Here is a 72,089-nt window from a genome sequence, read left to right on the forward strand (position 1 = left end):
TCCATGGGCCTGGTCTTTAGGCTCGACTAGTTGGATTTGGGTTTGGTTGGTTAATAGGCCTGGACTTTGGGCCCAATTAGTTGGATTTGGGTTTGATTTGACATTTAGGTCAAATTCAGGCCATTTTTTTTGCTTAGTTGGACTTTAACCCAGATAATAATATCAAATTGAGTCAATTAATCTTATCTGATTAAATGAAACCATGTAGCGTCATCAGAATTTGTCTTCAACTCCAATTTGGGACACATGTCAACTCCCTAATTGGTCCCAAATTTAATGAAATTTCGTGGCAATTTGTGATTGGTCCAAAATTTCTCATTCAGCAAATGCCCCTTTTCAAGATTTATGCACATATATGATTGGATGAATCTCAAAAAATATAAAGTTGGAATCGAAATTCAAATATATCTGCTCTTGAATTTGATCTTAGTTGATGTGTCAATTAGAATTTGGGATAAAATTTAGAATATGGCCAAATTTTAATTTGAAATTTTACTCCATTTAATTTGAAAATGGGATAAGACCTAAATTTGGATGAATTTGATATAAAATTTGGAAGATGCCCAAATTGAAATTTTACATCAATTTGAGATTTTATCCTCAATTAATTTGAATTGAGGATAAAAATCTAAATTTGGATGATTTAGATTTGGTATAAAATGGAATATGTCCAAATTTTAATTTAAGATTTTATATGCAATTTAATCTCAAAGTTGAATAATTTATTTATTTTTAAATAAAATTTGAAATATGGCCAATTTTTAATTTGAAATTTAGCATATTTTGGCTTGGAAATAGGATAAAAACTAAAATTGATTTGGATTTGCAATAAAATTTGGAATATGACCAAATTTTAATTTGAATTTTACCCCTAATATTGATTTGAAAATAGGGATAAAAACCTAAATTTGGATGAGTTTGATATAAAATTTGGAAGATGCCAAATTTGAATTTTACCAATTTGAGATTTTATCCCCAAATTTAATTTGATTTGAGGATAAAAGTCTAAATTTGGATGATTTAGAATTTGGGAAAATTTTGGAATAGTCCAAATTTTAATTTGAGATTTTATATACAATATCATATCAAAGTTGAACAATTTAATTTTTTTTTAATAAAATTTGGAATATGGCCAAATTTTAATTTGAGATTTTATCACGATTTAATTTGGAAATAGGATAAAAGCTATCGGGTGGTGGACCAAATGAACACTCAATTGTGTCATCACAGTTGCGACATTTTTTCTTCTTTTAGACAAGTCTAGTAGCCTCTCGTAAGAATTGTTATAGCAAGCATGAGCGGGAATGAGCAATGACTTGAGTTTCGTTCTTGAGTTCGAGCAGGGGTAGCATTCGGTCTTAAGCATTCGATGATTCGAGATGAGCAGCTATAAGAAGGGTAATAGAAAGAGGTGGAAGGAAGACAGCCTCTCATGCATTACAGAAGGAGACAACGCGGAGAGCATTAACCCTAGAACTTTGATTTGAATTTATGATAAAATTTGAAATATCCAAATTTAAAATTGATGTAAATGGATTTTGATATCATTTGCTTTAAGGCTAATCCATCAAGGATATTAAATTCAAATTTAAAAATAAGATATTTTGATTCAGATCTTATCAAAATCTTTTAGAAAGATAAGATTTTAGTAGGAAACCCAAATTAAATTAGGAATTTGAGTCCATCTTAACCTCTATAAATAGGACTCACCACACACATCCTATGAAGCACAGACACTTCATGTGAGGCAAAGAATCTGTATTAGACACATATCGGATATCGATACTTTCAGATACTTCCCAGATACGTATCTTCAGATACTTCCCAGATACGTATTTGGCACGCGATTTGACGTATCTATTTCTACGTGTACCTTTTTTTAAAGAAAAGAGATAAGCAACTCATCTAATCTTTCCCAATCTAAAACTAGACAATCTATTTAAAGAGCTCACTACTCGAGTCCAAAACAAAGGAAAAAATAAATAAAAGATCAAACCCTATAATCATCCAATCTTCATCTTCACGTTTGAGTCCTCACAAAGTCCACCAAAATATAAACAATTTGGATATCTTCAACAATTCAATGAAGAAGTTCTTCGTTTATCTTTACACTTCTCCCTTTAATCCTCTTCTTATTCTTTGTAATACGAGTCACTTTTCTATTGCATTTTATTAACTATTGTACTTCAACATCATAGATGTTGCTTTTTTGTATTGTATTTCAGTATTTGTATTCTATTTTGTGTCATTTTTATTAACTTGTATGCTAAATTTATCTATATCCTAGATTTTTTAAGGAAAAAAATGTATCTTCAATGTATCAGTATCCTCGTTTTTTTAGAAATATATATATATAAAATGACGCAACCTTAGACGTTTTTGTATCTTAGTTTTTTTAGAAATTGACGAATCACCGTATCCGATCGTATCCGTATCGTGTAACCGTATCTGTGTCTGTGTTCCATAGCACACATCTTTCTCATTCTCTATTCTCCACTTTCTTTTCTCCCTTCCCTCTTTTTTTTTCCTTCCTTCTTTTTGTTTCTTTCTTTTCTCCTTTCTTTTCTTCTTCTTGTTTTTTTATTCTTTTTTAAATATTTTTTTATTCTTTTTTTTTTTGCAGCAATGTCCCGATATGTAACTGTCTCCTTTTTATTTTTATTTTTTGTTTCATTTTTTATTTTTATTTTAAAAAATTAAAACACTACTTCTACTCTTAAACTTTTTTCTTTGTTATCTATCTTTTACCAATGGTTTAAAAAGTCTAGCAAAATTTTGAGAACTAAAAAAAAAAATAGTTTTCATTGTTTTTGTTTTTTAAAATTAAGCCTATGGATACTATTTCTACCCTTAAATTTTTTTTCCTTTGTTATCTACTTTTCATCAACTGTTTAAAAAATCTAGCCAAATTTTGATGACTAAAAAAGTAACTTTCAAAAAGTTGTTTTTGTTTTTTGAATTTAGCTAAGAATTCAACGATTGTACTTGCTAGAGATGCAAATGATGGAATAGCTTTAATTTTCAAAAACCAAATGGTCACCAAACGGGGTCTTAAAAATTATGAAGTTTGTATGTTGGTCCTTGTTTGCACGAGGTTTCCAGAGAAACTGGCTTTGTGGAATTTGAACTTTTGTATTTGTATTGATTTCAGTATAATAAGTACAATCTCTAATATATAATTATTTGATGCATTTAAAATAGACTTTAATCTTTAAGTTGATTTATCTTCTTGGATGATAGGCCCTTGGGCTTGTTGATCTTCTTGGATGATTGACCTTTAGGCTTGCTGATCTTCTTATATGATCGGTCATTAGCTTGTTGATCTTCTTAGATAACCGGCCTTTGGGCTTGTTAATCTTCTTAGATGATCGATTTTTAGGCTTGTTGATCTTCTTGGGTGATCCACCTTTGGTCTTGATGATTTTCTTGGATGATCGACCTTTGGGTTTATTGATCTTCTTGGATGATCGGCTTTTGGGCTTGATGATCAACCTTTGGGCTTGATGATCTTCATCAACCTTTGGGCTTATTAATCTTCTTGGATGATCGACCTTTGGGCTTAATGATCTCCTTGGATGATCGGCCTTTGGACTTGATGATCTTCTTAAATGATCGACCTTTGGGCTTAATGATCTTCTTGAATGATCGGTATTTTGGCTTGTTGATCTTCTTTGATGCTCAGCCTTTTGGCTTGTTGATCTTCTTGGATGATCAACCTTTAGGCTTGTTGATATTCTTGGATGATCGACATTTAAGCTTGATGTTCTTCTTAGAGGATTCGTGTTCGCACAAGGCTTTCGGAGAAACTTGTTTCGTAGAGTTGAACTTGAGTTGGTGTTGATGTTGATGTTGATTTGATGCGATGTGGTTCGATCTCTAGTACTTGATCCTCTAATTCTCTCGGTTGAATGCATACGCCTAATGTATAGAAGCGGAGTGTGTGGATGTTCTTGAGCTTGGAGTCTTGGAAGAATGCTTGTATCTTCAAAGGACTTCAGTCTTCAAGTGTGGTCAGAATGCTTGTATTTCAAAGGACTTCAATCTTCAAGTGTGGTCAGCTTCAGAAGTTTAAGCATTTTCTGATTGTTAAGAGAATTATATCTAGGGCCTCTAATTGTTGAGATAATTCTCTCTAGGTCCTCTGGAGTGTAGAATTGTTAGTCCATGGGTCTGGTCCTTAGGCTCGATTAGTTGGACTTGGTTGGTCCATAGGTCTGACCTTTAAGCCCAATTATTAGATTTGGGTCAGGCCATTTTTTTTTACTTAGTTAGACTTTAACCCAAATAATAACATAAAATTGGGTCAATTAATCTTATCTTATTCAACAGTTACGATGAAACCATGTAGCGTCATCAGAATTTGTCTTCAACTCCAATTTAGGATACATGTCAAATCCTAATTGGTCCCAAATTTAATAATTTGGAATTTCGTCATGAATGACATGGAAATTTGTGATTTGTCCGAAATTTCTCATTCAACAAATGCCCCTTTTCGAGATTTATGCACATATATGATTGGATGAATCTCAAAAAATATAAAGTTGGAATCGAAATTCAAATATATCTGCTCTTGAATTTGAGCTGACTTGATGTGTCAGTCAAACTATGAATTCAGTACATAAGTTTAAAATTTGGGATAAAGTTTGGAATATGGCCAAATTTTAATTTGAGATTTTACCCCAATTTGATTTGGAAATTGGGATAAGAACCTAAATCGGGATGAATTTATATAAAATTTGGAAGATGCCCAAATTGGAATTTTACATCAATTTGAGATTTTATCCCCAATTTAATTTGAATTGAGGATAAAAATCTAAATTTGGATGATTTAGATTTGAGATAAAATTTGGAATATGTCCAAATTTTAATTTGTATATACAATTTAATCTCAAAGTTGAATAATTTAATTTTTTTAATAAAATTTGAAATATGGCCAAATTTTAATTTGAGACTTTAGCATAATTTGGTTTGGAAATAGGATAAAAGCTAAACTTGATTTAGATTTGCAATAAAATTTGGAAATGACCAAATTTTAATTTGAGATTTTACCCTAATTTGATTTGGAAATAGGGATAAGAACTTAAATTTGGATGAGTTTGATATAAAATTTGGAAGATGCCAAATTTGAATTTTACATCAATTTAAGATTTTATCCCCAATTTAATTTGACTTGAGGATAAAAGTCTAAATTTGGATGATTTAGATTTGGGAAAAATTTTGAAATATGTCCAAATTTTAATTTGAGATTTTATGTACAATATAATCTCAAAGTTGAACAATTTAATTTTTTTAAATAAATTTGGAATATGACCAAATTTTAATTTGAGATTTTATCACGATTGATTAGGAGATAGGATCAACGCTATCGGATGGTGGATCGAATGAATACTCAACTGTGTCATCACAGCTGCGACATTTTTTTCGTCTTTTAGACAAGTCTAGTAGCCTCTCGTAAGGAATTGTTATAGCAAGCATGAGCAGGAATGAGCAATGACTTAAGTTTCGTTCTTGAGTTCAAATGAGGGTAGCATTCCGGTCTTAAGCATTCGACGATTCGAGATGAGCCGCTATAAGAAGGACAATAGAAAGAGGTGGAAGGAAGACAACCTCCCATGCATTACCAGAAGGAGACAACGTGGAGAGCGTTAAGACCTAGAACTTGGATTTGAATTTACGATAAAATTTGGAATATGCCCAAATTTAAAATTGATGTAAATGGATTTTGATATCATTTGCTTTAAGGCTAATCCATCAAGGATATTAAATTCAAATTTAAAAATAAGATGATTCAGATCTTATCAAAATCTTTTAGAAAGATAAGATTTTAGTAGGAAACCCAAATTAAATTAGGAATTTGAGTCCATCTTGACCTCTATAAATAGGGCTCATCACACACATCCTATGAAGCACAGACACTTCATGTGAGACAAAGATTTCGTATTAGACACATATCGGATACCAATACTTCTAGATACTTCTCAGATACGTATTTGGCACGTGATTTGACGTATTTATTTCTACGCGTACCTTTTTTTAAAGAAAAAAGATAAGCAACTCATCTAATCTTTCTCAATCTAAAACTAGACAACCTATTTGAAAAACTCACTACTCGAGTCCAAAACTAAAAGGAAAAAAATAAATAAAAGACCAAACCCTATAATTATCTGATCTTCATCTTCACATTTGAGTCCTCACAAAGTCCACCAAAATATAAACCACTTGGATATCTTCAACAATTCAATGAAGAAGTTCTTCATTTATCTTCACACTTTTCCCTTTAATCTTCTTCTTCTTCTTTGTAATATGAGTCACTTTTCTATTGCATTTTATTAAATATTATACTTCAACATCATAGATGTTGCTTTTCTGTATTGTATTTTAGTGTTTGTATTCTGTTTTATGTTATTATTATTAACTTGTATGTTAAATTTATCTATATCCTAGATTTTTTTAAAGAAAAAAATGTATCTTCAATGTATCAATATCCTCGATTTTTAGAAATATATATATTAAAATATATATATACAAAAATGGCGTATCCTTAGACGTTTTCGTATCTTAGTTTTTTTTAGAAATTGACGAATCGTTGTATCCAATCGTATCCGTATCGTGTAATCGTATATGTATCTGTGTTTCATAGCACACATCTTTTTCATTCTCTATTCTCCTCTTTCTTTTCTCCCTTCCCTCTTTTTTTTTCCTTCCTTATTTTTGTTTCTTTCTTTTCTCCTTTCTTTTTTTCTTCTTGTTTTTTTATTCTTTTTTAAATATTTGTTGTTTTTTTTTTTTTTTGCAGTAATGCCTTGATATGTAACTGTCTCCTTGACACACATAGGGATGACCTCAAAAAATGTCTAAATAACCCTATTATACCATCACTCCTTGATCAACACGGGGATGACTCCGAAAAGGTCTAACAACCCTCATTTGATCAACATAGGGATGACCCCAAAAATGTCTAACAATCCTCATTTGATCAACACAGGGATGACGCAGGAAAGGTCTGTCCTATCATATCTCAGTCAACATGGGGATGGCCCCGGAAAGGTCTAACAATCCTTATTTGATCCACATAGGGATGGACCCTGAAAGGTCTACCCCATTATATCACCACTTCCCGATTAACATGGGGATGACCTTGGAAAGGTCTAACAACCCCCATTTGATCAACATAGGGATGATCTCGGAAAGGTCTACCCTATTATATAGTCACTTTTCGATCAACATGGTGATGACTCCGGAAAGGTCTAACAACCCCCATTTGATCAACATAGGGATGACCCCGGAAAGGTCTGCCCTATTATATTTCGATCAACATGGGGATGACCCTAGAGATGACCCCATAAAGGTCTATCCTATTATATCTTGGTCAACATAGGAATGACCTCGGAAAGGTCTAACAATCCTCATTTGATCCACATAGGGATGACCTCGAAAATGTCTACCCCATTATATCGCCATTTTCGATCAACATAGGGATGACCCCAGAAAGGTCTAATAACCCTCATTTGATCAACATCGAGATGATCTCGAAAAGATCTATCCTATTATATCTCGATCAACATAGGGATGACCCCAGAAAGGTCTAACAATCTCCATTTGATCAATATAGGAATGACCCCTCTAACAATCCCCATTTGATTAACATATGGATGACCTTGGAAAGGTCTGCTCTATCATATCTCGATCAACATGGGGATGATCCCAAAAAGTTCTAACAATCTCCATTTGATCCACATAGAGATAACCCTTGAAAGGTCTACCCCATTATATCGCCACCTCACGATTAACATGGGGATGACCTTGGAAAGGTCTAACAACCCCAATTTGATCAACATAGGGATGACCCCGGAAAGGTCTACCCTATCATATCTCGGTCAACATGGGGATGACCCTGGAAAGGTTTAACAATCCTCATTTGATCCATATAGGGATAACCCTAGAAAGGTCTACTCCATTATATCACTTCCTAATCCAACTTTGAAGATAAGGCAAATATGCCATCAGGTTTGAAGATGGGGAGGATATGCCATCAAGCTTTTGAGCAGAGTCAGGTTGACTAAAGTTGATCTCGCATATGAGGCGAAGCCAGACAGACCAAAGTTGTCCTCGTATATGAAGTGGAGTTGGGCGGACCAAACTTGATCTCGCATATGAAATGGAACCACACCAGTATTTTTGGAGAGGAAACGAAGCTATAATGATATTTTGGAGAAAAAGCGAAGCTGCACCAACATTTTTTTTTTGGGAGGAAGCAAAGCTGCTCCAATATTTTTTTTAGGGAGGAAGCAAAGCCACACCAACATTTTGGAGAAGGAAGGAAGTTGAACAAATATTTTGAAGAGGGAGTGAAGCGTCAAAACCTGACTTCAAAGAGGAAGTAGTGAAGCTTCCAAACTTAAAGATGAAAGAGCATCGATAGAAGCCTCCGAACTTGAAGATGGAAGAGCATCGACGAAGCTTCTGAACTTGAAGATGGAAGACATCGATAGAAGCCTCTGAATTTGAATATGGAAGAGCATCGACGAAGCTTCTGAACTTGAAGATGGAAGAGCATCGACGTAGCCTCTGGATTTGAAGATGGAGAAGCATTGACGAAACCTTCGCGTTTGAAGATGGAGGAACATCGATGAAACCTCTAAACTTGAAGATGGAGGAGTATCGATGGAGCCTTTGAACTTGAATATGGAGAAACATCGATGAAACCTTTGCACTTGAGCTTGACAAAGTATCAATGAATCTTCCATATTTGAGTTTGACGAAGCATCGATGAATCTTCGATATCTGATCTTGACGAAGCATTAGTGAATCCTCCGCAATTGAATTTGACGAAGCATCAGAGAATCCTCCGCATTTGATTTTGGCGAAGCACTGACGAATCCTTTTCATTTGATCTTGAAGTATCGGCGAATCCTCCGCATTTGAGTTTGACGAAGCATCGAAAAATCTTTTGCATTAAACTTGACTTTGCGACTTTGAGCATGAAGATGACATTGCAAAGCCTCCAATTTGAGCATGAAGATTGAGCATTGATGAAACCTCTAAACTTGAAGATAGAGGGGCATCGACGGAGCCTCTAAACTTGAAAATGGGGAAGAACATCGACAAATTTTTCGAACTTGAATTTGAAGATGGAGCGGAGCCATGCACACCAATCTTGAACTTAAAAATGGAGCTGAGCTATGCACGTTGATCTTGAACTTTGAAGATAGAAGTGGAGCCTATGCACATCGATCTTGAACTTGAAGATGGAAGCGAAGCTACGCACACTGATCTTGAACTTTGAAGATGGAAGCAGAGCCATGTACACCGATTTTGAACTTGAAGATAGAAGCGAAGCCATACACACCGATCTTTAACTTAAAGTTGAAGTGAAGCCATGAACATCGATCTTGAACTTAAAGATAGAGGAGCATCGAAGGAGCCTCTAAACTTGAAGATTGAGGAGTATTGACGAAGCCTCTGAACTTGAAGATGGAGAAGCATCGACAAAGCATCTGAACTTGAAGATAGAGGTGCATCGACGAAGCCTCTGAACTTGAAGATGAAGGAGCGTTGATGAAGCCTCTAAACTTGAAGATGGAGGAGTATCAACAAAGCCTCTAAACTTGAAGATGGAGGAGCATGCTATCCAACCCTCAAACTTGGAGATGGAGAAGCAATAGTGAAACCATCAAATTTGGAGATGGAGAGGCATCAATGCAATCATCAAACTTAGAGTTGTAGAAGCGATAGTGCAACCCTCGAACTTAAAGACAGTGAAACAGCAGTGCAACATCAAATTCGGAGATGGAGGAACAACAGTGCGATCATCAAAGCAGTAGTTTGATCCTCAAACTTGGAGATGAAGAAGCAGTAGCACCAACGTCTTTGTAGAAGAGGCAGAACTACAACGACTTTTGGAGAATGGGCGAAGCTGCAGGGAATAATATTTTTTTAGGGGAAGCAGGGAAGTCACACCCAAGTTGAACTTTAAAGAGGAAGCAATGAAGCATCCAAACTTGACTTCGAAAAGGAAGTAAAGCATCATACCAAATGTGTGCTTTTAATTTGTTGTGTTAGCTCTTTCCGAGGGATGAACATCTTCAATCTAGAGTATCATTCTTTAATGAGGATGATCAACATCAATCTTGTAGTGTCATATTTAGGTGGTTGTGGTATCCTTTTCGACGGACTGAACTTAAATTTCTTTAAGTTGCCTACGTTCCCTTGAAGAATGGGTTCAAGTCATGACGTAGTTCAAAAAAAGATTTTTTTTTTCATGTGACTGAACTTAAATTTCTTTAAATTTCCCACGTACCCTTTATAATGACAGAGATTGAGTCATAACATAGTTCATGCAAAGTTAGTTTTTTTTAGGGTCGTTTACCTTTCAAGCTCATGCGGGCTTGGAGCAACAAGCAGTTTAGGCTCTTGCGATGAAGAGCTCATTTAAACTTCAGAAGCTCTTATTTCATCATGGATTTGATCATCCTTTTCATTTGTAGGATTCGTCAATATGATGAGTTTTGGTTTCACAATCAAGGAACCTTCTGTATTTATATTAACAGGCAATTTCCTCTTCATGCATGAAGGAACACAACTGTGAATCTTTTCGTCGTTGTTCTCTTCATGAAATGGTCTTACCTTCAAGGTTTTCATCTTTCTTTTATGTTGATCACTTGTCACCTTAAGATGATCAAAAACAGATATTGAAGGTCGATATTTCTTTGATGTGAAGATACTTAGCCTCTTAGAAGCTAAAGTTCGAGTTGCAGTAGACGTTAGATATTAGCTTTCTTCTTCTATCATGGCCATACTAAATCTTTGGAAGACTTAAGATCGAGTAGTTGAAGGCTTGATACGATTGAAGACAGATATTCTTTGCTTAATTTCTTTTGAATCATCGACTTCTTCAATAGTTATATGATTGTTGTCGACTTTCGTTATGCTGACAACATGACATGCAATAATTTCTGATACTTCATTTAGATGATTATCGAGGAATATTCTTAGGAGAAATTCTGCTAAAATTACCGGCCGTCGAAGTTTAAGAAAGTCCTTGTCTTCTTCTTTAGCATGCTTAGGCTTCCATGACATCTTTTTTCCTTTCTTTTTATAAGTTTTGTTCCCTCTTCTATAGCTTTAATAAGAGTGCAACTCTTTTTTGGAAGGAATTTGGCTATATTCTCTTTTGACAAGTCATAAGGATCCACCTTTTGTCATTATCTTCAACAGGCTCATCTTTCTTTTGGGAGTCTATTGTTGGAATCCCTTGTTGGAACCAAACAACTATAAACTTGAAGGTTTCAAACTAGATCATGCTTTCTCTTTGATCATATGACGCAGACGATGTTGGAACACTTGAAGTTGTCACTATTGTGGCGGGATTTGTTTGAGCTACTTCATCCAAATCTAGTTCAATCTTCTTTTCTCGAGCCAACTTCAAAATTAACTCCTTCAACACGAAGCACTTTTCCACTAGATGGCTAACGACCCAATGATACTTGCAGTAGTTAGTAACATCTACTTTCCCTGCTTGTTTCGGTCGCTTACATTCTGATAACTAAATAAGTTTCTTCTCTAGCAGTTAATCCAACATGTCCACAACATCAGAATCAAGGAATGAATAAACCTTATTCTATCTTTCTTTAAGAGTTGGGCGACGTTTCTTGCTCTTATTATGTTTTCTTTCAAATTTTGTTTGTTTTCCTTTAGAGGAAATTTCATTGGGGTTGCATGAATGACCATAGATTCTTTAGTGGCACTATCCACGATCTTTCAGTGCCTTTGGTTTCATTCTTATGCTTTCTCCCTTCAAGGATTAGAAAATCTTTAGTTCCCCTGTTGGCGATGCTCAATTTTATGTCATGAGCGCGTGTTTCTAACTCCTCAAACGTACGATATTTTATCCCTTGTAGGATGTAGAAAAGATCCCAATGCATGTCTTGTGTGCATATCTCTATTGTAAACAACTCTGTGAACCTATCTTTGCAATCTAAACTTAGAGCTCTCCATCGGTTGATGTAGTCGATGACCAACTTTACCTTTTTTTGCTTGGTGCTTGTCAGTTCCATCATGCTGACGATACACCTATTGTTATAAAAGCGATTGAGAAAGTCTCTTTCCAACTGTTCTCAACTGTCAATCGCTTCTGGCTCTATATCAATATACCAATTGAAAGTATTTCCTTTCAAGGTACGAATGAACTGTTTGACTAGTAGGTCTTCTCTGGTTCTTGTATTTTCACAGGTTTCGATGAAGTGAGCAATATGTTGTTTCGGATGGCCTTTTCCATCAAATTGTTGGAACTTTGGAGGTTGGTACCCAGCAGACATTCTCAGGTTGTCAATTCTCTTAGTGTACGACTTGAAGTACATAAAAGAAGTTTGAGATGGGCCTCCATACTAAGCTCTGATGGATTTTATGATCATATCCTGTAGTTGTTGAACTGACAAGGAGGTAGTAAAAGTTGATTGTTGCGATTGGTTTTCTGACAATACGATCTTTCCTTTATTATTGGCTTTAACAACAGGAGTTTGACTCAATCAGCAGCTTCATAATCTTGCATCTATTCTCTTAAGGCAGCAGTTTCATGATCTCGCGCCTCTACAGCTTTCATTAGGAAATTTATCTTCCTCTCCATCTCTACCATGGCCGACTCAGTCGTTACGTCAGCCATCATGACAGACACTATATCAAAGTACAATTCTTTCTCTGATCGATTAGAAGCAGGAGTAGAGTTGTCAAACAAAGGATTTTCTCTTATAGTGATCCCACCTTTAGGAAATTCCATCAATCGTTCTCAAATTTTCTCCGTGGTGATAGAGTCTTGTTCTTGCTCATATAGAATCTTCTTTGAGTGACTACAGGTGACAAATCCCATGTAGGAGTCGCTTGCAGTAGTATCTTTGGATGCAACTTTATTTGGTTTTATTTGTTGATTTGTTGACTTAGAAGATGAGAAATAAATGAGAGAGACGTCCCACTAGGCGTGTCAATTCATTCACCCGAGGTTTCTGGAGAAATTTGTTTCGTGGAATATGAACTTTTATATTTGTATTGATTTCAGTATAGCAAGTATAATCTCTAATAAATAATTCTTTGATGCGTTTAAAATAAACTTTAATCTTTAAGTTGGTTTATCTTCTTGGATGACAGCCTTTGGGCTTGTTTATTTTCTTGGATGATCGACCTTTAGGCTTGTTGATCTTCTTGGATGATCGACCTTTGGGTTTGTTGTTTTTCTTGGATGATCGACCTTTGGACTTGTTGATCTTCTTGGATGATTGGCCTTTGGTCTCGATGATCTTCTTGGATGATCCAACTTTGGGTTTATTGATCTTCTTGAATGATCGGCCTTTGGGCTTATTGATCTTCTGATCGACCTTTTGGCTTGTTGATCTTCTTTGATGATCGGCCTTTTGATTTATTGATCTTCTTGAATGATCGATCTTTTGGCTTGTTGATCTTCTTGGATGATCGGTCTTTGGGCTTGTTGATCTTCTTGGATGATCGGCCATTCGATTTGGTGATCTTCTTGGAGAAAGTGTTCGCACGAGGCTTCCGGAGAAACTTGTTTCATAGAGTTGAACTTGAGTTGGTGTTGATGTTAATGTTGATTTGATGCAATGTGATTCGATCTCTAGTACTTAATCCTCTGATTCTCTCTCGATTGAATACGTATGCCTGATGTATAGAAGCGGAGCATGTGGATGTTCTTGAGCTTGAAGTCTTGGAAGAATACTTGTATCTTCAAAGGACTTCAATCTTCAAGTGTGGTCAGTTTCAGAAGTTTGGGTGTCTTCTGATTGTTGAGAGAATTCTCTCTAAATCCTCTGAAGTGTAGAATTGGACTCTCATAAATGAGGAGAGCTCCTCTATTTATAGAGTTCTCTAGTGGGTCTCGTGGGCTTGGGCTTGGTTGATCCATGGGTCTAGTTCTTAGGCCCGATTAGTTGGACTTGGGCTTGGTTGTTCCATGGGCCTGATTTTTGGTCCAATTAATTGGATTTAGGTCTGATTTGACATTTAAGTCAAATTCAACCAATTTTTTAGCTTAGTTGGACTTTAACCCAAATAATAATATCAAATTGGGTCAAATTAATCTCACCTGATTCAACAGTCATGATAAAACCATATGGCGTCATCAGAATTTGTCTTCAACTCTAATTTGAGACACATGTCAACTCCTAATTGGTCCCAAATTTGATGATTTGGAATTTCGTCATCAATGACTGGCAATTTGTGATTGGTCCAAAATTTCTCATTCAACAACCCTCTATTTAGGGCACACTCAATATTTGATCTCACTTTTGTAAACAAATGAATTTTGGTCTTTTACTGATGTCATCATGTTGTGAATTTATCATTTAACCCTTCTTTATTTTTCCTCCTTCCTCCTCTCTTTACAACACTTTTTCTTTTCTTTTTCTTTTTTTTTTCTTCTTTTATTTACTTTTTTCGCTTCCAACGATTTCTTTCATTTACGCTACCCTTCGGACGATTTCCCTTTTTTCTTCTCTGGTGATTTTTGTTTATGTCACTCTCTTTTTTTTCTTTCCATTTTTCTCTCTTTATTCTTTGTTCTGCAGTTTTTCCCAAAGAAAAAAGTTGCAGGTGTGTCTGAAGGAGAACAAGACGAAGGAGAGATGAGCGGGAGCAGGAGTGGAAAACGGGAAGCGAGGAGTGGAAGCAAGAAAATGAGAGGAAGAATTTGAACAAATGAAAAGAAAAATGGGAGAAAAAAATTGTTGTTGTATCTTATGTCCTCAGTAGAATACCAACTTTCGAGCATTTTTCAAAGTGAGGCCAAATTTAGAGTTAGAATTTAATCCTTGATTTTAAATGTTATATGTTCATCATTTAATAAAATTTATCATAAGTAACTCCTATCAAATACTTAAATCGAACTAAAAAAAAAATGTTACCAACAAGAACGTAGCTCAACTGGCATAGTGCTTGTACTATCGATATTGAGATAAGAAAATGACGTTTCTTGCTTAAACAGAATTAATCAAATGTTGGCTTAATTAAAAAAAGTACCATTAAACTACTTCGTTTTAAAACTCATGAACTTTGGAAAGCTCAGCTTGAAACTTTTTTTAAGAAAAGATCATTTTATTATCCAATAGCTAATGTATAGATAGAAACTATTAATACCTTATTTTAGGAAAATCATTGAAATTACAAAAGTTACATTATGATTAGCCTTTCAACAAGTTAAGAAATGTCCTCATCTCATCCCCGATCAACAACCGGAATTGAATCTTTAGTTTGACTTTCATATCTCATGGATCCACAAGGAATCTTGTAAAAAAAATTGTCATAAAAATATTTGTTTTGGCTTCCATAATTTGAAAACGTAACCATTTTAACCCCTTTAAAAAAATAACAAGGAAACCAAAATAACCATTCACTTGAACCAAATATTTTGACAATCTACATAGACCAAAATGAATTAAAGTAAAAAGTATAGGAATCGAATTAATATTTAAACCTAAAAATAATTAGCAAATGCTTTTTTATTTCAATTTAAAATTGATTGAAAATACATAGAACTAAAATTGAACAAAAATTTTAGGGACCAAAATGATATTTTAAGATAAAAAACTATTAAATATAAAATCAAAAGTTCAAAGATGTATGAACATTTAAATATTCAAAATATATAGATTTTTTTAGACAATATTCAAAATCTACAAAATACTAAGAGTTAAGTAGGATAAGTTTAAGGTGCTATTGAATTATTCTACTTCCAATTGTGAATCCCCTACTCTTAATTGTACTTAAAAAAGAAGTTTAACCTCAACAAAATTAGAGAGAACAGATTGGGAAGTGTTCGAAAGAAGATGCAATTTCAAAACACTATTTCAAGCAATCCAAACGTATAGTCTTGACAAAAACAAGTGTCAACTTGTTAAAAAATATATAAATAAATCTCTTTTGAAAGAATTGTCAATCTTTGGATTGAAGAGATTTTTAGGCCCAACTAAATTGAAAAAATAAACTCAATCCAACCTAATCATGAAATATTTGAATTGGATTGATTCGAATTAAATCATTTATTTAAAATTTTATTCTAAAAAGAAATAAAATATAAATACATAAAAATCTAATCTAATTATTTTATATATTGAATTAAAATTAACTCAATTTATATAATGAAAATTTTCTTTTCGAATTGCTAATGAAACTATTTTTAAAAGTTGTTGATGAATAAATTAATAAAAATAATGAAATTAAATAAAACTAAAATCAATATATATAAATAATTATATTATAAGTAACAAAAAGAACTTTAAAGTTTATAATAAATTGAGAAGTGAACCCATAAATCAATCCAATTCACAAATGGGTTCCAATCCAAATAAATTGATAACCCAACCCAAGTTATCGAATTTTTTGAACACCCTGTATGTATTTTGGTCTGATAGATTAGTGAAGATTGCCTCCCCAAGATCCTTTGTTCTCACCGGATCAAACTAATGAACCAAAGGAGGGGAAAAAGAAAAAAGAAGCAAAAATTGTACAACCACCAGTTTGCTGCCTTGACAAACCATCAAGAACAAAATAATAATCAACTAAGAATCTACATAATAAGAATAAAGGTGCTCTTTGTCCTCTCTCTCTCTCTCTAAAGATATAAAACAAAGGGAGACAGAAACAGGTAGACAAAATTTCAACTGCGGAAGCAATTTCTTTAGTGATTTACGACTGTACAGTAATTTATAAACAATATAGCAACTCAACAAGTCATAAGCCACCATTCACCTCCTAATTCTCTTTTCACCGAACAACTTCGAAATGCAGTTATATTATACACTGTTTATACCTCTCTTTTTTCACAACTCGCAACCCTTTAACCAAAGCCGAATCCTTCATTTGCTTCGTGAATTGCAAGAAGTAATCTTTCTTCCAGATGCTGTTTTGATGGATACTCGGGTAAATCTAACTGGTTGAAGCTGTAGGCAAAGAGCAAAAACTCAATATCTCTCTCTAGGTCAGCAAACTAAATAAATATCAATCATAAATATCATCACTCATTACCATGTGTGAGCAGAAGGCAAGTGGTCCGGGCTGCCATATGCCTTGTGTATTTGAAACTTCTGTGAACCTGAAATTCCTTGCAGAGCGCTGAAACCTTCTAAAGGCACCTGAAATATCACAGGGGGAGCGTTCAGACTACCGTTAAAAGTAAAATGCAGAAACCAGACCAGAAAATCAGCTAGGTCATGGTGGCGAGTAATAAAAGAGAGTATTTTAATGGGCACTCGAGTCCTCAAATTTACAACCGTTCAAGAACAAATAAAAAAATGAAAAGGAAATTATTTTGAGCTACACAATTCTTGGTCGAGGGCAATACGCATAAAATAGTTGAGCTGTGTCAGGTTCGCAAAAAAAAAAATATAAAAGAAATTGCGACTGCCAAACCAGTTTAATAGGAATAGTACAGATTCATACAGAATAGGCCCATTGACATAACTGTAACCAAATATGGAAATAAATGATACCAATTTGCAGAACGATAAATATTTATGAGTATTGAACAGTTATGTGATACTCTATGAATCCTAGCCTGTACATGAAAGTTCAGATAACAATGAACAACCAAAAGGGCGGGGGAGAAAATTAACCCTAAACACCTTTCATAACTAGTCTGTGCTTAAGCAAAATCAGTATACCTTTGAGGTGCCAGTCACAAACTGCAAAAGGCGGGCCTTGTCTTCTTTGCTAAAGGATTGAACGACCTCCCAAAACCATTGTATGACGGGAGATGCAGCACTATATCCTGAATATTCTGTGTTTGCTCGCATATCATCCACTGAAAAAACGTTAACGTGAAAACATTAGCAAAAATGCTATCAACATACTTCGGATGTAGAAAGTAACATTATTTTGTAAAAGAATTGTTTATAGAACAATGAAACAAATGCTTACGATCAATATCTGGGAGCCCACAAATTAACAATTCAAGTTCCTTGTCATTAAAAATAGATATCAGTTCCCTAGGAATTAATTCATGGAAACCATCCAGAAAGGCGTTAATCTGAGGACGTATAGCCGTTGTTAATTGGTGCTCAACAACTAGATCAACGTATTGGTACTTATTCTCCTCTGTGACTTTAATGTTCCGTCCACCAGGAATCAGTTCATAGTCGGTAACCTATTGGAACAAGGATAGCAAAATCTGAGTAAAATGTATAACATACGCATTACATCAGACCAGACATTGAGAACGAAAACTATTACCTCTGTCCTTTCATAAAGGATCAGCTTCTCCTCATCAGCATCAACACTAAATGTAAGGTCCAAAACATCACTGATATCATTCTGGAGAGCAACAAACAGACCAATTCACATGAGTTAAATAATTATAATTATATCTCTATAGCAAAACTACAATTGTAGAAGTGCAAATATTAGAAGACATAATTCTTATCAACTATAAGTAAATACTTGTATTCAGTACCTCAAGCATCCATTTCAGGTTTTTGTAGTAATCGGGATCAATAGCTTCAATGTCGTGATAGGTAACTTTGACTCCCAAAATATGCTTGTAAAATGATCGAGTGAAATGCACATCCAAGAGCTGTCCATCATAAAGTGCTTTGCCAACCTGGTAAAAGAAACCAATTAGACATGTTAGAAGTCCGTTGTTCAATTTAATCCATTAAATGCAAAAAGTTTGCACTGACCACTCGCCCAACAAACTTGAAATATGATAGATGCTCTGTTTGGTAAGCAGAATTGGGATTCGGTTGAAATGTTGAATCATTGCCAACCGTCGTGAAAAGCAATGCTCCCTTGTCGAAGATAACTCTGGACAGTAACTGATACCATTCCCTTGAAAGCCCACCAGCATCAATACCTTCCTCTCCTTGAAAGTGAACTGTCAGCCTACCTTTCAAGTCTTGTGTCGATCTCATTCGCAATTGATTATATGAATCTTCAAGAATGTATGCCCTCCTAACAGAAATTCTTAAAGGACTATGATGATGATCATGCTGATGCTTTATTTTTGATCTAAAATGAGCACGCTTATTGTCAAAATCAATAAATCGAGGGACCTTCAACATAGGGGAGAAAGACTTCTCCAACAACCCGGGATTTTGCCGAATGAAAGCATTCAGCAGTTTTCGGTGCTTCTCTGAGAACCTAACAAAAGCAACGTGTTTTTCATCAACTTTTTGGGCGGGTACTGTAGTTCTTTGCTGTGCTACTGCAGAAACGCCAGCATCCTCAACCTCGGAAACTGTAGCAATATTCAACTCTTGATCTGAACCAGGCTGGGCAGGATGCAACTTCTCACACACCACAAAAAAAGATTCAATATATGGTAATATATTCTGACTACCAGCTGGAAGTGGGGGTATTACACCAGCTGGCTTCACTGTAGGAGTTCGAAATGAAGCCAGCACATCAGGTGAAGAATCTGAATAGCTCTCGATTTTGCTAATACAGGTGCTCAGCTCCAACCACAAAGGCTCCAAAGCAGCATTGATATCCCAAACCAAAGTAAGGGCAGAAGCATGCTCTTTTTCAGGAAGAATTGAAGAATCTTTACCTTTTTCAATCAGTGATGCAACAAGAGAGCTTAATGCCTGAAGAACTCTTAATATAGCAGCTCCATCAGAAGATGATGTACTGAGGAGTGCTTTCACTGCCTCTCCAAACATGTGCAACTCATCCATGGCAGATTTTGTCAATTTCTGGACAGATTCTGATAGCTCCGTAATAAACAGGCGACAATGTATTGGAGCAATGGCTACCAGCTTCTTCATCACCTCTGCCACAAGAGCATAAGTATTGTCTGATAACCTATATAACACACAAGATATTAGACCAAGCACCTGAGTTCTTTGCATAAAGAAGCACAAAGCAATGTTTCTGCATGTCGAACGTTAGAAATGAACAAAATGAAAAATTTGTAGAGGGTGAGTAGGAATCAAGATTTATTACACATTAAGCTATGAAACTATATTAATAATAGACATGGAAGGAAGGAAACAAAAAGTACTAATGAAGGAAAAGACTCCTTATCTACCATACTCTTCTAATCAGATAATTGTCAATTAAAGCCAATTCATACCCTTCTCGTGCTAAAAGTGAGCACAGAAGTCGTAATTCTGCTTCTGGCAGGTTTGCTAGAATACTATGGCTATCAAATTCACTATCGGCAGCAGAAGCTATTGTTTTGGAGCTACCAATCTTAGGCGATGTCCCAACCCCAGAGGATACACCACCAGAATCTGCATTCACTTCAGCATCAGATGAAGAAACTTCAGGAGCAGCTGGTTGCTCAGCAGTAGAAGGTGCAGATTGCTCGGATAAGTGTGATTTGCTTTCAGCATTGTCAATGATCACTTCCAACAAATTAAGCAACTGAGAAAAGAATACAAAGAGGCCAGAAACATAGTCTTAACTTCTGAATGTGCCAATCATTATAAATAAAAGGAAAAGAACATACGGTTCAATGTAATGCATTACCTGCTCAAGGTGAGCTATACTTCTCAAATACAGGGGTTGGTTTAGAAGGCCTAGAAGTAATGCAATCGATATGTAACCTTCAGACTGTAGATTATGTTCAACTGCCATCACTGCTTTACCACAATCCTGATATACATTCTCTGATTCCGGTAATGTCGGTCTGAAAAACTTGAACTGAAGCAATATCTTAGCTACATAAGGATGATTTCGGGCCAAATAGGTCAGAGTTTCTAGAACACGTCTTGACACCAAAGGGGGAGCGCCTATAAAATCCAAAACGCATAGCTATTACCAAGCAGTGATAAACCCGAGCAAAAGTGGAAAATGGAGGAAAACCTGAACTTAAAATTTCATGAAGCAGAAAACAGAGAACTTTCACCTTTGCAAACTCTATTAGTCACAATTTTTACGTGACAGGATGAATTGAATCAAAATGCATGCTGACATGCACTGGTTTAGATAAACAATTTCCAACATGCAAATGACTTATTGCTACTTTCAGAAAATGGGAGTAGCCCATCAAGGAAAAAAAAAACAAAAAGATAAATTGATAGCTAAATAGGAATAAAAAAATAAATTAAAAGAACGGCAACAGAAACCAAAGTACTCACCGTCGAAAAATTGAGGACGTGAATATATGACATTACGTTGGCAAGCAAAAAGGCGATATGAAAGCTCGGTAGAATTTGACTGGTTGCCAAGCTTCCTTCTATCAAATAGCAGCATGTCCATAAGAATTTTAACCAATGACGTCCTGGTTTCATTATGTGCGCATAAATTTAAAAGTAGCCTCTGCAGTTGACCTTTATACAAAGGCTGAAAAATGGAATCCATTAGAAAATGGTAGCAAAAATATAAAAACCAAAAGAACATTTCAAGAAGAAGTGATACCTGCACCACACGAAGCAACCGTATCATACCATGCAAAGCATCAGTATCAACTAAAGGAGCTCCATCAGCTTCAATCAGCCTAGCTCCAAGGGATCTACGAGAGGAAATGTTTCCACCAGTCCTGTCTAAGCCAGAAATACCTTCCACTCTTCTGGAACTTTCACCTCTGCGGTTTCTAGGATACATGCCAAAGAGAGTACGGTTGTGATAACGATGTGCAAATCTTTCGCGCAACATATTCGCCTCAGCAACAAGGGCAGGTGTGAGATTAGCAAGAATAGCATCAGATGAAGTTAGCAAAACCTGCAGTTTATATATAATGTCAGTTGACAAAATAATACCACCTTACAACAAATAAACATATTACCTCTTCTCGAAGATCAGAAGGGAATGTAGCAATTATTGACACAGTGTCCATCTCAACTGGCTGGCCCTCCAACTCCTGAGATTGATGCAGCCTTTGTGCTTGCTGTTGTGCTAGAACTTCAGCTCGAATATCTGGAGGAAGTGCTGCCAGGAATTCTGGATCGATATCTCCAGCATTCTGTGGCTCATTGCTTGGCGGCTGCACCACTTGACCCTGTTGGGTTGAAAGAACCTCAGCACGCAATTCCTCAGGAAGAGCATCCAAGAATGCAGGATCTATTGCTCCCGAACCAGTATCACTGTTAGTCTGCTGTTCCCCAACTGGACCCTCCTCATCTGCCTCTCGACTTGAATTTTCTGAAACTTCAGTCACGATATGTAGAGATGCGTCTCTCCCACTTAGAGGGGCAGAATTACTGTAAGAAACATTGGACCTTCTCATGCGAGCAGCTTGTGAATCACCCAGTGACATTCTATCCACAGCAGAACCTTGTCTATCTCCACCATCATCATGACCGTCTGCACTTCCAATTTCTACATCCAGACTCCGAAGACTCTCCCCTAAAGTTGCACCACTTCCACCACTTTCTTGACTTACAGCTTCGACATCCCGCACAGCTGCATCACTATGTTCAAATTGCATCTCAACAGGTTGAGATTGTTGAGTCATCTGTGTTCCTTGCAGAGATTCAATTACAGCAGGTCCACTGTTGGTGCCATCAGAACTATTAATTGCTCCGAGCGGTGGTACACTATCTCTATCATGCTGCCTACTGTTCTCAACGATAGTCTCAGACCTTCCAACAGGTTCTGATGTCTGTATTTGTCCAATGCCATCTTTATTATCAGGTTCTACCGTTGCATTGGGTTCAGACGACTTCTCAAGAGTTGGTCTCCTCAACTGGGAAACAAGCAACTCTTCAAGGCCTTGGGGTATTACACCGTTGCTAGAGCCACCACCATGTTGGTTATCATTAGCCCACAAGTTCAGCCGGTGCCCATGGCGACCACTCCTCAAAGACCTGAAAACAGTATCCAACCCTGAAGAATTGTTTTCCAAGGTCCTTTCTGAAATAACCATATCGCGATTACTCTCTGAAAGAAATACAACAGCAGACCGTAATGAGGAATAAATACATAATATAAATAAAATGTCAGCATAAAAGTATCACATGGGAAAAAGTTACCCGAAGGTCTAAAAGGAGCTGCATGCAAAGCAGGACCACCTAAAAGAGGATGCCGTGAGGGTGCAACATTATCTCCAGTTCTTCCCAAGAGATTATAAATGGAAGTTGTGCGCCCTTGACGTCTAGAGCCAAATATTTCAACTGGCATAACATGGAGAGTTTCATTTTGAGAAGTATCTCTTCCAAATACCTCAACATGGTCAAAAACATTTATTCCATTAATACCCTCTTCCAGTCTTAATATAACTCCATCCTCATCATCCTCATCATCTTCATCATCTTCCTCCAATACCTCGTCAAATTCATCATCGTCAATCTCGTGATCATCATGGTCTGTATCAGGATGTGGAAGATGGTGGACTTCATCCTCTTCTAGATCATTTTGCTCCTCCTCATCCTCGTCCTCATCTTCATCTACTTCATCACCATCATCCCCAGACATCTCCTCATCATCATCCTCATCTAGATTTTCTGGCACGTGAGGTTGAATTTCAATTCGAATATCCACTGTATCAATGCCATTTTCAAGACCTCGTGCATCCTCAGGTGTTTCATGCATGTACTCGTCCCCTGCATTGGGGCCAAAAACCCCATCAAGATCTTGGTCATGCTCCATATCATCTGTAATAGCCTCTGAACCACCATAGTTCTGGTTAACATTGTACGACTCAATCTGATCACCTGGGATCGATTCATGATTGGACTGTGATGCTGTTTCCATTGACCTGGGTGTCTCACCAATATTCTCTCCTCCAGGTTGATTGTGATCGGGAGTTTTTAATGAATTATCGCCCTTTCCTGTATTAGAATCTGCAAATTGAACATGCTCCTTGGTTACCAATTCCAGGGCTTTGATAAGACCTGTAACAACTTTAGGTGAGTCTGGATGGTCCAGATCCAGCACTTTAAGAATTTGAGTGAAAGAACTAACAAGACCAGCATCAATAAAAGTTGCAGAAGCTTCTGTAGTGATGTATGAGCCAGTGGGTGTACGGGCTGCTAACATATCATTTAGCAGGTCAACAAATGCTTGAAGGTCACTGCTTGGTGGCCTGGAACCATTACATGAATCGATAAATTGATTCAGGATAAAACCAACCTCCACAAAAATCCTTCTCCTTGCCTCGCTGGAACGGACACAAGATGCAACCAGAAACTGACTCCCCCTGGTTGCTAATTTATGCTTCCAGTCCCCATCAACTTTCTTTTCCTTCTTAGAATTTCGTGATAGTGGGATAAATTCATGAAGGATGTGGTGAAATATTCCACCAGTGCATCCGCTGTTTGAGCCCCTTTGATGAACAGGTCTGGAACAACAAACTTCAGTATCCTTCCGAAGCAGGACATGAACTGAGGAGGCATACATCAACAAAATCTCTGTCAATAACTTCAAGATAAACACAACTTTCGCCAGTGATGCAGAAGCTTCCTGGCTATTTGCATCATTCTCTTCAGACAAAGAAGCAATGGCTTTTCCTTTTCCCTTAACAGCAGAAACATCAATGTCCATATCAGATGATGCTCGGGCATTGCAGGTCAGATCCATGGTAACATCATCTTTCATGGGAGGTATAAATGTATAGACAGACTCCAAAAGAAGCTCAATCACGTTTATGAAATTCTGGGATGATTTTTTATGAGCACGACTACTTCTTAAGTTAGAATCATGAAGTTTGCCGTGCACATTTCCTACAACGGCAGAATTCGCATTACCCAAAGAAACTTTCACATCATGATTGTGTGATTTCTCTTTCTCCATTGATTTTTCCTTCTCTTTGTCTTTCTCTTTGTTCTTATCCTTCTCTCGATCTTTCAGCAATACAATGTAAGGCCTCTCACCAACCATCTCAATTTGGCAGACAGATTGAGCAGCTCGCATAAATATCACAGGATCCCTCGTAATAACAGAATTTAAACCTAACAAAAAGTTTCTGGGGGTTACCCTCCCATTTGGATGCCTGTTCATAGCAGTGATAAGGGTGTGCCTGATTTCAGATTCCATTGCCTGCTGGAGAGTTTGAGGATCTTCAAGAATGTGACGGATAATGGTAGATGCAATACTGTCGAACCCAGGAAAGAGGCTAGTTGTTGGCAAAGAAAGCAGGGAGGTTAAACCCCCCGCTTCAAGGAAACTAACAGCAACAGAATGAGATCTGGTGAGACTAGAGCATAACTGCAGAACAGCATGCATTGTTTCGCATGGAAGCCTTTTCTTGATACAGCTGCAAGCAATTTCAATGAGTTTCTTTTGACTGCCAACATCAATATACTTCGGGGAAAGTCCCAAGGCAGACTGCAACTTATTTTGTTTATCTTCATCAATGGTCAAAGTGTCACCACCAACGCTATCCCTTTTCAGCTGGTCTGCAATTTCAGGATTGAATTTCTTCTCCTCCTGCAAAAGCCGATCAATGGCAAGAAATGCAGCTGTTACCCACTTGGGGACTTCAACTTTTACCCCATCAGACAATCCAGAGTCCCATCGCGAAAGTAAATTTGAGGAAACTGCAACCAAACCATTCTTATAGGCAGCATCTCGTGCCACAGTATCATCATTAAGGATTAAGGCAATAACATGAAAAAGAGCAGATAATGTTGTACAATTTCCACTATCAGTAACTGTATCACAGCCCTTCACACTGTCAATTAGAAAAGAGATCACATTAGACCGATTCTGACCATCATTCTGAGAACAAATCATCACGAGCAGGTCTCTAACTGGAAATGCCAGAGCTTCTTTTGCTCGCAAAAGCCTTATGCATGTAGATAACAACTCCTCGGTACAAGGAAGATGGACCGACTCTTCCATCTGCTTAGAGACCTCACTTGGAACAGGTTCCTTCATTTCCAATTCAGAGTTTCCTAACGACAAGGCAAGTGCACGAGCAAGCTCGTCATCCTCTTGGACTTCCTCTGGATGTGAGAACAACCACTCCATAGCCAATTCCACACTGTTAGATCCAACTTGCCTCAGTGCTTCTTCTGCCCTGCTCCTTGAGAAACCCATCTCAACAATTGTCGAAATCGTTGTTTCATTAGGAGGGGGGCCAGTAATACGAGCACTGGAATTGCTACTAACATTTTTAACTTCAACCCCAGAATATATGTGCCTAATGATAGATATAACAGTAGTAATAAATTCACAACTGCAGTCAATAAATTGGGGATGAGTCCAAACAGGAAGGACTGCCTTCAGGACCATGGACTGGAGGACCTTCACAAAAGTTTCTGCATCCCGAGGAAAGGCAACATCTCCACTAGTTAGAGGTTGTGCAAGCAAATGCTTAGTGAATGAAGATAATATAAATGGAGAGGTAACCAGGTGATCCATGAGTCTTCCATAGCTAGCTAAGGGGCCTTGAATCCATGAATGATCATTATCTGCCTTTTCCTCCTGCTTTAAATTTGCATCGTCAGTTTCCATAGGAGAAGCAGGGGTCCTATTTATTGTGAAAAGCAATTGGCTTGTAGCTTCAAACGTGGTCAGAACTGATTGCACAACTCCATGCCCATACAAGCAATTTAGCAAAACGGGATTACAGGAATCTGGTCTGTCCAGTAATATACCATCCACAAAATCAATAACCTTCCCAAAGTAACGGCACTTGGTTGATATTGATCCCTCAGATCCAGAACCATTCATCACATGGCCCCCAAAATTCATGTGATCTAACACAAGGGAGGACAAAGTGGAAGCCACAGCTTTTGAGGAAGATGAGACATTTACTACATCATCACGTCGACGAGATGGAAGCAGCATTACCTTCCCCAACTCTTGAATCAAATGGGTAGTATGGAAAGAAAGGGATCTCACCAGGTCGCAACAAGAAGCATAACAATTTCTCTGATTGGAGTGTTCTTTACCGTTAGAGGTCCCAATGGTATCAGAAGGCCCTGCACGCTGTCCTTGATTGCCAGCTCCAAACTGCAGAAGTGAAGAACTATCAGAACCCATCCTCTGAAGAGAACTAGGGGCACGACCAAGGTCCCGGTACAAGTTAATAAGGTCAAAAAACTGAGATTCAATGCTCCATCCAGATGTCCTCCTCCTTAATAAGGGATCAAGGAACTGCCTGAAAGAGTTAAACCTTTGCTCTTCAATTTCATTTGTATGAACCTCAGAGTTTTGCAAGTCAGTAGCAGAACCGGTACTCTCATCTTCTAACTCAGGTTTTACATCTTCAAGGAGTGCAATCTGCCACAAAATTTCACGATGTACACGACCAATATCTTCAAGTACATCCTTGCTCTCATTTCCAAATTCAGTAAGCAATGCCGTCACCCACCGATTGTCTTTAGAGTCAGCAAGAAACAAAAGGAACTCAACAAGAAAAAGAGAAGAAAATATCTTTTCATCTGGCGATGTCCTGGGATCTAGTAAAACAGACCCAGAAATCAAGTCAAACCCAGTCAAGGCTTTCTTTAGGTGATCTCTAAGGGAGGAGCAGAATGCACGTGCCAAGGGAGCCGAATGATGCTGGGTAAAACCTTTGAAAACCATTGTACTATGTAAAGCAATAGTTCCATTTGATGATTGAGCAATGCTAGGTCGTAACAACAGCTTCAATAAAGCCTCAATCCCAGAATTTTCCACAAAAATCCTACATGTTTCAGAATTCTCCATGGTCCTGTGAACCAGTACCATCAGATGAAAAATGCATAACTGAATGACTTGCTCGCTACTGATCCCTTCTTCTGTAACAAGAGAGCAATTGCTGTTATTTTCTTTGTCATCTGAATCTGTTTCCATTGCAGTATTCACGTTAAGCTTTCCTGATGAGCCAATAGGGTCTTTATCCCCAAGGGAAGTAACTTTTTCAATTACTTCAAGGATAATATCAACTCCAGTGCTTCGTAATGATGAAACATGGCGCAAAAGCTCTTCCACTGCATTTGCCAGAGGAACAATTGCTTCATTCATTGCCAAAACATATTTTTCTTTGGTAAAAATGTCAATAAGAAACCGCAGTGCGGAAGTTTCTTTCACTGCTTCTAATCCCCTAGCATTAAGACAAATTGCACCAATCCCATTAGGAACGCAAGTAACTGCCTTAGGAGAAGGCAGTATTCCAGCAGCCACTGAAGCTAAAAATGCATCCGGAAGACCCATATCATGCAATGAAGAATAACAAGTAGGATCCTTGTGGATGATTTCACTCATTAAAGTCACAGCTGAGCAATAAATATCACCACCAAATTTATCTATATTGCCAAATATCTGTGACAGTATGGCAGGTAAAGAATTCGTAGAGTTCGTTGGGACATATGTTGCAACTCCCAGTGCTTTCAGTGAAACCTTAATCAGCCGTTTTTGGTTATATAACTGGTCATCATTACATCTAGAGCTCTCACCAATAATCATTGAATCTATATTAGCTCCACTTAAGCCAATTACTCGATGTACTTCTGTCTGAAGCCTTTCAACCAAAATTTCAACTCCCCCCAACTCCTTAAAAAGTGATACAGCAGAACTGCTGAAATCCATGAGCTTTTGCAACGTTTTCACAGCAAAACAAACAAGATGCAAATGGGTAGGATCCGAATCCTCCAATAGAGGTAGAAAAGTGGGAACCATACCTGAACCCCGGATGTTGTTTCCTGAAGCTGATGAGGAAACCACATGGAGTAAATAGAACTGAAGGAGTGCTTCTACAAAGGCAAGAGATGATGGATCGTTAGAATTTTTCAATGATAAAATTGCCTTCTGAAGCACGTTCAAGAGTATCATGCGGTTCCCCCCAGCAAAACTGATGCTAGATCCACTTAAGATCCTCCGCTCATGAGATGATGAATATGCAGCTAACTGAGCTCCCAAAGCAAGCATAGCAAGTGTCCTAATGGACCCAGAAACAGTTTCCTCTGATCGCACAATTCTAATCAACTCATTGGTATATTCTGGTTCATTAGCAAAGAAGGCAACAAGTTCATCGTGAGAATCGCCAGACTGAACAAGTACAATGAAGGCAAGAAGGCATATTCTGCTATACAGCCTGCATATTTTAGAAGATCGAAAAGCACGAGCATATCTGATTCTGGTCAAGAGCGAGAATCTAAGCTCAGGAGCTACATTATACAGCTCAATACACTGTTTTAACACAATCAAATCATCTTCCTTCTTTAAATGTAAATCTGGTATGTGTATAACTTGGGAACTAGAAGAGTTTGAACTTGAACTGCTTTCATCACTAGTTTTGGCACCACAACCGTGCAATTCAAAATATAGGCTAGAACCTATTCGGTACTGAGCATTATCCATATCATTTTCTATTTCATGCGGAAATAAACATAGGCCTTCTTCTTGGGTTCTCTCATTTGCAACAACACATGAATATAAACCCAAGCCCTCCTCCTTGCTTCCCCATCCCTGTGCAAGTGACAGGAGATAGCTATTTACAGAACCACAACCAATCAACTTCCCCCTTCCATGAAGTTTCGAGGGATTTATTTTGACAAGAGCAGAGAGAGTTTCTAACGCAGCTATAAGAATTTCGGGATCCGTTGATGCAAGTAGGAGCTTGAAATGCTGTTGGAGGAAAAAAACGAACAGAAAAATGAAGAAATTCATAAATTACAATAAAATTACGAGACGACAAATAGTTTTGCAATCGACCAAAATGTACAAAAGCACTATGAATCCAACACCGTCATCATGAAATACCTCTAATCCATCAAGGGAACCCTTGTTATGGCAATTCTCTAATACCATCTGCATGACACGCAGAATCTGTAGAATCGCATGTTTGGGAAATGGACTATCATCTTCTAAAATTTTATCAGACAAGAGAAGGTCATTCCTACAAGATAAATATGTCTTGAAATATGTATCAAAATGCAGAAATAGAGGCCTCCAATGATGGTAATTCCCCTGAAATCCGAGGAAACAAGTCTTATAATGGATATTTGAAAATCATTTGATGAATAAAAACTTCATGTTATAAAATATAAACATTTTACCACCTTATTGTATTCCCATCGAAAACCAGAAAGTGGTATGGCTATATCATGCAATGGACACTGGATCACCTTGTCAATAAAAGCTTTGATTTTGGGAGGCTGCATACAGAAAATATTATTGGGTGAATAGATACATAGGCGTATATGTGCGTGTATATAAATAAGAAAATAAAAAATGAAAAAAGAGAAGCCAAGCTTTCATCAGGAGAAAATAAGAGATGCAAAACGGCAAATAAAAAGACTGTTTACCAAAAAAGACCAAACAACTAACTACACAAACCAGGCCTCTAATCCAAAATAATAAGGCCTGCCAAAAAATTATAAATAAAAGAGAGCACTATATGATAAAACGCAAGAGGAGATATCATCCGTGTAGTTTATAATATGCTTAGAAAATAAAAGGCAGAGTGATAATAAACTAATGGTTTTTAAATGTAAGTGGCTGAGTGCAGCATTTCTCTCATGCAAAGCAAAAAAAAAAAAAAAAAAAAAAAAAAATTGATAGGAACCCAAGAAAAGCAACTACCGTCAGTTAGCTGCCAAATGAGATAGTTCTTACACATTCAACCAAAAAACTTCAGTGTAGGAGTGACTACGTGACAATTAGATATTATAGTCCTCAAATTTGGAGAAACACACCTGCTCAATCCTAGAAACTTCAATAGCCTCATTTAACAATTACCCACCCTAGGAAAAGGTGCTTTGGTACTCAACATCACTTTCACAAATAAACACAAATAATCCTCGCACCATTTAACTGAAAAAACAATTAAAATTCCTCTTGTGTATAATATCTGTTACATTCCTGACATCTCCAATGAGGATGACCCAAATGAAAAGGAACACAACTTTTTCAGGGCACCTTTACTACCACAGTCCACAGCAGTAATGTAATACCAGCTGCTTACTCAAAATGTGTTTGGTTATACAACAGGAAGATAACAACTTCAAAGAAAAAGCATCCAAGTTTCCTATGCTTCACGTACATCTTCTTGAAGATTAGGAGGTTATGTTCTCAAGTGAAGAAGAGAACTCAGATTTTGCATAAATCCTCACTTCTTAGAGCCATCTATTATGCATTTTTTCCCATATGGGGGTCCGGTGGGGGAGGGGTGTTAGTGTCTTGGACGGAATGAACTTTTTCGCCCATCAATCTCCGTTGTAATTATATAATTGAAGTTAATATGTTTTACAAGAGATTAAAAAATCATGGATGGTACAATAGGTTATATAAATATCTCATTTTATATATATATATAGCAAAAATTCCATTCGCTAAAAATCCTGAGCTGACAGAACTTCACATATCCATAAATATAAGACACTACCATACCTACCAATTCAGCCAGACCTCATTGTTGTACGTTCCAAATAGGGACATGCAATGTACTTCCGGTATTGAAACTCATATACAATTTAGGCCCCAAATTTTTATCTTTTTTATTTATAAAATAACCACTTTCTACATGGGCATAAAAAACAAACCAAGCCCCCAAAAAACCAAAGGGACTCCACTAAAGAAAAAGGGGCCAATCAAGCACTACAATTTCGGTCTCAGTCGATAAACATTTGGTTTTTAATTTTAGAAAATTAACCTTTTAAAAACTACTCCCACCTTTGGATTATTTGTTTCGTTATTCACTTCCTTCTAGATGTTTTCGAAATCTAAACCAAGTTTTGAAAACATGAAGAAATTAAATTGCTTTTAAAAACTTATTTTAGTTTTTGTGAATTTGGCTATGAATTCAAAAAAGAAAAAAAAATCTTAAGAAATATGAAAACGAAGGTAAAGAAATGGTAAGAAAACAAGCACAATCTTCAAAACCAAGTGGTTATCATCAAACAGGGTTCTTAGCCTATTCATTCCAACCATACACAAGTATATTGATCTAATTTTTTGGACATTCAAAATATGACTGAATATGGTGTGTGACACCTCTCAATATCAAGAGCATAAAAACCATACTTAGAAAGTGGCCTCTGTAGAATAGATAAGTTGTCAATGCTTCATTCTAAAAAATTGCTGAATCGATGGTTGCACTAGGAAACAGGCCATTGGCCTCCACGATAATTCCAAGTATCACTTTATCAATTGAGAAACAAAAGCACACAAAAAACGAGAATAGCTACTTAAGATCATAAAATATACATCAAATACACGTGAACGCAATGTGTGATATAACATATGAAGTGAAACAATTACCGAGCAATGTGAAATGATTAAAGAGTTTTTAGTTAACTTAAACTGCACCATGTCGTGCTGAAAAGTGTCAAATACAGCGGTTGAACACAAATATCCCCATTATGACATCAGAAATGAAAATAGTTCTTCAATCAAAATCCAGTCAAAATCAACTAAAAACGGCATAGCTACCAAAAAATTAAAGTAGCAGATGGAATCGACTCCACAACGTTGTAGTCACCTAAAATTCCCATTGACGCCCTTCCCCAAAAAATCGAGTCATCCAAAGCAAAATACGACAATCAAACTACGGTAATCGCTAGTTGGGTATACCAATCGGTGCAATGGTCTAATAATATCCGTCGAAAAGCAACATAGAAGTCAGAATGCATGAAAGATACTCAAAAAAAAAGGGGGAAAACGCGAGAAATTAAAAACTAACAGGCTCGGAGTCGAGTTTGATAGAGGGACCGAAGGAGCCCTCGCCAGAAAGAAGTTGCCGCAGCCTCGACGGCAAACTTGATCTTTGCGTAGTCATCTCACCTCGACTTCTCGACTTTCAACTACTGTAAAAGGGGGGGAAAGATAGAACAAAGATTACAAATAAAGAAACAACAAGAAACGATACAATCAAACAGAGGAAAAGGGAGCATCAAAAACCCTAAACACTGAAATCAAAAGAATTATTGCAATGGATATAAAACAAAAAAGATGAACTGAGTGAGTTAAACAGCGAGAGAAGAAAGGGGTACCTGAGGGAGAAGATAGAATGAGAACGGAAACGCGCACATCCGATAATTGGTGAGAGTTGAACAGCAACAGGCGAATCGATGGGTTTGAGAGCGAGAGAGAAAGAAAGATAGAGAGAGAGGTGGAAACCACGAAACGATGGGAGAAAGGGAAGAAGAGAGAGAGACAGAGAGAAGGGGTGGGGTTCGCGAGTCGCTGTGTTGTTACGTATAAATTTTCTATAATTCTAATAGTGAACCCTTGGAAAAGAAGAAAAGTTGGTATATATAGTGGTAGCTGACACCAAGTCCTTTCTTCGACTGATCCCCTCCTCCTGGATTTCTCATTTTATTAGTTTTTTTTTTTCTTACCATTTCCATTTCTTCCTAAAATATCCATTTATATTTCAAGACTCTTATCAAACTACTCAAAGTGAATCAATTTACTCCGTCTATTTTGTTTTATTATGAAAAATGTCGTATAAAACTATCGATTAAATCCAATCACTTTTATAACATAATCAATTTTGATTATTAGTTATAATTTTTTTTAGAATCCTCAATGCATTTAATTTAATTGTTCATTTTATAATACCGACATTTGAACAAGTCTACACGTATTTAATAATTAATGAACCAATGATTTTCAAAAGTAATGGTCTAAACTAATTGGTTTATGAAAAATTAGAAATTTAATTGACTCAAATTATAAGTTCCATACGATATTTTGGTCAAATGAAGCTGGGAGAATGGTGTAAACTGATACAAAGTTCAAGGTTTAAAGTGATACAATTAATAGTTCATGGTTTAAATTGAAACATCTCCAAAGTTTAGGAGTATAAATTGATGTTTGCTCTTATTTCTTTTTAGTTGAGCAATATTTCAGTTAGAGATTTGAACTTTTAATCTCTCGATCAAAATTTTATATTTTAGAATAGTTGAGCTAGGTTCATTTTGTCAATCTTTTTCTTACCTTATTTTTTATATTATTTTGATACTACTTTGGTTGTTATGAAAAGCTTAAAAATTTAATTTAATTTTTAATAGTTTGAGAGGGAAAAAAAACTTGGAATTGTACGCGAAGATTACAAACTTTTTAAAAAAAACCATGATAACTCTTCCTTATTTAAAAAAAAGGGAAAAAAAAGGTTATTTCATGATTTGAATACAGTTTTAATTTTCAACTTCAAATTAAATTATAATATTTTTCTATATTTTATTTATTTGAATTTGATGATTTAATTATTCTCTTAGTTGCAAACTTTTATTTAAATAAAAATATTTTTTTATTAAAAATTACGTTAAAAAAGATGATTTTATTATGCTCCTAATTTTATTTTTATTTTAACCAAAATATTATTTTTTTATGGATACATAAACCCTAAAACTTCTTTTTTTGGTAGATCTAAAATGCCTTGAAGGTCATAAATTACTTTAGTTAGATTCCACAATGATTTTCCTTTTGATTTTAAAGTATATTTTGATTTTACAAAATATTTCAAAATTATATATAGATGAATTTGTGTATATTTACAACAAATCTAAAAACAGAAAAAAAAAGGTATGCAGACAATAGTAAATAATTTTAAACTCACTCATTATTGTGGCTTTACAAAAATTAAAAAGCAAAAATATAAAATAGTTAATCACTATCTTTTTTTGTCACTCTATCGATCTCTAAATTACTTAAACCTTGACAAATTTATCGAATCTCAAAAGCAAGGTCTTTTCTCCACTAATCCAATATGCGAGAATCTATGTGTATAGAAAAAAAAAAAAACTACAAAAGCGTATATAAAAATTATAATAATATTAAATCATCATTCAAGAAAATGACATGTGTCAAACAAAAAAAAAGAGGGCATATGTTGAACAAAAGAGAGAGTGATAAATGTAATATCTCATATAGAAGAGAGACATTCGAAGAGTAAGTTAATAAAATTAAATTTAAAAGAAAAATGAGAGGAGTTACCTGATCAAATACAATTTAATTTATCTATTTATAGGAAAATTTTAGATGTCAAATCATGATTAAATTTATTTCAATCAAACTCAAATATTTTTATACGTAATAAAATTATCAAAAATTATTTTTTAGATACAATAGAGATTTTCATCAATGATTTTTTACATATTATGGAAATATATAAAAAATCTAAATCTAGATTTTTTAGATTAAATCATTAAAAAAAATATATTACCACTTCAGCATGAATGCCAAAAAAAAATAGGAATAATTTTTTTTTATATATGTTAAATGAGAAATCTTAGACCAATCATAAATTGTCATGTCATTTCTCAAATTAATTGTGAAATCATAAATAATTGAATTTGGGACTAGTAAAGGTTGACATGTGCCCCAAATTAAAATTGAAGACATAAATTGGCAAATCCTGGTGAGGCCATGTGTTTGTGTGTTGACCATTGGATCGAATTAATTATTCTGGTTCAATTAAATATTAAATTTTGAGCTAAGGTCAAATTGAGTCCAACAAATGGGCTTAATTTAGCCCAAAGGCCAATTAAAGCTCAAACCCAATTAATTGGGCCCAAAAGCTAGGTTCACGGACCAATCAAGTCCAAGCTCATAAAGCCCACTAGAGAACTCCATAAATAGATGAGTTCTCTTTATTTACGAGGTCAACAATTCTACATTCCTGAAAGCCTAGAGAGAAACATCTGCATTTAGAAGACTCTTTGACTCCTAAAGATTGAAATACTCCTTAAAGCTCAAGTTTTGAAGATACATAAATTATTTCAAGACTTCAACTTCAAGAACATCATGTGCTCCGCTTCCCCAAGTCAAGTGTACGCATTCAATTGAGAGAGAATTAAAAGATCGAGCACTAGAGATCGAACCATGTCTGCATCAAATCTAATCAACATAAGCTCAACTCCATGAAATAAGTTTCTCTAGAAATCTCGTGCAAACAAATTGGCATATCCAGTGGAACATCTCTACCTTTCATCTCTCTCATCCAAATCACCAAATCAACAATCAACAAATGACACAAAAAAAAAAAAAAGTCGCATCCACAGCATCTTCTGCAAGCGACTTACACGGGACTTGTTACCCACGATCGTTCAAAAGAGACCATGCAAGAACAAGAACAAGGTTCCATCATCACACATAGCATTCTGAAACGATTATTTGAATCTCCAAAAAGTGGGATCGTCATCAAAGAAAATCCTTTTTTTGATAACCATGCTCTTGCGTCTGACCGAGCAAAGAAATAATCATACCCGGATGTAATATCTATCACGATGGCAGATGTAATAGTCGATACAACCATGGCAGAGATGGAGAGGAAAATAAATTTTCTAATGAAAATTGTTGAGGAGTGAGATTGTGAAGTTGCTACCTTAAGAGATCAGATATTGACTCGTGAAACTACTGAGTCGAGCCAAGCTCCTACTATCTAAACCAATGACAAACGAAAAAATATGTTGCAACAATCAACTTTTATTGTCGAATTATCGGTCTAGCAACTGTAGGATTTGATCACCAACTCCACCCCGTCTCAGACTTCTCTTATGCATTCCAAGTTGTACACTAAGAGAATCGACATCTTGATGATGCCCACTAGATACCTGAAGGAACTCGATTTACAAGATTCATGAGCGGAAGCAGATCATCCAAATTCCATTCTAATTGAAAAAAAAACATTTACAGCAAACATATAGATTATGCATCTTAACTAAAATTACAACATACTTTTAAACAACAAAAAGGTTCAAGTAATTATACTTTTGAAGACTAGTTCTTCGTCTAAAATCCTTGAACTGTCACGAACTCCTTGAACAACAACCAAACTTGAACCAAAAGGAAAGACACTACCACTTGGTATCCTTAGTATTCTCAGGGTGAAAACCTAGAAGTGGTGAACTCTGACTATTTTGGTTAGGAGGGAGTTTGTGAGTTTGGAGGAGGAAGACGATTAAGGAAGAACAACACTATCGCATAGAGAATCCTTCAATCGTATAGACCAAAAAGCTATCGTATAGCCTCTGTATGTTTATCGTGTAAACTCTCACTATTCGTATAGTTTGGATTTGGAAAAAAAATAAAATCATATTTTATTTATTTCATTATGGCATAAAACCCAACAAACCACCTACTAAGGTGGTTAGAGAGGAAAATGGATTAATTATCAAAACAATCAATAATATAAATAAATATGATAACCAACTTATCATATTATATTTATAACTTATAGTTTTAATATTGCATCTGTTGAACGAGAAATTTTGGACCACTCACAAACTGCCATGTCATTCATTAGATTAATGACGAAATTTCAAATCATCAAATTTTGGACCAATTAAGAGGTGACATGTATCCTAAATTGAAGTTGAAGACAAATTTTGATGACGCCATGTGGTTTCATCGTTGAATTGGATAAATTTAACTTGGTACAATTTAATATTATTTTTATTTGGGTTAAAATCTCAAAACCCAAAAATATGTTGAATTTGACCCAGATGTCAAATCAAACCCAAATTCAACTAATTGGGCCCAAGAGTCATACTCATGGATCAACCAAGCCCAAATCCAACTAATTGGGCCCAAGAGCCAGACACCTGGTTTAACCAAGCCCAAGCCCATAAGCCCACCTGAGAACTCTATAAATAGAGAAGCTCTCTTCATTTGTAGGAGGTCAACAATTCGAAATTTCAGAGAGCTTAGAGAGAATTCTCTACAATCAGAAGACTTTTTGACTCCTGAAGCTAACCACGCTTGAAGATTGAAGTCCTTTAAAGATACAAGCATTATGAAGACTGAAGTCCTTTGAAAATACAAGCATTCTGACTACGCTTGAAGACTGAAGTCCTTTGAAGATACAAGCATTTTGAACATGCTTGAAGACTGAAGTTCTTTGAAGATACAAGCATTATGAACACGCTTGAAGACTGAAGTCTTTTGAAGATACAAGCATTCTTCCAAGACTCGAAACTCAAGACCGACAGCTGCACTATTCGCACTACAAATATATTTGTGTCCATTGGATATAACCAATCAATAGTACGATGACCCTCATAAAATTGCTCGTAAGTACACCTAGGCCAAATTATTGTTTTGCCTCTGTAGTTACCTCTAACTTCTTAAGTACCACTTATCCCTTTAATGAATAATAGATCATAGTTCTACTATGACTAAATCCCTATCGGGCTAGGAGAGAGTGTGGCACCATATTGTTCAAGACCCGGAATTAGTCCTTAAGGGAGCAATTTATCTACTTACCCATGCTTCGGGGAAGGAGTGAATTCCATCTTGTGTAGTTGAGTTCCCAGTTCCCCAATTAGACGAATCCCCAAAATGGTAGGTATGTTGAGTCAACGATATGGCCACTCTCACCCATACAAATCAAAGGACCGCCCTCATAAGTAGGAGTTCACAACTCATTTAGGATTTAGGTCATGTTACCTATGGTCATCCTAGTCAAATGAAAGCCTCTATTATGAACGACGTTATATAATGAGACTAAGCATTTCGTGGTTCAGTCTTATACAAACTCCTTTGTATAGAATATCCTCGCTCGCATGTCTGATACATGAATGATCAGGATCAGATCATTTGTAGCACTTTACAACATTTGTACCATCTACAAAGTAGGCCATACTCGTAGTGTTACCAGGATAAGATACCCAACCTTATCCATATACTACAGATCATTTAGGTCATCACTTAAACATGATCCACCTGTATGTCTCCACATACATGTTTAAGTTACAACGATAACCGTGTATGTTAGTTTATTGGTTTGTGGTTAATGCAACTAAAATATCACATATTTCATAGACAAAGTGAATAAAATATCATATATTATAAATCACATACAAGTTTGTTCATACAAGGTTTACAAACTATAGGACCCTACGAGATTTAGAACATCAGCCCCAACAATACCAGCCCCCGAGGTTCCGACAATTCAATGGAAAGGGTAACCTGTGATGGAATACAAAAGCATGCAACCAAAGCAAACAAAATCAATAAGTACTCTAATTACATTTAATTTGAGTTTTAAAAACATGCTTTTGCAAGAAAAACACAAGGGGGTTTCTATTCACATACCTTTGATGAATTATCCCTTATCCAAGCTACTTTTTATGTTAATTCAGCTCCAAATCGACAGTGAACCACCAAGAGATCTTCTTTACTATTCTCAACCTTGAATTTGAGTGAATTAGGTGAAGAAATTTCTGGGTTTGAAAGGGAGAAGAAAATGAACTTGCAAGACTGATTTCTCTAGCTCCATCTCTCCCTTTTTCTTCATTATTCAATGTTTTTAATCACTGAATACATGCAAGCAACTTCAACAACTTCATTGCTAGCAGCTGCTTCAATAATTGAAGTGGGATTTTTGTATGCTTGCAGGAAGAACACCTCCTACTTGAGGTGTTTGTGGGAAAAACTCACTTAATCCAATTTTTTCAAACTTTCATTTCAAAATTCAATTAATTCAAAAATTAATTAAAAAATGATTTGATTAATTCATAATTAATCAAATCCAAAATATCAAAAATCTAATTTCTTAAATTGAATTTAAAATTGGAATTTAATTTGATTTTTAATTAATTAATTAATTTAATATCAAATTAATCACACACCTAATTTTAAACATGAATCCTATTCATGTAATTAATATTTAGATCAATATTTAAATATTATAAACTCTCCAATTCTGTTTAATTTCAATAAATTAAACATTAATTATATTGAATATAATTAAACAAACCCTAATTTGATTTTGAACTTATTTAAATTCAAACACTAATTTAATTTGAACAATTCAAATTGATATCATTCCAAATTCACCCAATTTATTAATTCAAAGCGTTCATGTTTTATGAGCTAGTAGATGAACCTTATGGACCTACAGATCATGAGCTCCAACGATTAAGATTAATTGGCTAAAACTCTTTAGTCTGAATTAATCAGTATTCGTTAACTATCAAGTCACACCACTATAGCTCGATAGTTTCACTCTCCTCATTGTAGATATATTTGTATCCACATGATTTAACCATAATCAATAATTCGACCTTTCACAGGTTGTTCGTAATAATGGTTGGGTCAAGATATTGTTTTACCCCCGATATTACGTCTTGCTCCTTAAATTCCTACTGATCCTTGTAAGCGCATAATGCGATGATGCAATGATATGTGATACTACTTCTAGATATATGCGTTATTAACGAAATGCTTGTAGTATGCTATGCGTTGTCACAAGTTTCCTTGCGTTGAAACCAAGTATAATTCCACCGCAAGTTTCTCGGAGTGATCCGAGGTCGAACACAGGGATTGTTTTAGGTTAATTGTGTTACATTCGTGATATATGCGACTGGGCCTTTTTCAATTTAATAAAAGTGAGGTTTGTACATGCGATAAAGTAAAGTCATGCGGTAAAGTAAAATTGCGATAAAATAAAGTTTGCAGTAAAATAAAGTGCTATAAAAGTAAACCTAAGCTATGGTGATACAGGATATAGGTTACATGATACATGATACTGAGTTTGAGACTGACTGTGAAGATTATACAAAGAATCGTGTTATGTGGTGGCAAGGTTTTATGTACGAAGCAGAAAGAGAAAAGATAATTAGTACAAACATCGCAAGTTCATTAATTGCATTAAAGATATAACTACGGTTCTGCTTTCCCTTGGCGTACACCTCTTGGTGATCGGCCGTATTCCCACATCTCTGTGGTGAAACAGGGATGAACGTAATGAACGCAAGGTTGCTTCCATCTCTAGAGGTACTTCTCGCTATAGTTAACACATTCTTCTAAGCTAATCTCGATAGATCAGAATGACATCTTCACTTCTGCTCTCACAGGTGAAGATGCCGTCTAGCATGCTCTAGCTAAACATATTTATTTATTTAGCACAAATTAATTTACTTGTTTGTTCATTCTAATTACCAAGGGATTAAGAAAATATCGTGGAGAAAGCGATTCATGGAGGAACGGAGGTAGACAAAAATATGGAGATGAAAATGATCATGACATTTAATTATAGAATCAAACGTCTGATACATGGTGTGAATGATTTAGACTAAGAAAATGAGAAACAATTGATGATAGAGATAGAAACAAATACAGAAGAGTGCCAACGTCTTGACACAGATCTGGATGGAGAAATCGCTTACCGGCGTACGAAGTGAATGGAAGAATGAGCGTCCCTCTCAGGCTTGCTCAACCCGTAGAGTTGATCTAGGTAAAGAGCTTCACGGCGGGGATTTGAAATGATTCGCCCTGAGACTCACCTCTCGGCCTTGCCTCTTAATTCTTCCCGGATCTTCTCCGATCAGCACTCAGATCAGCATCTCTCTCAATATACAAATATCAAAATAGCCTCGTATCAAGTATATCTTTCAGTAAATTCTCTGAGGGTATTTATAGATGAATGCTCTGACTCTCTGCCGTGTGGTCCTCACTTTATTGTTATGGAAATTCCAAAAATGGTGGAATAAATATTCCTTCTGTGATGCAATTCGTCGAAAATGACAACGGTTAGTTGTACATGTGTCAAAATCCTCCACGATTGCGTTGCTCATTTGCATCTTTAATCGTTTGCTTGCATGCAGTGTTGTTTTTTATTACCGCATGCGGTTGAAGTTGCATTGATCGCAAAGCTCTTGATCGATTGTCGCATGTGCCATCATTGCGTTAATCATCTATTCATTCCTGAATGATGGGCGCAATGCGACATAGATGCGTTGTTCTCTTCTCTTGAGCCATGAACGCATGCGGTGACTTGATTTCCTGCAAAACAGACTTGAAATATTCTTTTCTACCATCGCAATGATGTCTGTGGGTGTATTGACAACAATTTATAATTCTTGCATTTCTTAGCCAATTTCCATACAATTGACGCAACTTACCTCTCTTTTAACCGCAATATCTAAATAAAGCAGTATAAATAACTTGTATTTCTACAAGTTATCACACCCCCAAATTTAGATATATGCTTGTCCTCAAGCATATCTTCTACTAAGGGAATAATGCTCAATTCCTATCATAAATTTTGCGTCGATTGGTTGCTTCGAATGCTCCACTTAGGCAATATTACTTGACAACACAATTTCCTTCTATCCTTGCTAATTCATATCAAAGCCTTACTTTATTCTTCGATGCTACAAATTTCTACTAAAAAATGCTTTTCTAGTTTTAAAAAGAATGTTTACCTCTTCTTGTCAAAACAACTTGATGTTTCTGGATGCGGTGGTCAAACTTTGCGTCATTTATTAGAGACTGTTTGTCATGGTTACACTCTTCATTTTGGCTTGTTCCCACGGGTGTCATGCGAACATCCAACTACGGTTGTATGCCAATCTCAACTTTAACTCATGAATTTCAGAGGAGTTGTCTCTTGCTTCTTTTATTTTTCTTTTGTATTTTTCTCTTTTCATATTGCGTTGCTCTTGGAAACTCACCTTCGTTTTGGTTTGCTCCCACGGGTGTCATGCGAACATCCAACTACGAGCAGGCTTCTTTCACAACTTAACTCTTATCAGGTTGGGATTTTTTTTAAGTTTTCCCTTGCGCTGACATTAGAGTTTATATGAAAATATATTTTTTTTGAGATGATAAATGAATGCATTTTTCTTAATGACCGCATACTTTTGATCTCATCTGCTCAGACCTTCTCCACCCCGAAATTTAGAGATGCACAAGGTTCTCATTGCGTTGTTTGGACAAAATAGACAAACACTTAGATAAAATTTCAAAAAGAAGGTTTGAGCAGAATTTTGAAGGGTAAAAGGTAAAGCATTGCTAAGCTACGAATTACCTAAGTGTTAGTTAGAAATTACAAAGTATGGGAAATGTTTCTAAGTGAATTCATATTATACATCATGACAGCACAATGCATAACGCAAAAAGAAAGATTAAGAATATTGCATAGTTGACAAAGGATGATAAAGAAGAGGCACAGACATATAGAGAGAATTGCTACTTAGTTGTATTGAAAATTAGCTAAGTATACAAATAATTACAAATAACGCAATACTAAAATTTTGGCTTGTACAAAGAATCAAAGAATTTAATTAAACAATGAATGAAATAAAGATAAAAGAATGGCTGCAATAAAAATTAAATTGTAAAAATTTTTGAGAAGCAGGAGGTTCTGGAGGAGGGTTCGGATGTGGTACTTGAGGAGCTTCTTAAAAAATCAGATACTGTCTGAGATGCAAAGGTACCATGGGTCCATGAAGATATGTTGTCAGAAAATTAAAGTACTCATGATTTTGCTCCACTAGCTGTCTTTGATGCAGGTGGATCGTAAGAATGGTGCGCTGAATATTGATTAACACCTGCCTTGTCATGGTAGAACTACGTTGTAAATCGTCGACTCGCTCAATTACCGCATCAATTCTCAGGCCGAAGAAGGCTTGTTGCTGAGAAAAGAGTTCTTGCTGTTGGGAGAAGAGTTGTTGTTGTTGGGCAAGAAGGGATCTCATATCTGCTAACTCAGTAGCTAAGGAAGCAATGGTCGTTTGTGCCTGCGATGCCTCGCCATCGACATTTTGGGGTTGGGTAGAAGTGCCTTCACCCAAATTGTGTGGGTCATCAACATGCGGCGGTGGAAGGGGAAGTTACGGTGATGATGCTGAACGTGATGATGAGGCTGCTGGATATGTGGTTGGAGAATTTGGGGGAAGGAGAAGATTAGTAAAGTGCTCGGGAAGGGAAGAAGAAGGTTGTGCGGGAGGGCTTGAAGGGCGAATTATCAAGGGTAAAGGGTCCAAAGGTTCTGGTTCTTGCATTGTTTCTTCTTGGATTTTCCCCTTTCCCTTGTCATCTTTGCGCTATTTCTTCGGTTCTATCTCTGAGTCTTGACTGCAAAGACAAACTCATCGAATTGTCTGTTGTGATGATGTGTGTTGGTAGGGAAACGGGGAGAGGAAAATATGCTTGTCTTATGTTATGTGTTAATCTCCATGCGTCAAAGGTCATGTGTTGGACTAGAAAATATACAATATGTGTTTAAGCACGTATGCTATGACCATGCGCTTCTATCACAAATTTTCTTGCTTTTTCACCAAGTATAATGAGAATGCAAGTTTGAGGTGATAAATAAAAGTAAAAAGACAGAAGTTAAGAGAATATGCACTACTCCTACTCCTAACTAAACAGATTGAGCAATGGAAGTTTAACTATGAGAATGGGTAGAGATACAACAACTGTTAACATATAATAAGGTTCATTATGTTAAGCCGCTCGAGTAATCCCAACTCATTGCACTAACGTATCGCACACCTGTCTCTTATACACATCTAGATGTGTATAAGAGACAGATCTCTAGGAGCAAAGCTTACCTTGCTTTAGTGTGTTCTACTACTTACCCTCTTGGGCAGTTAGTTGCAGCTAATCAACTCATAGACAAGCGTTACGACAGCCTCACACCAAGCAAAGAGGATTAACTCACTATACTCTTACAACACACACCTCTCGGTGGGTTGTTACATGCGTCCTATCTTTAGGCTGCATGACTGAGTATGCAACTATCTTCAATACTCAACTCAACGATGATAAAGACAAAGAAAATGATGAAGATGATGCTGAAGGAACTAAGATATGCATTGATTACACAATGTATTAATGTCTTAAAACCAAAATGTAATACAATACAGAGATAAGAGGAGAGGTGGAGAGTTAAATGTAGGCAATCTTTTGCTTCTCATCCGAAATGCGTCAAGACTGCTGGTGGTGTTATGGATAGATGGTGGAGAAGTCTCTCTTGAGCTCTATCTCCAGCGAAACTTCGGTTGTCACTCGGAATGGGCTGTGGAGATGAAGAATCCTAAAAGAGTGTCTTGCTCATGCTCTCATCTGTGATCACAAGAATCTATCTTAAGGCAGAAACTCGGATGATTTGAAGTGAAGATCCAAGGCGCTATTTATATAGCTCAAACGTCGACAACATTGATGATTATGTTCTGACTCACTACTACCTTTGTCGCGGTATGGGAAAATAACATCATCTTATCTTGTTGATACTCCCAAGGTATGCATTCAAGCTTGTTTCTCTTGAAGTGTCAATGCATTCCACCCACTTGGCGATCAATCTTCCATTACGATTATCACTCTGTGGACGTAACATTCCATGCAGCGAACTAGTCTTTATGAACCTTTGCATGTGGTTACTCTTGTGGCGGTTTGAGGTCGACGTATGCGGTCAATTCCTACAATGGCTGCAAAAATAGACGCTTTGATGCATAATAACCATGATATAAGGTTAGTGAGGATTTCTGGTGCTAGTCGACGCAAGCTCACTTTTCCACATGATTTTTTTGGTATTATTAATGCATATTCTGCTTATTAGCCCTCATAATTCTAAGTAAAAGGCTATAATAACTTGTATTTCTACAAGCTATCAATGTGCACCTAAGGTATGCACTAGGGACTCCTCTACATTCTACAGGAGATAAAACCTCAGACGTTTGAAGAGTTGGCGACTGGAACCCACGATATGAAGTTGAGCGTTGTTAATAGGGGAACTAAGGATTTTCTGGTCCCTAAAGTGAAGAAAGATAAGAAAGAAGTAAAAGGCACCAACAAGATCGCGAAGAGTGCCACAATGAGTCGATGGTTAATATGACCTCGCTGAAATTTTCTTTCAAAGGAAAAGAGAACAAAATTGAGAAGCGAGACGATGAAGGCAAAATGCGTCACCTAACTCTAAAAGAATGACAAAAGAAGTTTTATCCGTTTCTTAATTCTGATGTTGCAGATATACTCACGCAACTGTTGAAAAAATAACTTATTTAGTTGCGGAATGCAAACGACTGGAACAAGCAGGAAGTAGATGATCCCAACTATTGCAAGTATCATAGGGTCGTTAGCCACTCAGTCGAAAAATGTTCTGTGCTAAAGAAGCTAATTCTAAGGTTGGCTTGTGAGAAGAAGATTGAGCTGGATCTGGATGAAGTAGCTCAAGCGAATCACGCTTCATTAGTGGTGATTTCAAGTGCCCCAACATCAACTGTATTTTATGATGAAAGAGAAAATTTGGTTTAGTTTGGGACCCTTGAACCTATAGTTGTTCGGTTTCAACAAATGATCCCGATGACAAAGTCTAACAACAGAGATGATCATGTTGATGACGACGACGACGACGGATGGAACCTTGTGACTCGTCGAAAGAAAATAAAGTCGCGTTCTCCCCAAAAAAAGTTGTGCTCTTATCGAAGGTACAAAAGAGGGAATAAGACAGAAAATGAAGGGAATTAGTAGGTTTGGAAGCCTAAGCTCATGTAGGAGGAAGACGATGATATTCTTCGACCTTGACATTTAGTAACTTTGGCAAACTTTCTCCCGAGAAACTTCTAGGACAATTGTTTGAATGGTACTAGAAGTCTCCATGTCATGCTATCGACATAGGAGAAAGCAAGGATACTTCTTTAAGTTCATAAAAAACGGTGGAAGAATCAAAAGACTTACCATCGTTCAACATGGATGACTTATTGACACTTCATCCAGCAACTAAGATGCTTCTCATCGACACGTTGTTAGACTCAAATGTCATTTAGTGCTCCGACCTTTATGATGAACACATGCGCCTCTTGTAGTACGTCCATAGGTTTCTTAAATGAAGATCTACTATTGCGATCAAAACTTCATTACAGGCCTTTGTACGTCTCAGGATACATTCAAGAACATAAGGTTGGTTAAATTCTCATTGATAACGAATAAGTTGTCAACATAATGCCTAAGTCAACTATGAAGCAATTAGGCATCCTGATGGAAGAACTATCAAACAACAAGTTCGTAATTTGATAGCTCTTGAAAATAGCTTAGTTTTAGTGCATAAATCCCTTAATTCTATACCACTCATGTGCTTAAAATGATGAATTTATAGGTTAATTCCGTTCTCGAGGGTTTTGGAGTGATTAAAAGAAGTTTGGAGCTAAAAGGAGAAAAAAAAAGAGAGAATCACCCATTTCGAAAGAAGTCAAAATATTTACCAAAATGCCATTGGAAGTAGTGTCACAACCCTTTGATTAGCGTCGGGCAATGCTTAAAGGCAGAAGCATGCTTAAATTGGCCATATAGGGTAGCGTCGCAACGCTACAGATATTGATGAAAAAAAATGAAAATCTATGGGCGTGCGCCTTCGCAAGTGAGCATTGCAATGCTCGTACCACCGTTACAATGCTCCAATAATAAATCAGCCCAAAAAGCATCACAATGTTACCCTCATCGTCGCGACGCTGCGCTATCTGTATAAAAGGAAAGTTTCCAGATTTAGAGCATTTTTCATATGATTTTAAGAGTAGTTTCTGTATTTTTCATCAATCTTTCTGTAACTTCTTCAATTTTGTATAAATTTCTTGCTTGATTCAATAGATTATTTCAAGATCATACCACTTCATGGCTACGTAATCTTCTTTCTTGGGGAAATTGTTATGTTAGTCAATTCTTGAGGTTTTTTTTTTTTTGTATTTTTCTCTTATGTAAATGATTGTTCCTTAATGTTCTTGATTTTAATTTCAATAAAATCTAATGGAAATGAGTTGACAATTCAAACTTGTTATGTTTCTGTATGCAAAATTTACAAGGCACTATTGTATAATTGTAAATAAGTTGCAAGAACTAGGAATCTTGAATGGAAATTAGGACTTTCTTTTCAATTTTCTTGAAAGCATGACTAGTTTAGAACATTCAAATCGAATCATTCTTGAATTAACTCTATAGTATTTCAAGCATGTCATAGTCAAGAAAAGCCCTAAAAATTAATGCAATTTAGGAATAAAAAGCATCTTTGAACTAAATTAGGGTTAATTGACAATTTTAGGTTGATTAACTAATTGGGCCATTAAAGCCTGTCTTTAGTGGGCTATGGAATAATTAATTTGCATAAGTACAATTAGGCCAATGATTAAATTGTGCTAACCCACATAATTTTCCAAGATATTTTACATTGAAATTTTAGCAAGAATTCTATTATGCTCTCCATTATTAATCTCTTATAAAATTCATATCACTTCTTGTTTTTAGTTTTACTTTGTTTCTAAAATTCAAAACCCCTTACATTTAGAAATTCAAGAGTCAAGTTTGCTTGTTAAAAAGGTTCTTTATGGATGATCTCGTACTCCACTATAGTTACTCTCTAGTTTTAGTTATTGTGTATATGCTTTACAAACTTCATTTGTTTGGGTTAAGCTCAAATTAATGAAGCCATTCTTTGGCCCGATCAAACTAGCATCGTTGTCAGGGAACCATGCAATTGGCTTACTTGAATTTTGAATTTCTAAAAAAAAAAAAAAGAAATAATAAAATACAAAATAGTCAATGAGATTAAATTTCCTTTTGTGCATGATCCACTCCTCTTGGAGTTTAGTTTTTGACTTGATTATAGATATTGACCAAGAGGAAAAGAGATTGTAAAGGGAAGGAAGAAAAAGAGAAGAAGAAGCATTTGAAGAGATGAATCTTGAGGAACAAGAGGATCTCTAAGGACAACAAGAAAAAGAGGAAGAACATTAAGGAAATTAGACATGAAGATTTCTATGAGCAGTGGAAGGATCGTTCCAAATTCCATTCGAAATTGAACACTAACAATTATAGTCAACAAACGGAAACTTACAGGTCATGCAACAATTAGAAATTACAGCATGCTAACAAGATAATCAAGGGATAGAATACACATACCTTTGAAGACTCATTCTTCAAACTCCTCGATCACGAGCGCTCGATCAATCTCCAAGATAGCAATACACGAACGCTCGAACACAACGACCGGTACAATAGCACGATCCACGACAAACATCTCACGAACAACACAAACCCAACGAACGGCCTCCAAAACCTCGATATCAATCGAGTTGAGTGAGGACACTACCACAATGGTTACCTTGGTATTCTCGGTGTGAGAATCCAGGAGTTGTGGGCTCTGTATGAGCTTGGTTAGAGGAAGAGATTGAAGGAATAACAATCGTATAGATGATTGATTAAGTGGGAGATGACACAGTATATCGTATAGATGATTGATTAAGTGGGAGATGACACAGTATTTCGTATAGACGATGTGTTCAATCGTGTAGAAGATGGCAACCTATCGCATAGACAATGCCACACAATCGTTTAGCTACGACCAGCTGAGTGAACTATCGTATGGTAAAACTCCACAATCGTTTAGTCTCTCTACTAGCTATCGCTTAATGAAACATTTTCACTTGATATCCTTGTCCGTGAGTACTTTTCGAATTGAGTAACTTCTAATTTTAGGAAAACATTTTTCTTTTTGTCTCATGGTTACCATAAAACCACCAATAACCTCCCGCTCAATTGGTTATTAGAGAAAAAGAGATAATTATCAAATAATTAATATTATTATAAATATATATGATAACCAATTTCCATATTATATTTATAACCTATAGTTTCAATATTTCATCTCATGAAACATATAAACCATAGTTCCTTTTCTATTTTATGGTACTTAATGTAAATCATATTTACATTAATTTTCAACTCGATGTATCTCATACATTACACCAATTTTATCATATATAATTAAATTTCCTTTTGTCAATTTGAATATTTCAAATTAACCCCAAGAACTGATTCTCAACTTGAATCCATTGAGCTACCAAGAGAACCTTATAGACCCGTAGTTTGAAATCCAACGGTACATGAATAACTGACTAAACTTTGTAGTCATGGGATCCACCATCCATTAACTATCAGGCACTCCACTAAAGACCGACAACTGTACTCTTCTTACTATAGATATATTTTGTGTCCATATCAATCATTCAACAGTTCGATAACTCTTCACAAATCGTTTGTAAGTACAACTGGGCCATTTTACCATTATGCGCCTGTAGTTATATCTAACTCCTTAAGTACCACTGATTCCTCTAATGAACATAAGTCATAGTCCTACTATGACTGAGTCCTCTCTTCCAAAGAAAGGTTGTGGCCACTATGTTCAAGACCCGGAATCAGCCCTTAAAGGAACAATCTATCTACTTACCCTTGCTTCGGGGAATGAGTGAATTACATCTTGTGTAACTAATTTCCCAGCTCCCAAATTAGACAAATCCCTAAAAAGGTAGACATGTTGAGTTAGCAATCTGGCCACTCTCACCCATACTAATCAAAGGACTGCCCTCAAAGACAGAAATTCCCAAAACACTCAGGATTAAGGTCATGTCACATATGGTCGTTTAAGTGAGATGTAAGTCTCAAGTATCAACGATGTTATATAAAGAGACAAATTATCTCGTGGTCCGGTCTTATACAAATTCTTTGTATAGGACACCCCCGCTCGCATGTCTCCACATGAATGGTCAGGAACAACCATCTGTAGTAGTTCACAACACTTGTAAACCTCTACAAAGCGGGTCGTATCCATAGTGTCACAAAGATCAGGTATCCCTCCTCAATCCTTATACTACAGACCTTTTTAGGTTATCACTTAAGGCATGATTCACTTGTATATATCATATACATGCTTAAGTTTACATACAATAACCACAAAGCTTTATTTATTGGATACGAGTAAATGCAAAATAAAATAACTCTTATTTTATTCATAATAATGTGTACAATTTTTACAAACAACGAGACTCCAGGAGAATTAGGACACCAATCTCAATAAAGCAAACATAAAGAGGAAACATAGGCAAAGCAAGGGAGCAAACATTAAGAGAGCTTGCGGAACCAGATTACATTCTGCAACCTTTGTGCATTGTGTACCCGGAGACTACAATACCATTTGAATTGAAGCCCGGACTTGTGTATCTTCTACCCACCTTCGAGGCAATCTGGGGGAGGACCCACACAAACATATGAAAGAGTTCCACTTAGTCTGTTATGGTAGGTGCCCGCATGGGGTTATGCAAAAGCAGCTTAATCTTAGGGCCTTTCCTTTCTCCTTGAAGGATGTGGCCAAAGATCGACTATATTACTTGCCCGCGGGCTCCATTACAACTGGGAATGGTTTAAAAAATAAATTCTTAGAAAAGTTTTTCACTGCATCTAAGGCTCATAACATAAGAAAAGAAATTTATGGTATTAAGCAATTAGTAGGAGAGTCATTTTATGAATACTAAGGAAGGTATAAGCAACTTTGTGCTTCCGTTCCTCATCATTAAATTTCTGACCAATACCTTATTCAGTATTTCTATTCAGGGTTGCTACCATCGGAAAGGAGCAACATAGATGCTGCTGCCGGAGGAGCTCTAGTTGACAAGACGTCCACTGAAGCTAGTCATCTAATTTCAACCATGACGAAAAATTCGCAAAATTTTGGTTTAAGGACTCTTGAACATGAAATTACTCAAGCAAAGGAGGTAAGTGAGTTGAGATCTCAAGTTTCTAACCTTGTGTCCCTTTTTACTTAGGTTGCTCAAGGTGGTATCACTTAAGTTAAGACATGTGGAGCATGTGAAGTGGCTGGACATACCTTTGATGCTCGCCTGCAAGTACAAGTTAATGTAATAGGCAGCTTCCAAAGGAAGTACGATCCGCATAGGAAAACCTACAATCATGGTGGAAGGATCACCCTAACTTCAAATGGTGATCTCAAGGAAAATTTGACAAACAAAATTAGTCCTCCTCATCATCTTCTTCAAGTACACTTGAAGATATCATTAAAACATTAGCTGACCATTCGTTGAAATTTCAACATGATCTACATTAACTTTAGAAGGACAACATTCAATTGCAACAAGAGACAAAATCGCTTCAACAAGACACAAAATCCTTCTAACAAGAAACAATACAACGCTTTACCAGTTTAGGGACTCAAATAACTCCACTAGCAATTGTGGTAAGCAAACTGGAAAGTAAGTCCTCTGGAAAGCTTCTCAACCAATCGGAGCACACGATTGTAAGTGCCATAACCCTTAGGAGTGGAAAGGAGATTCTCTCATCCTTCTCTCAAGATGCAAACCCGGTTCAATCCCCTTCAATGAAGAAAGAAAAGGTAATGGATGAACAAGGGATCAAGTAAGTGAGCCAAAGGAGATTCCTATTTTTCCCGAGGTATGTGATTACTCCTCTCCTAAAGTATAACCATATGTACCTAAAGCACAATTCCCTAGTAGATTAGCAAAACCTAAGGGAGAAGATACCGACTTAGAGTTTGTTGAGATGTTCCAAAAGGTACAAATTAACATCCCTTTGCTTAATGCTATTTAGTAAATACCTAGGTATGTCAAATTCTTAAAAGACTTGTGTACTAAGAAAAGAAAAGGGAAAGAAAAGGAGAGAGTAATTCTTAGTAAGAATGTATCTACTTTATTGAAAAAGGATATGCCTGAGAAATGTAGGGATGGAATGTTTACCTTGCCATGCACAATAGGTGATAGAATAATCTCACATGCCATGCTAGATTTGGGAGCATCAATAAATGTTATGCCCTATCATATGTATGAAGACCTAAAATTAAATGGCATGCAAAAAACTAATGTTTGTATTCAATTAGCCGATAAGTCATTCATTTAACCACTTGGCATAGTTGAGGATGTTTTGTTAAGAGTAGGTGATTTGATTTTTCCTGTGGATTTTTATATCTTGAAAATGGATGAGGTTTATTCTACATCTTGTTTTATTATCTTGTTAGGAAGACCTTTCATAAAAACTGCAAAAACAAAAATTAATGTAGATAAAGGGTCTTTGTCAATAGAATTTGATAGAGAAGTAAAATCATTCAACATATATGATGCCATGAAATTCCCTGAGGAGTACTTGTCTCTTTGCTCTATTGATTTGCATGATGAGATAGGCAATGTCATTGATTTTATGTTGTATGAAAATTTTAATTGTTTAGCAGTTTCTTCTATGGATTATGACTTTGAATGGGCTTCTAAAAACTCTTCTAATGTTTCTCTGAACTTCTGTGAAAAAGTCAATTCTTCTTTTAAAATTTGCAAAGATGATCAGTCTTCTTTAAAAGATGATGATTTCAATGATTCAAACAAGTTTGTTAAAAAGGATGATTCTTCTAAAAGAGAAATTTCAACTTCTTTGAAAGTTGTTTGTTTGAAAGAAAAACCTTAAATTCATGATTCTAATTTTAAATTTGTTTGTAATAATAAAAACAAAAGGAAGGTTTCTAACCTTGCTTTGTTTTTAAAGTTTAAAAAAAAAAATGGTATTGAGCCTAAGGCTCTCCCATCTCCTAAGAAGAGTAAATTCTTGGGCAGTTGTTTTAAGAATCCCAAGAAAAAAGGGCCTAAAAGGACCAAGAATGTTAACGTGCCCTAAGTGTTGGGGTTGAGGCCCTAAAGTCTCGTGTCTTGTAGTTTGTAAACAGTTTGTACGAATGTTTGTGATGTATAATATATGATATTTTACTTCACTTCTTGTTTTTGCTCAGTTGTTATTTTTAATTGCTTTACCACAAATATAAAATCCCTGGTTACCAGTATGTAACTTAAGCATGTATGTGGTGACATACAAGTGGATCATGTCTTAAGTGATAACCAAAATGGTCTGCAGTATATGGATATAGGAGCGAAACCTCATCCTGGTAACGCTATGGATGCAGCCCACTTTGTGGAATAGTTACAAGTGTTGTGACTTGTCACAGATGGTTTGATCCTAATCATTCGTGTAGGGGACATGCGAGCAGGGGCATTCTATACAAAGAGTTTGTATAAGACCTGACCACAAAGTGTTAACGTCTCAGTATATAACACCGTTCATGACAGAGACTTCACTTCACCATGACCTCAATCCTGAGTGAGTTGAGAACTCCTGCTATTGAGGGCGGTTCTTTGATTTGCATGGGTGCGAGTGGCCAGGTCGCCGACTCAAACCTACCACTTTGGGGATTCGTCTGATTTAGGAGCTAGGAACTCAGCTACACAAGATGGAATTCACTTCTTCCCCGAAGTAGGGGTAAGTAGATAAATAACTCCCTTAAGGGCTGATCCCAAGGCTTGAACGATGTGATGCCACACACCTTCTCTTGGCCTGAGAGGTGTTCACACATAGTAGGACTATGTTGTATTATTCATTAGAGGGATCAATGGTACTTAAGGAGTGAGATGTAATTATAGGGGAAAAATGGTAAATTGGTCCAACTGTACTTACTAGCATCTGTGAAGGGTCATCGTATTCATGATTGGTTATATCCGATGGACATAGAAATATATCTGTGGTAAGAAGAGTTCAGCTGTTGGTCTTTAGTGGAATGCCTGTGTTGGGTTTTATGTCCTAAAAACTCGCAGTTTGTAAAATGATAAACATTTTCTATTATCGATATACTTGTTATTGATCTCATAAATTGTATGAAAGTTTAAATCCAATAAACTAAGACCCATGGCTATTGTATGAGTACTTGAACTTTATGTGGAGGCATAAGAGTGGATCGGGTTCGAGTAAATAATCAAAATGATCTATGGTACATGAATGAGGTTGGGTACCTTATTCTGGTAACACCATTGGATGCGGCCTACTCTATAGTTGTTACAAATAGTTGTAAAGTGCTACATACGATGTGATCCTAATTCGTACATGTTATGACATGAGGAGTGGGGGCGTCATATGCAATGAGTTTGCATAAGATCAGGACCAAGAAATAAGTCACTCTTACTTTATAATGTTGTTTACTGTTTAAAACTGACTATTTCACCTAGATGACCTAGGTAACTCGATCTTAATCTTGAGCTAACTATGAACTCCTGTTTATTCAGGATTGCCCTTAGATTTGCATAGTTGAGGGTTGGCTCAATAGTGCCGGCTCAATAAGACTCCCATTTTAGGGGTGAGACCGGATGGATAGCTGGGGACATAGGGTGCAAGACAAAGTTCACGCCTACCCGATTTAGGGATAGGAGAAAGGCTCTCAAGTACTGAATCCAGGTCTTGAACAAGGGGCCCTACCCTCTTACTAGGCTGAGAGAGTTTGGTTTGGTGATTGGATCACAAACCAATTGTTCATTAGAGGATCAGTAGAGACTTGAGGACTAAGGCGTAATCTCGAGGGTAAAACAGATATTTGACCCAGCTGTTATTACGAACAACCTGTGAAAGGTCGACTTATTGATTATGGTTAAATCATGTGGACATAATATATCTACAATGAGGGGAGTGCAACTATGGGCTTTAGTGGAGTGACCCATTAGTTAACGAATGAAGATTAATCTGGTTTAATGAGTTTAGCCAATTAATTTCGGATCGTTGGAGCCCATGATCTGTAGGTCCGTGAGGTCCCCCTACTAGCTCGTAACGGACTAACTCTAGAATAGCATGATAAGTTAATTTGAAACGTTCAAATTAAAATTAAGGGAATTAGTAATTATATGTGATATAATTATGTTTAATTTTAGAATTAAATGGAATAGGAGAATTATATATTTAAATATGATTTAAATATATAAAGATGGATATGTGTTAAAAATTAATTTAATATTTGATATAAAATTAATTAATTTTTATTTAATAATTAATTTATGAAATTAATTAATTTTTCATTTTTTAAAATCAAAATTTGATTTTTAGATAAAATTGAAAAAGGAAAAGAAAACTAAAACACAAATGGAAAAATGGGATTTTCCATTATCCATCTTTGAACTAGCTCACACATATAGCAATACATTTGTCTTGTCTTCTCCAAGCATGAGCTGCAACTCATGCAGCTCTTCTCTTTGCATGTCGATCTGTAATATAATGAGAAGATTAGAGTGAAAATCGGGCATGTAATCCATAGAATTTTGAGAGAAAATTCGATTTGAAGAAAGGTTCTTCAACATAGGTTGCTGTAGTGAGCTTTTCTCCTTCATCCTTTGATTCAAGCTTGTTTTGAGTCCCACAACTCAATCTAGAGCACCAAGAGAATAGTGGAGAAGATCTTGAGGTGGTCTACAATAAGATATGGAGAAGATAGCAACTGAAGATGGAGCTTTGAAGAAGTTCTACAAGAGGTATGTCTTGAAACTCATTTTTCCTACAGAAGCATGCTTTATATTATGCCAAAATTAATGAATTTGAGTGCTTAGATGATCCTCGTGCTTCCGTTGCTATTGATACATTCCTACAGCCTGACAGTTAACAGATGGTGGATCTCGTGGCTAAAGAGTTTAGTCAGCTATTCACAGCCCGTTGGAGCTTTGAGCCACATGTCCATTAGGTCCCCTGGGTAGCTTGGATAAAGTCGAGAATCAATGTTTGGGTCAGATTGAAATGTTCAAATTGATAAGAGGGAGTTTGATTATATATGATATGATTAGACTGGTTAATTATATATGATATAATTGACCAAATGTATGAGATACATTATTTTGGAGGAATTTAGATATAAATATGATTTATATCAAGTGGAGGAGAAACTACTATAGTAGATATGTGATATCAAACTATAGGGTAAGAATATAATATGATTATATTCATTAATAAATTGATTGGTTATGTGATAATTGGCCGGATATTTCTGCTAGATTGTGCGTTAGTGGGAAAATCATTTTCGGTTATTATAACTGAAGAATAAAATTAAAATTGGTTTCATTTTGCAAAGAGTTCGAAAAAATCGCTCAAGGTGTGAAAACGTAATGATCGCTTAGCTGAGAGCCTATATGATAGTGCCTTATTGCCTAAACAATTGCACACCTCGCGTACTAAACGATCACACGCGTTATCTAAACGATCGCTCAGTTTTCCTAAACAATTGTTTAGCGCATCGAGTTTTCTAAACGATCGCTTACTAATTACTAGACGATCGCTTAGTAAAACCTACACGATCATGTAGCTTTCTCTAAATGATAAGCATTTGCTATACGATAGCCTTCTCCCACTTGCTTGTTGTTCTACACGATCATCCCTTTCCTCCTTCCTTGACCAATTTCATCAAAGACCACTCTTTGGATTCTCACTCTGAGAATACCAAAGGCTCTAAATGGTGGTGTCGTCCCCGGTCCTGCTTGTTTGTGCACTGCCATTCGTGTAGACGATCATGCTGCTGGTAGCCGACTGTTTGCTAGGCGATAAAGACTGTAATGGGTTTGCTTCCGCTTGATTGAGTTCGTATGAATACGACTTCAACTAGTACGTTAACTCAATCTATTATATTTTATTTGTGAAAGCATGCCTATAATTAGTGTTAAATTGCATACTTGTTTGTTGATTGTGTGTGTGGTAATTTAGTCACAATGAAATAGGAAAGATTCGAACATGCTCATGGATACTCTTGTTTAAGAGTTCCTTCACTAAGAAGTAAAGAAAATAAGTGAATGGGCATATGCTGAAAATCTGCAACGAAGGGCAAGTAAACTAAGTTCAATTGAACTTGCGTTTAACTCATCCCTCATATACTTGATCCCCCATTTCATTTATGTCGGGCAAACAATGCTAAAAAATTTGCATGAATAAGAAAAATTTTCTTTTATTTTCCTTTTTATATTCATATTTTATTTTTCATGTTTATTATTTTTTATTTTTAGTATAGTCTAAAAAAAAAAAAATCTTCTTTTCAGGTGAATTTTCAAATAAAGAATCACTCTCGAGCAAAGAAAAAACACCCTCTAAAAGCCCGGGAGTTTCTCTATATCCCTCTCATTTTTGTCTTTTTGTTTTTTATATGCATAGTTGAATATTAAGGACAATGTTTCATTCTAAAGTTTGGGGGTAAGGAAGCATTTCATGTTTTTGTCATTTTTAAGGATAATTTTTCTTTTTAAAAATGAGTCTTTTTTTTTTTGCTCTTTGATGATATAAATGCATGTCTAGAACCCTTGAGCATCTAAACTCGAGTTAAATTTAGATTTTATGATTTTGATATTTTGATATTTTGATATCTTGACTATATGTTTATGGCTCTAATATCTTGATGATAGCCTTGTTATTTTGAGATTGTGAATTTTTTACTTCTTGATAAAATATGTCTTTCATATTAAAAATGATTCTTCATGATTTCTTTTTTATACTCCAAACTACCATTCTTGGACTCTTTACTCATTTTGTTCAGGAATAAATAAATGCACGATTGACTGAATACATGAAAACACAAAATAAAAGAATCACATTCATTTTGTTTTATATTTTCAATTGATTTTTACATGATCACTTGATTCTTATCGATGAATTTTTTATGACACACTCTTTTTAGTAAAGATACAAATTTTTTTTTAGATATTTTAAAGTTTTCAAACAAAATTTTGGAACTATTTTTCTTAAGAAATTTTCTTTTCCTTTTAATTTCAGAAAAAAAATTGAATGCTTTGTTTTCTAGTTTATTTAGAATCTTAGACTTTTAGAAATGTCATGTCTACTTGATTTTCTTTGTCACCCCAATATGTAAACTTTTGGTCTTGAGAACAACTATCTTATTAGAGTAGCAAGTCTAGACAAGGAGAATAAAAAAGGCCTAGTGATATATAAAAAAAAATAGTTGCTCTAAAAAAATTAAAGCAAGCTTGCAAAATAACATGACTTCTTAACATAACTTTCACTAACGTGTATGTGGGTGCATGGATAGAGGTGAAAATAGCTACCTCCACGTGTCTAGTTAGGTCCCGCGAGAAAAGAGTAATAGGTTACTGACAGTCGAAGTGTGAAAGTTATCCTTCTAGGTAAAAGAAATGACAATTAAGATTTGTGTGTGTGAGTATAAAAGCATCCTTGTCTTAGAATTGCTACTTTATAATGCAAGTTAAGGTATATCTTAGACTGATAACCAAGTCAGTGTAGGGCGAAGAGGAATTAAGAGTTAAATAACACCTTTCCACTAGTTTTTGACTCTTAAATATACTAAAGCTTTGCAATCATTTCTTTATGTTTTTGCTAGAAAAAGAGTTTTCTTTCCAAAAAAAAGTTTCGACTGTTTGATAGTAAATTTTAACTTTATAAATGCTTACTTGTATAACTACTTGTTCGACTACTGAGAAATGAGTCTAGAATCAATTGATTGTGTAGTTTAAATGAACATATAAACAAAAATTTGAATGACAAGATGAATAAAAAAAATTAAGTGTTTCATAATTTTGCTTGAATGTATGCATATTTCTAGTTTTATTTGCTCGGGACGACCAAAAGCCAAGTTGGGGGTATTTTGATAGCTATTGAAAAAAGCTTAGTTTTAGTGCATAGGTCCCTTAATTCTATACCACTCATGTGCTCAAAATGATAAATTTATAGGTTAAGTTCGTTCCCGAGAGTTTTGGAGTGATTAGAAGAAGTTTGGAGCTAGAAGAAGCAAAAATAAGCCAAGAATCACCAATTCTAAAAGAAGTCAAAATATTTACCAAAATGCCATTGAAAGCAGCGTCTCGACCCTCTAATTAGCATCGGGCAACGTTGAAAGGCAGAAGCATGCTTAAATTCGCCATATAGGTTGCGTCGCAATGCCACCAACGAGTGTCGCAACACTACCAATATTGACAGAAAAAAATGAAAATCTGCATGCGAGCACCTTCACAAGTGAGCATTGCAATGCTCTAGTCGCAAATCAGACAAAAAACTATCGCAACGCTACCCTTAGTGTCGCGATGTTGCACCATCTGTGTAAAAGGAAAATTTCCAATTTTTTTTTTTTTTTTTTTGGGGGGGGGGGGAGACCATTTTTCATACGATTTTAAGAGCATTTTTCATCATTCTTTCTGTAACTTCTTCAATTTTGTAACAATTTCTTGCTTGATTCAATGGATTTGTTCAAGATCCTACCAGTTCATGACTAGGTAATCTTCTTTCTTAGGGAAATTGTTAGGTTAGTCAGTTCTTGAGGTTTTTTCTTGTATTTTTCTCTTATGTAAATGATTGTTCTTAAACGTTCTTGATTTTAATTTTAATAAAATATAATGGAAATGAGTTGACACCTCAAATTTGTTAAGTTTTTTATGCAAAATTTACAAGGCACTATTGCATAACTGTAAATAAGTTGCAAAAACTAGGAATCTTGAATGAAAATTAGGACTTTCTTTCCAATTTTCTTGAAAGCATGACTAATTTAGAACGTTCAAATCAAATCATTCTTGAATTAACTCTATAGTATTTCAAGCATGTCATAGTCAAGAAAAGGCCTAAAAATTAATGCAAGTTAGGAATTTGATATGAAATGTCATAAGGAAGCATCTCTGAACTAAATTAGGGTTAATTGACAATTTTAGGTTGATTAACTAATTGGGCCATTAGAGCATGTCTTTAGTGGGCCATGGAACAATTAATTTGCATAAGTACAATTAAGCCAATGATTAAATTGGGCTAACCCACATAATTCTCTAAGATCTTTTACATTGAAATTTTAGCAAGAATTCTTTTATGCTCTCTATTATTAGTCTCTTATAAAATTAACATCACTTCTTAGCTTTAGTTTTACTTTGTTTCTAAAAATCCAAACCCCCTACATTTAGGAATTCAAGAGTCAAGTTTGCTTGTTAAAAAAGATTCTTTGTGGACGATCTCGTACTCCACTATATCTACTCTCTAGTTTAAATTTTATTTGTTTGGGTTAAGCTTAAATTAACAACACCATTCTTTGGCCTGATCATAATTCAAGGCTTCAACTAAGGCAGCCAAAGAGTGATAGACATGATACGCTTAGAACTCATCATTCGCGAACTGAAGGTCAATGCATTGTTTCATGTCATAGACTCGAGGGCCACTGATAAGCTATTACTAGGTCGTCCTTGGATTCACGAAAATGGAGTGATAACTTCAACATTGCATCAATGTTTCAAGTTCTATCAGGATGACATTAAGAAAGTTGAAGTGGACTCTAATCCATTCTCAGAAACTAAGTCTCACTTTGTAGACACAAAGTTTTACTTGAAAAGTGATAGTCAGTGAAGTTATGCCTATGGAGACCTTGTTAACAAAAGGGGAGGATAAACTCAAGTCTAGATACGAGCAGATGCAAGGAAAGAAACAACCGACAGGGCAAATGTCTCTGGTTCTAAAGAGAGTGAGGACTCCACCAGCTTTACGAATACTACAGTTCTAAAAGATGAAAAAGATTTGAGCTCTCCAATCTTGCGTTATGTTCCTTTGTCAAGAGAAGGGCGAGTCGCCGTTTGTAGACTCCCCAAAGAGTCGAGGGTTGGTGATATTGAAATCTTAAAAGAGAATTTTGTTACTGATGCATTCATAACATGTGAAGAAATGAATATTAATTGTGAGGCTATAATGGACTGTTTTATCTAATTGAACCCAAGTGCAAGCTCAACTAGAGTCCTGGTGAGTCTAGGGACGAACTCAGGGATTTCTTTACAAGTATGCAATGAAGTCTAATGCTTTGATCTTGACACAATTGATTACAAATCAGATTGATTTTTTACATTACTCAAACACTAAGTTATGTGCGATGGGGTTTTATACTTTGAGTGAAACAGTATATGCGATGGTTATGAAATGTAGATATTTGATGACAGGGTTGAGAAGAATATTTGCCAAAAATTCCTAAGTGAATATATAAATCATGCATTCACACGATGCACTCAAGATTAGAACTTACACTTCTCAGTGTACATGGGCACAATATCCTATCTCTAGGATGCATGTGATATGTGTGTAATGTAAAAGATGTTACTTATTTCTAAGGAACCTCTTTACTTGTTTTATGAGTACTAAATTTCTAATTTTCTCAAACTGAGATTTAATCTACTTAGGGTAATCTTTCGAGTTATCCAAGTATTTCATCAGGCATACATAAAACAAGTAAAATGCATGATTTAAATATTGCTTAGTTCATATTAGCTAGATGCTTCTCAACCCATGAAAGATTTAGCTGCTCATAATGAATAAAGAGAGTATGGATGAAAGTTGAAATGAATATGTTTTCATATAAAAAAAATGAGTCTTTGTAATGCTTAAACAATACAAATGCACTTTGAGATAGAGAATAGGGAAAGAAAGTTAAGTCGTGGTGCACAATTTCTTGTTTCCCTTGACTTCCTCAATGGCTGCTTCACTGTAATTATTGAAAGATGGAGTTCATTTGACATAATTTTTACTCTTGATTCTTCTCTTAGCAAGTTATGTCTTTTGCATGGCGATTTCATGGCTATTTATAGACGACGAGGATAGCTTTTCTTCTCTTACTTATGATTGTGTTGATAAGATGCATTAAATTCCATACCCTGATGCGTCGCCTGCTGTGCGTTAGGAGTTCATTGGCTCTACAATAAAGCTTTCTTATTAGCCACCAACTCAATCTTTGATTTGACCTCCACCGCCCAAGTGTCGCGCCATGTCTCATCGCCTGGAGTCACCGACTCGTCTAGCTATGCGATCATATGTAAGCATTGAAAATTTTCATTTGATCATATTAGCAATCATTCTACACTAAACAAAATGATTTAGCTTTAAAATAGATAGATTAGGCGTTGAGTGTGTGCGATCGCATGTTGTAATTATTTCTATGATTTTTCTTACCAAATTGTCACATTTTTATAGCTTTTTCCTAATTGTTTTAGATAAAAGAGGTAGAATAACTTGTATTTTTACAAGTTATCACACCCCCAAATTTAAAACAATGTTTGTCCTCAAGCATATACTTAAGATTCCTAGCAAATCCGATCGCTTTGTTATATCGCTTAGACCACTCAAAGTGCTCAACTCATATTGCTAGACTAAAGCTTTCATGAGTTTACTCTTCTCCCTAAAAAAATATTTCTCGTCTTAAGATGCCACAAGCATTATTCTTTAAAAGTCCCTTACTTATTTCCAAAACCATCTTATATTTCATTTTTCAGAAATGTGCTTTGGTTTGAGTTTTTTTCAAAACAAAATAAAGTTATCCTTGATATATCCATTAGGTTCAATCTTGCACTGATCCGAGCATCTCAGCTTTGTTTTGGCTTGCCCCCATGGGTGTCATGTGGACATTCAACTATGAGCAAGATGCTTTTTTCAGTCTTAATTCATGCCTTGTAATTTGACATGACAGTGGAGTTGCGATTAATTATTTGTTGCGTTGATCATGGTTCCTACCTTCGTTTTGGCTTGCCCCCATGGGTGTCATGTGGACACAACTATGAGCAAGATCCGATTTCAACGTTTTTTTTTTTGGAAATGAATGAAATCAAGGAGATCAGGGCTTTTAAGAACTAGAATTGAATGTTTTTCGCTCAAACCTCCCACCCCTAAATTTAGAGAATAGCAAGGTCCTCATTGCTGAGAATTGAATTATGCGATGGAGTTAGAAAGATATTGCAAAAGAAGTTTGAAGTAAAGCTTGCATGCACAGTAAATCCTAGAAATGTTTCCTAAGACAAAATCCTAAAACTTAATACTAACATCAATCGAGCTAACTAATGCATTGATACACGATATCATCATTGAGGTCATTATTAAAAAGCAACAAAAGAATCGAACAACTTAGGCGATCAAAAGTATATGCAAGATACAAATAGAAAGAAAAGGTAAAGAAAAGTAGGCAATTGCATAGTAAGTTCAAACTTAAATTGATAATGCAATGCGATAGTACAAAGGAGAAGAAAAACATAGAAGGAAACACCCAAATTTAATTTTCTCCTACATCGTTGTTGTTTTGCTCTTGCGGTGGATCTTTGTTGGGGAATTGTAGAGGAGCTTGCAGATGTGGGGGAATAGGTCATCCTACCACAAGGCGAGCGATAACATCTTGAAAGAATTGGATCATGAAATGTAATTGGTCATGCTGTCTCTATGTCTGTTGCCGAATGAAGTTGTGCGTTATACCCTGCTGGCCTTGAACCAATTCACTTAACTCGTTATATTGGCTAACGAGTTCTTCTTGCTATTGCTTCAGATCATTCATTTGTATTTGGAGTTATTGTTGTTGCCGCAGCTCATCAATACCTCCTAAAATTGGTTCTCGGTGGTCATCATGAAGGAAATTGTACCATTCATCGTCAGGGTCCATTCCTTCAGTTGCATTGGCTTCATGGTGCTGGTGTTCTTTATTGGTTTGATGCTCACTGGCCTTACCAATGCCTGAACTACCCATTTCTAATCTAGGCATAGTCAAACTTGGGTCATCAACTGTGGTGCGTGGTGGACTTGATTTGGATTTAGGGGAAGGGGGTGCTGGTAATTTGAATGTGATGGGAGAGATAGAAAGAGGGTAATCTTCAGGAGTAGGGGGCTTCTCGAGTGATGGCGGGCACTTGTTGAGATCAATGCTCAACCTAAGAGACTTCTCATGATCATCATTTTTGGGGGAGGTTGCTCTAGGTTGAGGTAGCTGGGACCTTTCTTCTTAGGGTGATGCGATTGTTGGGGTTGATGCCCTAAATCTCGTAGGGTCCTGTAGTTTGTAAACACTTGTATGAGAAAACACTTGGTGATTTATAATATGAGATGTTTTATTCACTTCAGTCTATGAAATATGAAATATTTTAGTTGCATTAACCATAAACCAATAAACTACGATCCCTGGTTATCGTTGTAACTTAAGCATGTATGTGGAGACATACAAGTAGATCGTGCTTTAAGTGATAACCTAAATGGTCAGTAGTATATGGATAAAGGAGGGAAACCTTATCCTGGTGACACTACGAGTGTGGCCCGCTTTGTAGGTGTTACAAATGTTGTAAAGTGCTACAAATGGTCTGATCCTAATCATTCGTGTATTAGACATGCGAGTAGGAATGCTCTATACAAAGGAGTTTGTATAAGACCGGATCACGAAATGTTTAGTCTCATTATATAACACCGTTCATGATAGAGACTTTCATTTCACTAGGATGATCATAGGTAACATGACCTTAATCCCGAATGAGTTGAGAACTCTTGCCTATGAGGGTAGTTCTTTGATTTGTATGGGTGCGAGTGGCCAGATCGCGGACTCAAACCTACCACTTTTGGGATTCGTCTGATTGGGGAACTGGGAACTCAGTTACACAAGACAAAATTCACTCTTTCCCCGAAGCAGGGATAAGTAGATAAATTGCTCCCTTAAGGGCTGATTCTGGGGCTTGAACAATGTGGTGCGACACCTTCTCTTGGCTCAAGAATGGTTTAGTCATAGTAGGACTATGATGTATTGTTCATTAGAGAAATCAGTGGTACTTAAAAAGTTAGATGTAACTATAGGGGCAAAACGGCAAATTAGCCTAACTCTACTTACGAGCGATTTGTGAAGGGTCATCGTACTATTGATTGGATATATTTGATGGACACGAAAATATATCTGTAGTGCGAAGGGTGCAGCTGTCGATCTTTAGTGGAGTGCCCGACAGTTAACGAATGGTGGATATCGTGATTAAAGAGTTTAGTTAGTTATTCACGCACCTTGGAGCTTCAAGCTACAGATCTATAAGGTCCCCTTAGTAGCTTAATGGATTCATCTTGAGAATCTGTTTTTGGGTTAGTTTGAAATGTTCAAATTAACTAGAGGGAATTTCATTATACATGATATAATTAAATTGATTCAATTATATGTGATATAATTGATTTAATGTATTTGATATATTATTTGATTGGAGGAATTAATATAAAATGATTTATATTAAATGCCATAAAGGAGAAAAAGAAATATGGTTTATATGTTGCATATGATGTAATATTAAAATTATAGGTTATAAATATAATATGATAAATTAGTTATTATATTTATTTATAATAAATTAATTATAAACCCTAAACCCTAGACCCTAAACCCAACATAAATTAGATATGTTGCCATGCACGGTTTATGGCAACTGATGGATAAAGATGAAAATTGTTTTCATTTTTTATAGAACGTGCAAAAAGATCAAAATTATACGATAACTTGTTGAGAGAGTGAACGATAGTCATCGAGTTTATTATACGATAGTTACTCGCTTACTAAACGATTGAGTACTTAAGTCTATACGATAGACTTATTCCTTATGTCACCTACTTGATCATCTAGTTCCTCCATCCCTCTATCCAAATCCACACAGAGCCCACAACTCCTAGATTCTCACACCAAGAATACCAAGGTAGCCTCGTGGTGGTGTCGAGTTCTGATCGAGGATCAAGGTTTGAATTTTATTCGGTTGTGATCAAGGATCTTCCAGCTTATGCTGTTTACTGAGTTTGCTCGTTGCGTTCATGCTGTTCAACGCGTTCGAGTTTGGTCAAGGACATACTAGAAGAAAGGGTTCTTCAAAGGTATTCCTCGATCCCTTTGTGTTTATTCTTCGAAGCATGCTGTAATTTATTCTTTGATGCATAATTGTTTCGTTTGATTGTAAATGTTTATGTTCATTCACAATGGAGTTTGGAACGATTTTCTTTCGCTCACTGATTCTCTAGATTTAGAGTTTTTTCAGCGATCACCCTTTCTTCAATTTTTGGGGCAATAGTCACCTTCTGCTTTTTCCATTGAGAGGGTTTTGGAAGCGTTTGGCTTTGTGGGCTCGTCACTTGACCTGCTATTCTGGCTGGCTTTTAGATTGAGTTAGCAGTCTCATGAGGTGGCAGAAAGAATTACTTGTGAGTGTACTTCTAACTTTAACATCCTCCTCTTCCTCGAACCAGCCTTGCGCAACGCATAACTATGTTACAAGCAATGGAAAGAATAGTTGCCTCCTAAGTCCTGAGAAGAATGACCATATTTGACCTGCAATCAAGCGATCAATGTTGATTGGGATTAGCCGCATGATGCAAAATATGGCCATCACTCTCTCTTGTGAGACTGAGGGATCATGCGTGGTTGGGAGGAGTTTCCTTTTGACGAAGTATAGCCAAACATTTGCTTCAGGCATTAAGTTGTGAGGTGACAACCTTTTGACCCCTTTTGCTGATGTGGTCCATTTTGTGCTAAGTAGTGCGATCACTTTCACCGCTTTCTTCTGCTATTCAGGTGTTGGAGCTTCTATGATTCTATTTCCTTCGACGTTGGGAATATCTTCCAAATTATACAGATGGTTAATTTTCTTGACGCTGAATCTGATTGTCGCTTCTCCAATATCTGCTCGGTAGTGATTTTGTGAGGCTTCCCATCATAAAATGTGGTCACTACAGATGGCTTGACCGTCCGAGCCCTCTCGCAGAAGTCTCTCCATCCCAACGCATCATTGTGTCAGTGATGTAAGGGGGCAATGGTGACTCTCAGGGAAAAAGCCCATCTCAATCAGAATTTGAGGCCTTTTCGTAGGCGCTCTCTCTTCTTCTATCGTTGGCGCCTTGCCTTTGTTTTCTTTTCTTGCCATTGTGCATTTTGGCGCAACTTCCTTCCTTGAGGTGTTGCCTGCTTTTGTTTTCTTTTTCTTCTCTACCTTCTTTTTCTTCTCATCCTCTTCTCTCAACAATCTATTTTCTTATCGAATTTTCTTTAAATTGCACTTTATGCACTGCGCCTTCTCCTTTTGGCCTTATTTTCCTCGCCGCTCTCCTCGTGCCATTTTTCTCAAATTCAATTGTGGTACGGTCCACACTGTCTAATGACTTATCACGTATTTCAAGCTCCTCATCGTGTAATTGATGGTGGAGTTTCATTGCAGCGATAAGAGCTATTGCTTCCTTCCTTATCTCTTTTTTGGCACTCTCTTACTTTTTTAGCCTTGCTTTTGAATTTGTCTATCAATGCTTCTGCAGATGAAGCGAGGAGAACCATTTCATCGCTTTTCATCTTTTCTCCCCTTACATTCTTCTTCAACAGGGGCTCCTCTTTTACATCAATCACGTCTCCTCATCCCGCTTCTGTCTTGCCACTTTGCTTCTTTACTTTCTTTCTCTTCGAATATGGTGAAAATTCTTCCCAAAGGCCCTTCCTTGACACGAATTAGGCTTGACACGTTAGATGCTAGTGTCTCGAGGCCACTCATTGCATGGTCGAAACCATGCAGAGATGTTTGGGCACCAACCTTCCTTGTTTATCTGGTTCATGATTCCATCATCTAGGGATTCGAGTGGATCCAAGTTTTTCAAAACATCTACATAAAATTCACTCGTCTCGCCACCTTACTTTGTTGGTGTTTGAAACAATCGATTGCAGACATTTGTGAAGCGATGAAGAGCGCGATAGTGCTGGCGCAGGCTGAAGGAGGGTAGGGTTGTATAGGGGAGGAGAGGCCACTGTGGGTGGTGGTGCTTAAATTGGCGTAGAGACGACCGGAAAGGCAATAGGATGCACATTTGTAGAGGGGGAAACCACTTCATAGGAAGTGGAGGGAGTGGAGGCACGGACAGAAGAACAGGTGCTTTGATGAGCCATTGTGGTGAAGTGAGCTAGGGATTTAAGGAGAAATAGGTTGGTCGGAGGGATTTAGGTTTCCAGAAAGCACAAAACTTAAGAAAATTTAGAATTTTAGAGAGCTAGGGTTTAGTTGAAGCGTAAGAAGTCTTGGGAGGTCGAAGAGGAAAGGTTTAAATAGACACATGAGTGAGAGAAAGGCAATTATGATGCACATGTAATAAATGAAATTTGATGGAATGTTAGGTGGCGTGTCTCTTCATTACCCTAATGGCATGCAGACGTATGGTTCTCTTACCTGCGATGAGCTTAATAGGGATGTGTTGGGATAATCCCTACGCACCACTATACTCATCGTATAAAAACCTTAAGCTCTCCCTCATTTTTGTCCAAATTGTTCAACAGTCATTGATCACATAAGAAAAGGAAAGAAGAAAAGCATAAAATTACCTAAGATGCAAATAACAAAGTATAAAAGAAAGGATACGAAAAAAAGATATGATGTCCCTGAAAAAGATGTCATCGCTTCTTGGCGCAGGGACTCCATGTGTTTTATCACTCAGGATTTCCCAAGCCAATGGAGGTCTTTTCGTGATTGAAATCGCCTCCATAGTAGGGTTTTATCCTTTGACCATTCACCTTGAATGCGTTAGTACCATCTTCATTTGTCAGCTCCACCGCTCCATGCGGGTAGATTTCTTTAATGATAAAAGGTCCTAACCAACGTGACTTCAATTTCCCCGGAAACAAACACAATCTTGAGGTAAAAAGTAATACTTTTTGACCAATTTCGAAATTTCTCTTACAGATGCATTGATCGTGCCAACGCTTTGTACGCTCCTTGTAAATTTTGGCGTTTTCATACGCTTGCAATCTTTACTCGTCTAATTCCAGACTCCTTAGTTTCCTTGCCCCTTCTGCAGCTTCCATATTGAAGCTGAGTTTCTTTGTGCCTAAAAGCTTTATGTTCAAGTTCTATTGGAAAATGACATGTTTTCCCAAAGACCAACGCATATGGGCACATTTCTATAGGTGTTTTATATGCGATATGGTATGCCCATAATTCTTCGTCTAACTTGAGTGTCCAATCTTTGCATATTGAGTTAACAAATTTCTCCAGTATTGTCTTAATTTCCCTGTTGGACACTTCAGCTTGACCATTTGTATGAGGGTGGTAACCTGTGACTATTTTGTGATGAACATTATATTTGGTTAGTAGGTCACTGATGATGCAATTGATGAAGTGAGTTCCTTTATCGCTTATAATAGCACGGGTAAATATGTTCTTCTATAGAAACTTTGAAACAGTGGTCACATCATTCAAGGCACATGAAATTGCCTCCACCCATTCTGATACATAATCTACAGCTACCAGGATTTAATTGTGACCATTGGAAGGTGGAAATAGTCCCATAAAATAAATTCCCCATACATCAAGTAGCTCGATCTCCAAAATGACGTTCAGAGGCATTTCATTCCTTTTAGAGATGTTTCTAGTGTACTGGCACTTATCACACTTCATGACATACTCTTGGGCGTTCTTGAACAAGGTGGGCTAGTAATACCCATTTTGTAGTACTTTCGCTGCCGTGCGTTGGCTCCCAAAGTGGCTACCATAGGGTGACTCGTGGCATTGGTAGATAATGAGATGAAACGTCGTTTCAAGAATGCATTGTCTAAATATGTGAAGGCCTCTTTTATACAGGCTGGCTCATCCCAGTAATAGAACTTGCAATCATGCATGAGCTTCTTCTTTTGTTGTGATGTATAATCTTCAGGGAACTGTTTGTAGACCAAAAAGTTGACAATGTTTGCAAACCAGGGCAAATATTCGTCAATTTTCAATATCGATTCATTAGGAAAGGAAGCATTTACAATAGGCTGGGTGCAATTGGCTTCATGACTTTCAAGTCACGAAAAATGATCTACGACTTTGTTTTCTGATCCTTTTTGATCAATAATCTCAGTATCAAACACTTATTGAAGAAGCACCCATCTTATCAACCTTAGTTTGGCATCTTTCTTCGTCATCAGATATTTAATTATTGAATGGTCTGTGTGAATAATGACCTTTGACCCTAACAAGTAAGGCTTGAATTTCTCCATGGCAAAGACCACTGCAAGCAACTCTTTTTCATTTGTGGTGTAATTTTCTTGAGCGCTGTTAAAAGTTTTGGTTACATAGGTGATAGGATGCAGAATTTTATCTATGCGCTGGACTAAGATTGTGCCCATCGCATAGTCACTAGCATCGCACATTAATTCAAACGGCTTTGTCCAGTCAGGTGCGATAAGAATGGGTGCTATGACTAGCACATTTTTCAGTTTTTCAAATGCGTTCAGGAAATTCGAGTTGAAATCAAAAGGTCTATCCACTTCTAACAATAGATTCAACAGTCTAGCAATTTTTGAGAAATCCTTCACAAATCTTCGGTAGAAATCAATGTGCCCTAGAAAGCTTCTTAAGTTTTAACATTGGCTGGCAGTGGTAACTTTTCGATGGAATTGATCTTCTCTTTGTCAACTTCTAGACCTGACTTGGACCCTCGATGACCAAGTACTATTCCTTTAGTTACCATGAAATGACACTTTTCCCAGTTCAAAACTAAGTTTGTGTCCTCGCACCTTTTCAGAATTTTCTCGAGATTTGCCAGACATTTTGTATGTCCTACCATAAATTGAGAAATCGTCCATGAATATTTCAATTGAGTCTTCAAGATATTTCGGGAAGATGGCCATTATGCACTTGAAGGTGCTAGGAGTGTTGCACAACCCGAATGGCATGCATCGAAAGGCGAATGTGTTGTGGATGAAGCCCTAAAGTCTCGTGTCTTGTAGTTTGTAAACAATTTGAACGAACGCTTGTGATGTATAATATATGATATTTACTTCACTTCTTGACTTTCACATTTGGATGTTTTATTTGCTTTACCACAAACCAATAAACTAAAATCCCTATTTGTCTTTATGTAACTTAAGCATGTATGTGGTGACATACAAGTGGATCATATCTTATGTGATAACTAAAATGGTCTGTAGTATATGGATATAGGAGAGAAACCTCATCCTGGTAACACTATGGATGCAACCCGCTTTGTGGAATAGTTACAAGTGTTGTGACTTGTCATAGATGGTCTGATCCTTATCATTCATGTAGGGGACATGCGAGCGGGAGCGTCTTATACAAAGATTTTGTATAAGACCTGACCACGAAGTGTTAACGTCTCATTATATAACTCCGTTCATGACAAAGACTTCACTTCACTAGGATGACCATAGGTTACATGACCTCAATCCTGAGTGAGTTGGGAACTCCTGCCATTGAGGGCGGTTCTTTGATTTGCATGGGTGCGAGTGGCCAGGTCGCCGACTCAAATCTACCACTTTGGGGATTCGTCTGATTTGGGAGCTAGAAACTCAGTTACACAAGATGGAATTCACTTCTTCCCTGAAGTACGGGTAAGTAGATAGATAGCTCCCTTAAGGGCTGATCCTAAGGATTGAACGATGTGATGCCACACACATTCTCTTGGCCCGAGAGGTGTTCACACATAACAGGACTATGTTGTATTGTTCATTAGAGGGATCAATGGTACTTAAGAAGTGAGATGTAACTACAGGGGCAAAAGGTAAATTGGCCCAGCTGTACTTACGAGCATCTGTGAAGGGTTATCGTACTCATGGTTGGTTATATCCAATGGATATAGAAATATATCTGTGGTAAGAAGAGTTCAGCTGTCTGTCTTTAGTAGAATGCCTGGCAATTAACAGATGGTGGATCTTGTGGCTAAAGAGTTTAGTTAGCTATTCACGTATTGTTGGAGTTTCGAGCCATAAGTCCATAAGGTCCCATTGGTAGCTTGGATACAAGTTGAGAATCAGTTTTTGGGTCAATTTGAAATGTTCAAATTGACAAGAGGGAGTTCGATTATATATGATATAATTGAACTAGTTAATTATATATGATATGATTGACTAAATGTATGAGATATATTAATTTGGAGGAAATTGGATATAAATATGATTTATATCAAGTAGAGGAGAAAACATTATGGTTGATATATGATATCAAACTATAGGTTATAAATATAATATGATTATATTTATTATTTTATTAATTGGACAGTTATGAGATAATTGGCCGATGTTTTCTCCGTATTCTTGTGTTAGTGGGAAGTTCAATTCGGTTTTCGTAACTGAAGAATAAAATGAAAATAGGTTTCATTTTGCAAGATATTCACATAATTGCTCACGGTGTGATTTACATTCCATCGTTTAG

The 72,089-nt window shown here is 36.3% G+C and overlaps 1 protein-coding gene across 2 annotated transcripts; it reads right to left on the reverse strand.

The window, feature by feature from the left end:
• Positions 1–16,543: 16,543 nt before the first annotated feature.
• On the reverse strand, positions 16,544–33,038 carry LOC120075169 (E3 ubiquitin-protein ligase UPL2-like). Of its 2 annotated transcripts, none has more exons than XM_039028361.1 (17): positions 32,802–33,038; positions 32,492–32,612; positions 29,871–29,966; positions 29,572–29,778; positions 22,914–29,436; positions 21,728–22,821; positions 21,361–21,663; positions 21,081–21,285; positions 20,470–20,732; positions 20,072–20,364; positions 18,678–19,800; positions 18,452–18,598; positions 18,232–18,312; positions 17,920–18,145; positions 17,664–17,803; positions 17,029–17,135; positions 16,544–16,943 (listed from the first exon to the last, which is right to left on the reverse strand). In XM_039028361.1, exons 2-17 carry the CDS (start codon positions 32,585–32,587, stop codon positions 16,841–16,843), a joined length of 11,007 nt encoding a protein of 3,668 aa, XP_038884289.1. In that variant the 5' UTR covers positions 32,588–32,612; positions 32,802–33,038; the 3' UTR covers positions 16,544–16,840. The 2 variants fall into 2 exon arrangements, with proteins under 2 accessions (XP_038884289.1, XP_038884288.1); XM_039028360.1 differs by having other exon boundaries at positions 32,492–32,615.
• Positions 33,039–72,089: the final 39,051 nt, after the last annotated feature.

Source organism: Benincasa hispida, chromosome 4, assembly GCF_009727055.1.
Source record: "Benincasa hispida cultivar B227 chromosome 4, ASM972705v1, whole genome shotgun sequence".
NCBI classification, from domain to species: Eukaryota; Viridiplantae; Streptophyta; class Magnoliopsida; order Cucurbitales; family Cucurbitaceae; genus Benincasa; species Benincasa hispida.

Coding starts and splice junctions, on each gene's coding strand:
- LOC120075169 (XM_039028361.1), bottom strand. CDS start 32,587: ATGACTACGCAAAGATCAAGTTTGCCGTCGAGGCTGCGGCAACTTCTT. Junction 18,313..18,451: donor ACCTGAAATGGATGCTTGAG/GTACTGAATACA, acceptor GTTGCTCTCCAG/AATGATATCAGTGATGTTTT. Junction 18,146..18,231: donor TCCTTTATGAAAGGACAGAG/GTAATAGTTTTC, acceptor TTGTTCCAATAG/GTTACCGACTATGAACTGAT.